The sequence below is a fragment of the Gossypium arboreum genome, chromosome 9 (genome assembly GCF_025698485.1).
Source record: "Gossypium arboreum isolate Shixiya-1 chromosome 9, ASM2569848v2, whole genome shotgun sequence".
Lineage (NCBI taxonomy): Eukaryota > Viridiplantae > Streptophyta > Magnoliopsida > Malvales > Malvaceae > Gossypium > Gossypium arboreum.
The window spans coordinates 65887582-65948529 of record NC_069078.1 but is presented as its reverse complement, the minus strand read 5'-3'; the positions used below and the strand labels follow the sequence as shown (position 1 = coordinate 65948529).

Here is a 60948-nt window from a genome sequence, read left to right as displayed (position 1 = left end):
ATGTTATTTTATATGACTACCAAGTGATTTTTTTTTTCAACTAAAAAATGCCATATCAGAAAATTTAATAGTTGGACCTAAATTTAAAATCCAAAAGGTGGAGAGTCCAAGTGTCTAAAAATAAAAGTAGGATTAAAGTATATTTCAACCTTCAAATTTTACTCTATAATTTGACACTAACAAATAATCAACCTAATGAAGTTTTTTACATCAATAATACGGAAAAAAAGTAATTAGAAAAATATGGGGGAAAGTAGATTAATTACGAGAATTGATTGTTTTCTATAATAACTTAAGGTGTCACTTTTGTGTTAGGCGACACCACTTGAAAAACACCAACATAATTACAAAATAATTGCATCAGGAAAAACAATTTTAAAATGGTGTCGCCCAACAGCTTGGAGATGCCGGAAATTTTAAATCAATTATTTTTTTTCTTTTTTTCCCGTATTTTCAAAACTTTGTATTACTGAAATATCGGTGTCACTGGATAAAGTGGGGACACCACTTTTAAATCTCCTAGTTTTGCCTAATTATGCCCATTTCACCCCTCCCATCTATAATTGCTCATTGGTCAGATTAAGTTGAGCTAAGTCCATGCAAGAAATTTAAACCAATTTTTCAAGTCAAATTTGGTTTGAAAAATAGTTTACTTTTTTTGTCCAAATCCGATCCAATTTAAGAAAGGTAAATTCGGACCCGTCTTGCCCATATTTAATTTTTAAGATTAGTTTTATTTAAAAATATTTTTTAAAAATAAATGCCCTAAAACGCTAAATTAAAAGTTTTCTAACATATTAAAAACTTATTAAAAATATTTATATTAAAAATACTACCATAAATATAATAAATATTTTATTACATTAAATATAATTTTAAAATTTTATATTTTGGGTTGAGTAAGTTGGGAAAATATTTTTTAAATTTAGAGTAATGCGTTTAATTGTTATTGAGTTAGTGATTTAATATAAATATAAATATATATAATTAATATAATATTTTTTAATAATAGAATATATTCAAAGCTAGGCGGATCGGGCCAAAAATATTACTCAAGGTCCGGACCTTAAATTTTATCAAAATCTATTTTTAAGTAAACCTTTGAATTTGGACAAATGACCACCATTCTATATTTTATTTTCCTTATTAAGAATGAAGCATTAAATGTTTTATTTAAGTAAAAATATTTACTGCTCTTTTAATATTATAAGAAAACATAGATAATGGAAAGTTTAATAATATATTTAAAACTTTCAATTCCTTTCCACAATTTTGACAGAAAGCTGTCTACAATTTTTAAAAGTGATAGATTTAAATTTTAAATTTTAAATAAATAAATAAATTATATTCAAAATAAAAGGACTAGAAGCTTTTTCTACCTTCTAGTCAAACTTTGAAATCCTACGGTTTCAGATGTGTTTGATTGACGCCCCCGATTTGATGAAGCTCCATCTCTCCCACTCACCAATCGGAGATGACTCTGTCAACTTGGACTCCAGGTGTAATAAATTAAAATGAATGCAACAATTGGTCAGATACGATAATTAGTTCAATAGGTGTCTGGATATTCGTCGTTTGATAATTAGTTCAACAGGTTTTTGTTAATCTGAAAGCCTAGAAATCAGAAAGAAGCATTAGGTTTTTTTTTGTATGTATGCAATAAGCAAACCTATGATGAAGTTCGATATCTACAATTGGATCAAATCAAAACTCGTATTCCATGTGTAATTTCGGGATTTTTCCCGAGTTCCAAACATGACAAAAGAATCAAACAAAAAAATAAATGATGCAAGTTCCAACAGCTACTTCCCACCATGATTTTGAGCCCAAAAAAAGTAAGAAAAAAAATTTAATTTACAGTTACCTTTGAACCTTGTGCCAAATATTTTGAACATCCTTTTGCTACAATCATATTTTCTGCTAACTTCAACTCAACACGTCTTAGAAACATAACTCCACCTTCTACTTTGAAAGAAGATTACGGAAGGGAAAAGAAAATTTTCGGGTTTCGGAGATGAGGGGGTAAAGGGGAAAAGAGAATTGAGCTGCCTACCCGAGAACAAAGATATGTTTCTTCCTTGCTAAGATACTTCTTGACCTCGATACTAGGATGTGCTACGGATTTTAGGGCTACCAAAAGTGTTAAAGAGTCGATGTAGCATTTAACGCGATGGTCGGCAGGAAAGTGAAAGAAAGTTTTGCTACCAGCTCCCAAATAAAAGTTAAACCAAGGAAATACATTGCTTCTTGGACCATCTTTTATGCATAGTACATGTACAAGCTGTTAGCAGCAACACAAGCTATCAAGTTTTCGGTGGGGTGCCACGCTAAGTGCAGCAACTTTGTCGTGAAATCAAGAGAGTTTCCATTTGCATCAACTCCAAGGGTTTCTGCTATTTATGGCAGATTTTCCGAAAACAAAAGCATTTGAGAGGAGTCCAGCACAAAAATAATCAAAAGTTAATGGTAGTTAAAAAGGAACAAATGAACACTTGATCTCTACCTTGTCGTACAACACGTGTTATGCTGTTTAGGGATCTGGAAGGCCTTGAGGGTGTCTGAACTTGTCTCCTGAAAAGATGTTCGGATGTTTATAACTACTTACATCATTACAGAATCACCCATGATTTTACGATGATTGAGTGAATAGTTTACCTCATTGGATTTTTGGTGGCTTCCAAAGTCGTTGCCTCAGTGCTTCCAGGGGCACAACCAAATACACGGAATAGATTGCTGAGATCATGGGAAATATATATTATGATAAGTGGAAGACGATAACATCAACAATAGCAAAAGATTAACAGACCTAATCTCACAAAACAAACCTGTAGGAACCTGTCGCAACTCGCAATCCATCACCGCTTAGGCAACACTCAAATTTGTCAAAGATTGAATCGTTTTCATACAAATCACACAACTGAAACAATTAAAAGAAAGCCATAATCAGCTCTGATACATCACAACACAAATATGATTAATATAATCTCTATCAGAAGGTAGAAATCATACCTTTGGTCTTAAATATTCGTGAACCTGGAATGTTGCAACGGGACCCGAATCCATGTTTATGTCCCATAACTGACAACCAAGTGATATGTAATCAAGTCAGATGATAAGTTCTAAGATCCACATTAAACAAGTATGCTAACGTCAAAGGAATTAAGAGCACAACGAACATCAAGTAGAGAATAGGGAAGGATATCAAAAAAGCATTTGCTTCAAAATTGTTGAATGCTCAAATACTGAATAGAAGAAAATATTTTCATGATAAGCTCTCTACGAGATAAACAACATCCTTTGATTATCCAAGTCCTAACTAAAATGCCGACAAACCAAATTGCTCTTTCCATTTCAATCAGTGTGCTACATGTTTACAAACTAAAATCTTTATTGAAAATATATTTGCAGCAAAATTTGAGCTTCATGCTTCCTGCATGTTACAGCATACCAATGGCAAACAAATCCTTTTCAATGTCTTACAGAATAAGTGGACAGATAATGAAAACCGGGATTAAATGGCACATAAAGTCGTCGGCTCACTGCAGCATACTTAAGAAGAATCACGTGATAATGTAATAATCATGCATTGAAAAGGTATAATCATATATGGATCAATACTGAAAACAAATTAAAATAAAATAAAATAAAAAGGAAAAGAAACAAAGCCAAAACCTTAAGAGTCATGTAATCACGGCTGAGAATATATCTTCCATCCTTGGCAAATTTAATATCTGATATTGAGGCGATTATCTCTGTAAAAAACGATCTAGAACCAGGTGCCTCTGATTCTTCAAACCTGTTGGCATAGTATGGGTTATTCAGAAAGGATATTGAGAGCAAACAGCCAATATACCATCAGCTGTCAGGATCTATAGGAAAGTCTTTTGGGAGAATAAGTTGGTAAATTGTAGACAAAGGTACAAAAATGTTAAAACACTTACAATTTGGCATGAGAATCACACAAAGCTGATTGCCGCAAATCAATGAGGCGAATCGAGCCCTTTGAGCTACTATATGCCAACATATTACAGTGGGCAGGGTGAAACTCTGCTGATGTTATAACCTCTGAAAAGATAGGCATAACAATAGTTCAAATGACAACGAAAACAAAAACTATGGCTAAACGGAACTTGGGAACTTAAGAACTACCTCCAAACAAATTTATTGTAAAGATCTTAAAAGTGGCTTAAAAAGGAGATACTTCATAAAATTTATTAAGCAGCACAGAAGGTGGAACTATTTTAACTGGTATGCTAAGAAGATTACCAGTTAGATCCTCCATGTTTGCAGGCTTTAAATCAACAATATTGAAACTTTGATTGCTAATTTCCAGGTTCCAAAGATTTATACGCAAATCATCAGCTGATATAAAAGTTTCGCCATCACTAGGTAAAATAAGAGAGAGAAAGAGACCCAGTAAATCTTGGAATGAAGGTAATGATAAAAACTGATATAATCCCATAAAATATAAACTGCAAACAAGCCTGAATGCAAGAAGCTTAAATATTGTGGATTTCAAAACAAAAAATTACATGAATAACAATTGCATAGAAACATGGTGTGCAGACAATCCAACATCAAGACAAGGACTAGATAATTCGGTGATAAAATATGATGCAAATATTTGGTATGAGCTAAAAACTAACATACTTCAAGGGTTGAATGGCATAAAGCATATTCAATTGAGGATAGATTATCATATTTTTTATGCAAAATGAGAATGCAATAGATCAGAGGCTTCAAAAGACAAATAATTCCTAAAGAAAACTCCACTCATAGCATTTAAACCTTACAGTTTAGAAGTTCTCTGGAGTTGTCAAGATTATTAATCAGCTGTTCATTTTTAATGCATGGACAGTATCCTCGCGGACCATTTCACAATTAAAACTTCTTGCTTGGCCATGACAAAACAGAAAGTTCAGCCACAGAACTTGTTGCTTAGAAATTAAAATCCACCATGTAATTATGACATTATAAACTCAATCATACTTTATCATTATATAACGGCTTGACCACACATGAAGTTTGAATGGAGAAAAAAAGGGAAAAAAAAAAACTAGAAGCCTAATCCACGCAGTTTTAACTTTCTACTCCAAACTAGAACCTAAAACTAAGGATTTGCGTCAAAAGATGGAAAGAGTAGAAAAGTAGAAACAAAATATATTTTTTCTTTCCATCGGCGTGCTTGGTACAAAAAATTGAAAATTTAAAAGAAAAAGTAATTTTCTTCCCATTCATTGCTCGGAAGAGTGGAAAAATGAGAGAAAAGAAAATGAATTTTAAAAAAAAATACATAAATCTGAAACTTAACTTACATCTCTCTCATTTTCTCTCCTCTTATCATTCCAATTTGGTATAATTTGTTTTTATACATTAGGATAGAAAATGATTATCTTTCCTATTTTCTTTCCTACCAAGAAAACTCAAGTTTATTTTCTTTCTTCTTTTCCATTATCCTCTTCCATCTTTCCACTTTTCCACTTACCAAGGACATCCTAAATGACATCACTTTCTGCAGAGATGCCTCAGAATGATATTGCAAAGGACAAGAAACAAAAATCAAAAAATAGAAGACATTGAAGGTAAGCAATTATCAGACTGAAAATCTTAATAAGGGCATTCAAGTGTCTCAGATGATGATAGATTTCTTCATCAGAGAAGAAAAAAAAGTAAGATAAAAGGTTTATACTCATAAAATATCCAAGGAAAAATCATACTTTCTCTTCAAAGGTTTTCAAGCAAGTCCACATATAGTAAGTCACAGCATAAAGAAATGTAATAAAAATATAAGAGAATACCTACCTGTTATTTGAAATAGAGTTGATATGATAATCATGAGCATGGCCATATACTCTTCGACATCTCGCCACTAGGTTGGTCTCCTGACTTGTTACCTAGAAGATACAATAAAACTTAAAGGTAAGACAATAAAAAGATTCATGGTTGTTCACCAAGAAAAGAAAAAGAAACAACAACCTATTGTCTTCCAAGGACTAGAGCCATGTATGGCTCCCATGGCCCCAGTTATCCAATAAGATGCAGAGATGGAAGTGGCAGATTCTTAGATGATAATGTGTAGCAGGATAGGAATTACAAATCTAACAGTATATGCTGCATAATGCCTAGAAGTGCATCTTTGAATGAGATGGTGCAGAAGGATAATATAAAATGCCAAATACTCTATCTCATTGGCCTTCAAGAATCCTGGGCTTCGCCCCTGATTCAGTCAGGCATTAGAGAGCACATCTTATAGACAAGTCATCTTAAAAAGAAGTTCATCACCTTAGGTAGCACTTCTTTTAAGCTTTAATTAGGGTTTTAACATCCTCACAAGCCTTGGCCATACTAAAACTCGTTTAGGTAAAAATTGTATTTAAATTTAAAACTTAATCACAGCAAGTAAATAAAATAATTGTGTTGAGTACAACTACCACAGGTAAACATAGCGATGGAAGGCCTCCTGGTGGGAAAGAGAGGTCATTGCCCAAATGGTTGCAGGATCTGTCGGGGGAGACTCCATTTGTAGGAAAAGGTTTTGGGCTATTTGAATTACTTGAACTAGCAACATTTCCATTTCCAACAGCTTTCGAAGGGTCAGCAATAATTTTAGAAATTTTCTTGATCTTCTTTTCTTGTACCTGTTACCCTCACGTAGCAGACAAATAAGTGGCCATAATAGCAAAGGCAAAGCTACCCACAAATCATAATATCAGCCATTAAATATGCTTAACACCAACAGTTAGAAGAATAAATAAACTAAAATGAGAAAAAATACCCAGTTTGTTTTACACTTGTCAAACAATGTCATAGGAAGTATTTTACAGACAAAACTATAAGGGCATGAACATGCCAACATACCACCAATATGTATTGCAAATAATGTGATTGCATAAACAAAACTACAAGCAAACTGAAGGACTTATAGTTAAGACAGAGTTACAGCACGGATTTCTTCCCTACCTTCCAAAATTTGATGGTTTTATCATTGGTGGAGAGGAGAAACAGTGCACTATTGGCTGTTTGGCACCATCTGATTTTGTTGATTTTTTCCTCTATTTCCAAGCTCTTGAGGTAGTCAAACTGAAAAGAAAAGAAAACCAAAGATAGAGCAAAATAGTTTGAGCCTGGGGAAAAATAAATGTGTCTGTTCATATGTGCATATGCAAGTAGTATCAATGCTCCAAAAGTCGATGAGAGAGCACCTCAGGCTCATGGCTCTGGAACTCTGTCTTGTAACGGAACTCAGGGTGCCGACTAATTGGATAATCCGTTCTTTCTAGATCCCTTCTTGATAGACCATGCTGAAATTGTAGTACAAGAAGTTACTATAAAGCCATAATAGAAGAAAATAACTAAGTAATATATTAACATCAGAAGGAGGAAGCAGAACTCACATCCTTTGCATCTGTCCTCTCAAAAAGAACCACACGGCCCCCACGGTCACCAGTTGCAAGATGATCCCCAGTTTTATCGAATTCAATTGCGGAAATAATATCAACTGCAGGAGGAAACAAAATTCTTCAGAAAATACAAATGCATTGCCAGTAGGAGTAATGGTAAGATTTTGTCAAGTTTATATAACTTTCTTTATAGAAGCTGCAATGAATGTGAAGAAGCCCAAATCTTGATAAATCACAACTCTCAGTCTCTTGACATAACCTTTATTTTCTACACTATCCTTTCTAAGAAATATCCTTGCCAGAGACTCCTTGGTCTTCCATAACTCAGAATAGACTTCTGCAATCTTAAGCTAACTATGAGTTATTGTAGACAGAAAATAATTAGCGATTCCATCCTAGTTAACGAGAATGTTTCTGAAAGCAATCCATTTCTCACCGAATCCAACCTGAACTTATTGCCACACATTAGCAAATTGCTTCCTAAGTAGAAATATGCATATAAGCTGCAAGATCTGACCAACCTAGCTTTTCCAGAAGTAAAAGACATCCATTGCAGCCAAATTATCCACCTACTCTCTGTAAAAATCCCCAATTTAAGCCATCTAATCACAGCCATGCTTTTCTGGGTTGCTTTTCAAGAATTAACTAGAAAGGACTTCTAACCTTAATTTAGTAGTTTAATAGACAAAACCAGAACCCTCTATCATGGCTACTTCCTCCAGCAAATAAGGAATTGTCTCCATTAGTATCAATAAGAATTCACTTGCCATGTCTTCTAAACACATTCTCCTCAAATCCTTACATCCTTGGACATTATTGGTCTTTTTATCATGTATAAATGCACCATCTTAGTCCTTAGGCAACTTTCTCAGATCTTGTTCTTCATGCATCTATTGCAGTCCTTCACAAACTCATTACTTTTCTTAGTCATTGGCTCCTTGGGATGTTATCAATGTAAGCACCCGACTATCATCTGCAGTTTCCAATATTCCATTCTTATCATATACTAGCTAGTTCCTACAATGGCACCAAACCAAGCATCACCAAAGTAGTTCTGTCACTCGTTCATCATGACAAAATGTCTCTGTTCATCGGTTCCAAAAGAATTACTTACCTTGACGTTTACCCACCTAAACTCAACTCAAGCAAAGTTTCACCATTGAATTACTGAAATGGACCATATTAATTTAAACTGAATATCAAAAAGGTCAAATATGTATCAGCAAATCACCGAACTCTATGTTTCATAGAAGCGTCACAAACTCCTATATCACTCAACTCATAAGCTAACCAACTTTCTGCCAATCCCATTTGCTTGGAAGCCTTCCATGATATAACCCATTTGTACAAGTAAACCATTGCAAAATATATCCAGGAATCGGTAAAATGTAGCTTTCTTTAGTCAAAAACATACAAATAGTAAAACCCATGACACAACAATGTTGTCATCTTTCCATGGGTTAAGACTCAAAGTAACAAAATCTCTAAAAACATAGTCTATCTCAATCCTAAGAGAGTGAATAATACTCAGATCCCAGTTTCAACACAATTCTCAATGCTATTAGTTACTTTCCATGCACTAAAAATCCCCACAACCACAAATTGATACCAAAAAAAGAAAAGATTATTAAGATCCAAACATCAATTTAATACAGAAAAGAACAATTTTTTGTGCATGCACCATGAGTAACTTAACCAAGTTCACTTCCATACTACCTTTTTTGGGTAACAAAAACACTATTTAAAGCATTATTTCGACAAAAGCTCCATCTTTCCCGAATCAAAACCAAATCCCAAAAAATTCACAATTATTTCTCATACCCATTTACCAAAACAAAAATTACTCAATAAGCCATGATCGAAAATCGATCCAAAACACCAAAGCTAATCCTAATTCCAATTGAACTAACAAAGTACAAATTGGATCCAAAAACGAATGAAAATTACCTTCTTGAATTTCTTCTCCAGCGATTCGTTCACCAAATACCTGAGAAAATTTCCAATCCAACGGCTGTGGCGGGCCAGCCGGAGTTGCGACCTCCTCATCGCCTCCTTTCATTTCTCTCTCTGTATTCACTGTCTGATAATTAATAAAAAATTGAAAAGGCTAACGGCCTAGATTTCTCCACACTCCCAGGATCAAATCAAAGATCGCATCTTCAGTCAGTTCTTTTTCCATTTTTCCTTTTCCTTCTTTTGTTCCAAAAAAGCGTTTTTTTACAGAAAAAAGAAATTCTAGAATTCAACCATTAATAAATGGCCCAAAGAAAAACAAGAAGACCGGAGAAAGTTTAATCATAAAATTTTAATTCTGATTTATTTAAATAAATATCTACATTTAATTTTAAATAAGATTAATATAATTATTTGTATGCTAATAATATTGTTAATAATTTGTGAAAATTAAATTGACAATAAGACAAGTATCAGTCACACATGTTAATTTAGTTAATGAAGTAATTACAGTAGAAGAATGCATAATATCTATCTATATATTTATTATTATATTTAAGTATTTTATTGAGTTTGGTATCAATTTTAATTGGATCAACAATTTAGTAATAAATTTATTAAAGATACCTCATTTTAATAAACAATAGATATTATTTTGAAGATAATTTTATCTTTTCATATAAAATTTAGAAATATACTTACACATAATGAAATTTAAATTCAAAACATTCTGATATTTGATTTTTAATTTTATCATTTTAACTAAAGTTATTATTATAATACCATTTTTAAAAAATTATTATCTGCATGTATTTTTTTGTATAAAAATATAAAAGATAATACCATCCTTGAAATAAAATTTATTGTTTTATAATAAAAATTTCTTTTGATAATTTCATAATCAGAGTTAGTAGGGAGAATTCTTTGAATGTTAGCTCTTGCAACCTTAAGGAGATCTTCTCCAGTTGCAAGCGATTTGGCAAAAGTTAGGTCCTTTTATCTGCAATGTATTGCTATAGAGAGCCAAATAGTTACCCCTTCAACCTTTATGCATTGCTGCCAAGCTCTTTTTGTTCTACTAAATTCAATGCTTTGTTGACTCTTAATTGTGCTTTCAACCTCCTTAAAGAATTTCGACCATTGTGTCACCAATTCTCTAGCTTGAAAAGATAGCCTGAGTTGGAGATATTTGTTGATTATGGAAATTATTATTATTTTTTAAAAATAGCTCTTCAACTAAAATAAACAAAACATAAAGAAAATTAAATATTATAGACACCAAAATAATTAAAATTCAAGCCATCAAATTTACTTAATATACGTATTCTTAGAGGTATTTAATATTGAAACATCATTGTCAACAATGAAAGTAATAAATGTTAAAATTCACTCTTTATAATATGCAAATAATATAGTCATCTTAAATATAAAGCGAAGTCCGTCGAGTTCAAGCAAAAGGCAAAGAAGAGAACTCAAGTTGCAAAGATAAACAATCGCAAACAAGTACTCTAAAATTTGACTAATTTATAATAGGCTTTACCAAGCATTAATGGCCAAAAGACAATTCGGCTCAACCACAACTTTATCAAAACATTACTTGTCATACCCTTTAGAAATTGAACATTACTATCACGCACAATAGCCGCAAAAGTCGAAGCGTTATAAGCATCCACATTACAGTCTAGTAACCCATCCATTGGTCTCACCTACTGTGAAGCAACAATAATACTTGTATCATTTAAGAGTACCGGTTGGAAAATGGTTGTCGATGTTTGCCAATTTTGTATAAATTTATTTGCAAACTCGATAATTCGAGCCAGCGTATTTTCCTTGTGCTGCCAAACAAAGATGTTCCTATAGAACCAAAGGGTCCACAAAATCATTAAGGCCCGGTGGCGTTGATTGTCATTTATAAGTGCAAAGAGAAGAAAAATGTCTCAACAATACCAGTAGTCAAGTGTTGAATTCCCACAATATTTCAGCAATTCACTGCAAAAAGGCAATGAATCAGCACATGCTCGATTATTTCAAGTTCATCACACCATAAACAAAGCAGATCAATACTACACCCTTTCTCAACAAGTCTTCCTTTACACGGTATGAAATTGTGAAGGCACCTCCAAATCAAGATCTTGGCTTCAGTATATTTATAAAATATATTATATTTTATTCGTAAGCAATAATTTTAATATATATATGGTTAGTATATTTATAATTCATTTCTAATTATACCACAGATATCAAATGAATTTATAAAATATTTTAAATTTTAAATGGGATAAATAATAAAATCATATATAAACTTTGATAAAATTTGCAATGTTATATATAAACTAAAATTTGGTGCATTTGTCTATACCAAATTTTAATTTTTGGTTATTTTTCACATTCTACTAACCCATTATCTATGTAGCACAATTTTCTATTATGTGTAATTTGTTGAAATGATATTTTATTAGGATAGAAAATAAACAAATAAAATTAAATTATTTTCACTTATATTAAAAAATAAACACTCGGAAAAAGGTTTCTTATTTCCACAAAGAAATCTATTTTTTTAATCTAGATGGAATTAATTTATATTTGTCTGCTTGTTTTAAACCTAATGAAATGTGGAAATTGAATTAAAATTAAAATTTAATGTATACAAATATACCAAATTAAAGTTGATATATAAAATTACAAATTGTATCAAAATTTATATATAATTTTAATATTTATCTCAATTTAAATTAGTATTTTCTTTTAAAAACTACCTAATAAGTATCTATCAAAATAATTAGTTCTATTTAAAGATATTCATAGGTTTGGATTGGATCAAACTCGTATCTTTAAAAAAAATTAGGATTAAGCCCAAGCAAAAGCTCAACCTAGTCTTTTTAAGCCGATTGAAATAGTATGTTATATTGTTTAAAAATAATAAAATTTATTTTTATTTAAACTTAATTATAAAATATATAGATATAAATATAATATTTATATTTATTATTTTAAACAATAAAACAAGTTCAGAGAAATGAATATTGAAAATTATAAATCCAAACTTGATTTAAAGAAACTTTAGTCAATCAAACCATTCAACTCATAAACACCTCTAATTTAATCTAATTTTTTTTAAATTCACCCAATATTTTTCAAAACACAAGCCTATTCATCAAAAATGAATTGATATGAATTTCGTGGATGAGAGTTTTTTGCTATCCCAAATACTCACAACAAAAGAACAAAATCTGAGTACCTACTTACATATGTATATATATATATATATGTATGTATATATATATATATATATATATATATGTGTATAAACATATTAAGAGCTAACAACTTGGCGAAGAAAAACATAAATATATAAAATCAAAAGAAAAAAAAAACCCTATTTGATGTGGCCTTTACCTCAAGAAATTAGCAGTGCCTCCATTTAACCCTCACATGCATTATAGACCATATCTATACATATACATTATGTTATTCTTGACTTTTCATTTTTTTCTTAAATACTTGTGTGCACGATGCACATCCGAACATAAGTATGAGAATATAATTCGAAGATTTTCCAAAACATGAAAATCTTGAAAAATAGAAATTGAATGTACTCATGTCGACCGTATCCAACATATTCAAGTCGGAATAACATAGTATATATATATATATATATATGAAATAAGTTGGTGATTATTCTTCTTTGGTACCGTTTGCTGATGAAGTTACTGTAGAGGAAGCAGTGAGTGATGGAGAAGTAGTGTTTGGCAAGCTCTTAGATGCTGAAGCATTGGTTGATTGAGGGTTGTTATTTGCTGCTGCTTGCCCTTCCTCTGCTAATTTTTTCAGAAGGCTCATAATCGTGGGAATGAACTTGGTTGATAGGGAAATTATCCCAGGCAACTGCAAAACATTAAAATTTTAAATTATAAATAAATAATAATATAAACCATTTTCAATAACTGAGTCTGACTAGACCCAAATTGTTTGGAGCGATTTTTTTTTAAAGTGTATTCAAGATAAAGGTGATTTTTTTTAGTTAGTATGTATGGAGTGGTTATAGTAATTTATGTCCATATTTTTACCAGAATATTTAACACTTCTTGGACTAGCAAATAATCTTATAAAGGTAATGACCAAATTATACCAAATAAAAGTAAAAACTAAATTATAAATTTGAGAATGATAGAAGGACCAACATCATAATTTTAAAAAAAAATGGCAGCTTTGTTTTTTTTTTGTCTTTTTCTTTTTTGAAGTAATTTTATTTATAATGTATGAGTTGGATATAGGATATGGCATTCCAAGGATTTTCAAAGTACATAAATTTTTTTTTTTGAATATATTAAAATTCATACCCATATGCAAGTAACATAGCCAGACACAAGTCTAAAAAGAAGTAAATCACCTCCAGTTATCTGGCTTTTGTATTTCAAGTTTACATGCAAAAAAACGTTTTCAAATGTTTTTCCAGTAAATTGTTTCAAGATTTTAGTATGTTACTACTTTTTCTTTTATTCTTAGAATATAAATATGTACTTGCCTAACTGTGAAAACTCGTTAGCCCTTACCAATTATTGTACGCCAATACTTGAAAAAGAACTCCCGAAATTTTGAGATACATATTTTAACATGCTTATATGAATATAAATATAATCTTTCAAAGACTACAAATTAATGAAAATCTTGAAAGAATTAAAAACTAATGTTTCGAACACATGATCATACCCAACACTCTCATTTGAACACGAATGACAAATATTTATGCATGCTTAGAAATAAACAGAAAGCCAAAAAAAATGCTTGATACTCACAACACCATGGCTGAATTCACCAGAAATGTCGAGCTGCACCCAGAGAGCTTTCAGCATAAGGTAACCAATAAAGATGATACCCACATACAAAGGGTTTCTGCAATGACAATATTTGAAATTAAGCACTAATAAACTATGTACTTTAGTTTTAATTTCCATTTTTATAAAATATTCATATCTGATATGTATGTTAGGAGATAATAACATTCTAAACTTCCTTAAAACTTCAAAAACATTAAAAGATTTAAAAGAAGTTGAAAAAGCCCGTATTTGTATATTCAATATTTAATAAAAAATCCAAATACATTGTGAAATGTGCACCTTAGAAGAGTCAAAAATTCATTAAATCCCAAGATGATCAAAGCAACAATTGCCCATGGAGGTGGTAACCAGTTGTTGCTACGCTTGTTGGCTTCCTGAAAGTAGAAAGATAAATAATAATTCAGCAAAAAAATTGAATATACCTGTATCGGACACTAACATTCAAATCCGAATAATATAATAATCTCCCAGAAAATTAATAAGATTTTAAATTTCATGCCTGAGCAGAAATGGCCTGAGTGACACAGTACTCTGTCTCTGCCCGGTATTGCCGCCATAAAATCTTGCACTGGACAGGTGTGATCAATATCTTGTTGGGTGGAACCTGTAGCCAAACGAAACCAGTCATAAGAACCAATCATGCAATAGAAATCAATGAAGTGCTTGTGTTCGACACTCTTGTCTGAGTATAATTCAACTAAATCTTTATAAAGATGATCAGCAAGAACAGGACTTAACCTTATCCCAAGTACTTGAGGCCAATGGATCAGATGTTGTACTGCCCCATTTAGCCACAGAAGCAATGCCTTTGGTATCCAACAAGGCAGAACAAAGTGTATTCTCAATGTTATCGACATTATCATCCAACCGGATTGCAGCCATAACAGATAGCAACTTTAAGGCCTAACAAGAGATAATAAACAAATTCAGAAGAGAACAGAATGGAAGAAATTTCTTTTTTTTTTTTAAATTATCAAAATGATAATACATAAACATACTGCAGAGTGAGCTGTTTTACTGATGGATCGAACATCTTCTTTCCCGGTCCAAACCCGTGGCATTGAATCAGAATCGTGATTAAATAATGTTGAAAACCTGTATGTAAACACAAAGTCGATTTTGATAATGTATAATGTTTAGAAAAACAAGTCTATATTGTTCAAACATTTTTAACTCAATCATGAAATGTATTATTACCTGTCCTTCATACGGATTAATACCCTTCCTGCTTCTTCTTTTGCTTTCCCTTCAACCACACCTCTCGCATGATTCTCTAGACTCGTTAGAGTTTTCTTCTGGGTTTGTTCATCCATGTCAAAACCAGAGAGCACAGTGGACAGTCCAGAGAGAATTGATTCGGTTTCACGCTGCAGAAGTTTCCTTATCAATGGCCAGGTTTCCTTATTAGCTCCATCTAAGAGTGCTTCAACAGGTCCAGATAATGCCTCATTCAGCTTTGCCTGCAAATGCACCATTATTATCATTATGATTCAAAGTGGTGATTAAACCAATCATAAACATGAGATATGGGCTTAGAATTCACCAAGAAATTTTTAGGCCTTTCTTATCCAGAACTAGATGGTAGATTCGATACCCATATTGTAAAGTTATAACAACCCAACTCGTTATTATGATATCTTAGTAAATTGAGATCTATGTTGCCCCGGCACTCCATATGTCTTGAAGTACTGTTGTCCGATACATATTTGAGCATAGGTATGCGGATATGACCCTTCAAATACATATAAAAACTTGAACGTAATACCCAAATTTTAGTGACAAAGAATGGGATTCAATTTCTAAAAGAATTCACACTAATGCATCAATGCAAAATTTCCAGAACAGGCCAACAATTCAATATGACATCTTGATTACGAGGGCTAAAGCCATTTTTAAAGTAATCTCACAACGCAACAATGTGAATTTTCATCGACCAGTAAGACAGTGTGAAAAGAAAGATCAAGGCGCCAAGGCCTCAACTTCAGCTCACCTTGCCTCCCTAGAGAAACCAAACTGACACAACTTCGAACGATACACAAACCTATGTTGCTCCATCTTTTAAAGTGTTTGTGCTCGATACTCAGGCCCAACAAATATCTAGATATAGGTATAAGGATATGACCCTTGAAGGACCTTTTTGAATACATTGGAAAAGCTTACAAGAAAAATTGAACATACCCATGTTGGGCATATAGCTGTATCCAACACTCATACCCGAGTCTGAGTGATATAGACACAAAATCCTACTTTAAAATTATTAGGTTACTCTATCCCTAGCTTTTTGGATAGAAGGGGACACATAAATTGCCATACCTCATAGGAAGACGTAAGCTCTGAAAGCTTGGCAGCTCGAACAGAAGCAACATGATCATTAATGTCACGACGTAGCTTATCCCTGATTTTGGAGGAATCCCAATTTGCTAGCTCAACAGCAGCATCTGGAAAAAAAGTTGTCAAACTCAAAAGTACTCAATATACCTTATCAAGCAAAGAAAAAAAAAAAACTAAATGACACAGATGTAGAACCAAATCTATTAAATGCAAACAGTATAAAGACTAGTAATTTGAAATTTCAGCTCATAGTAATGGCTTTGTCGCAACAAGTTACAAACAAGTTGCAACTCACCATGCAACTAATTTTAGTAATGGCTTTGTCGTAACAAGTCACAAACTACGTTGCAACTCACCATGCAACTAATTTTTGTAACAAGTCGCAAACTTAGTTGCAACTTATCATGCAAATAATTTTTTTTTTAGATTTGTTTATATTTGATTGACAATTTTCAACGTAATTTTGGATAGCAAATTAAGTGATTTTGTGCAGCTAAAATTGTGATATCACACAGCTAATCAGGGGAGATAATTCTCAGCAAGGAAACTAGTAGATGGGATATGATTATCTTTCCATTTATTAAGAGATATGCAATCGAGAGGGATATGGATAATCCTTACATTTTTCTCAAATATTATCTAAGCCATAATGATAATGGATATTGGCAAAATTCTAGAGATTTGATCTGAGCCTACTAGCTGGATACACCCAGACTGAAATCTCTATATATTAAGGTTGCTACTTACATTGAGTGTGTGCATTTGAGTGTGCACTTATCTATTCATTAGGAGAAACTTTTATTTAATGTAAAATTTGATCAAACTGTTTCAGCAATTTGTTCTAAACTTTCATGGGAAAATTTTTTTTGGGGAAATTTCTTCATTGTAATTAAATGAGAGTGACTGCAATATTTGTGAGTGTGATTAGGCTTAAATCATCTCTTATACCATGAAGATTATAGTGATTTACTCTTTAGACAGACTCTGCGGATGTGGGGTTGGATCCAAACTGTGTAAACAATCACCTGTGTTCATTGTTTATTGTTTCTGTTTTTAGTTATATCTTAAGTCGCATGTAAACAAGGAACTTCTCAACTACTCCAACACTTACAATTGGTGCTAGAGCTAGACATAAGACGAATTTGGTGGGATCATGTTGTTAGTTGCTGAATTAGGGAAGGAAACTTGATCTACATGCCACCTATGCTTGATAGCTCGAATTATGCCTACTAGAAACACGAGTGTTTATAAAATCTATTCATAAGAAGGCATGGAGAGCAATCCTAACAGGTTGGGAACCTCTAGTTACTGAAGTTGATAGTGTTCACACTCTCAGACTCGAAATTACATGGTTAGCCAAAGAGGACAAAACAACTAGTTATAACTCAAAGGCTTTAAATGCAATCTTCACTGGTGTTGACCCCGAGGAATTCAAGCGTATCTCCAATTGTGTTTCTGCTCGTCAAGCTTGGATAACTCTTGAAACCACACATTAAGGACCCACTAGTGTAAAGCAGTCAAAGCTCCAAATGCTAACAACTAGAATCAAAAACTTAAGAATGTATGAGGAAGAGATTCTTTCTGACTTTTATGTTAAGTTATGTGACATATCTAACCAAGCTTTCACGTTATGTGACATATCTAACCAAGCTTTCACCTTTGATGATGATTAATCCAATGAAATTGGTGCGTAAAGTGCCAATATCCCTCTCAGAAAAATTTGAATCAAAGTAACTATCACTGAAGAAGCCAAGGATATCAATACTATAAAAACATATAAGTTGCTTGGGTCACTTCAAACATTTGAAATGAATTTAGAGGAATCCAAAAGGGATATGGTAAAGTCAGAGAAAAACATTGCTCTGAATGTCACATCTCTAGTTGCAACTTGTGAAGAAACTACCATTGAGGACCTATAGAAGCAGCTAGTTCTTCTTACTAAACGTTTAAATCAAGCCTTCATAAAACTTTCAAGGAGAAACACCGGGAATGATGGAGGTCATGGCTTAAACAAAAGCAAAGGCGAATATGTTGTTAAAGAAGAGAAGTGTCAAAGAAAAGAAGAAAAACATTAAATGTCATGAATGTAAAGGCTATATATATATATGCAAGATAATGGATATGGGCAAAATTCTAGAGATTTGATTTGATTCCACTAGTTGGATGCACCCAAACTGAAATCTCTATATATTGAGGCTGCTATTTACATTAGACGTGTGGATTATATGGGAGTGAGGCTGCAACATTTATGAGTGGTTGGACTTAAATCTTCCCTTGTATTATAAAAAATATTGTGATTTAGTTTTTGGATAAGGCCTCGCAGATTTAGGATTGAATCTAAACTGCATAAATAATTGTCTGTGTCCATTGTTTATTGTTTCAGTTTTCAATTGTTTCTCAAGTCGCAACTAAACAAACAACTTCTCAGCAACTTCAACACTTACAAGCTGAAAACTCAATAAAACTTTTTAATGAACTCTTTCCCATTTCAAACCTCTTGAACTTGTGTTCTATAACTTTGGTTTATAACTCAGAGAATGATTATGAAGTTCAATCATACTTGTTGAAATATTTTGAAACCCCTATATTTTAAAGTTATTTAGGTAAATAAATCTTATTTAGGTAGGTAAATCTTAGAATAAATCATTTGAGATATTTTAGAAATATTTTATTTTATGTTTTAGTAGTTTATTAGAATAATGGAATTATTTTTTTATCTTCTAGTATTTTATTAGAATAAGGGAATTATTTTCCCAATTAGGTTATGACTCGTATCAGGGTTAGGTTAAATCTCTAGTAGCATCATGGTTAAAACAAGCTTCACTAGAGATAAGAGATCCAACAGTCAAATAGAGGAAGAAAATTTTACCGTTGAAACAACTAATGAAAATTATGAGGGCCAAAGTTCTCTAGAAAGTCTTCATTCACTAAGGAACAATTAGAGCATCTACACAAGCTTTTTCAATCACCACAATTTCGGATGAATTCTTCTGTTCCTAACTCATCCAATAATCTTTCTTCCTCCTTTACCCAATCAAGTACTGATTTTTTTTTGTTTTTTTTATTGTCAAGCCTTATAAAACAAACACGTGGATCGTTGATTCTAGAGCTAGTAATCACATGACTAATAGTCATTTTCTTTTTTCAACTTACACACCTTGTGCAGAAAACAAAAAAATCAAAGTAGCAGATGGGTCGTTCTCGGCAATAGCCGGGAAAGGCACTGTTAAAATTTCGCCTTCCTTGGTTTACATGATGTTTTACATGTGCCAGATCTAGCTTGTAATCTCATATCGGTCAGTAAATTATCTCAGTCCTCAAATTGTCATGTTATATTTGACTTATCTATGTGTAAATTTCAGGACATAGTCTCGGGGAGGATGATTGGCAATGCTAAAAAATCTGATGGAATTTACTTTCGTGACGATGACCATCTAAGTCAACCAGCAACTACTTTATGCTTAAATTCTGCTTCTAGTTTTGATAAGATTATGATTTGGTATTATAGGCTTGAACATCCTAATTTTTACTATTTAAGATATTTGTTACCTGATCTATTTAAAAATAAAAATTCTTCTTCATATCACTGTGAATTTTGTGAATTGGTTAAACATCATTGGTCATTCTTCCCACCTCAAAAATATGAAGCTTCCAAGCCTTTTTCGTTAATTCATAGTGATGTTTGGGGACCTTCGAAAGTCTTAACTTTTTCAGGAAAACATTGGTTTGTCACATTTATTGATGATCATATTCGCATTTGTTGGGTTTTTTATTAAAAGATAAGTCTGAAGTTAAAAATGTGTTTCAACCTTTTTATGCTATGGTGAAAACACAATTTGGTGTAAGAATAAAAGTACTAAAAAAGTGACAATGGTGGGGAAGTTTTTAGTGACAAATTAGGTGTTTTCTTAACCAAACATGATATAGTCCACCAAAACTCTTGTACTAAAAACTTGACATCTTTTGGAAGTAAATAGAGAATTGATGTTCACTAGTCAGGGACCACATTATCTTTGGGGCAAAGCCTTGTTAACAGTTACATATCTTATTAATAGAATGCCTAGTAAAACTCTAAACTATAAAACTCCTTTCCGTCTATTTAAAGATAACTTTCCTTACTCTAAATTGATTACAGATTTATCCCTCTAAGTTTTTGGGTGTAGTGTTTTTGTTCATCTTCACAACCAAGGTAAACTAGATCCTAGAGCAAAAAATGAGTCTTTGTTGGTTATGCTTCTAATAAAAAGGGTTACAAATGTTAAGATCCAATTAATAAGAAGATTATTGTTACCATGTATGTCACATTTGTTGAAACGCAATCTTACTTTGATTTTAATCTTCAGGCACGGAGTTATAGTAAGGAAGATTCTATAATTGATCAAGAAAACATTAGGAGTATACAACATAAAGTTTCTAATAATGGGGAAGGTGAATTTATGATTAACACAGAAATTAATTATGTTAATGTTGTTAATGAAAAGGAGTATGAAGGTGTTGAGTCTGATCATGAGAATAAAGAACAAACAAAGAAGTTAATTGTTTACTCAAGAAGAAATTGAAATCAAGAAAGTGGAATCCACCAGATTCATCACCAAGAATCCGACTTGCAAGATTTTGTCAAAACTTTAGGTAAAGCTCATAATCCAACCAATGAATTTTTTGATTTAGATATTCCAATTGCTAAAAGAAAAGGTGTTAGAAATGTTGTTAAATATCCCATGTCTAAATTTGTGTCTTATAAAGACTTCCCTTCGACATTCTCAACCTTTGTTTCGTGTCTCGATACTGTGAAAATAACCAAAAATGTGAAAGATGCTTTACAGGTTCCTGAGAGGAAGGAGGCTATTTTAGAGGAGATACGCGCTCTTAAAAAAATAGGTAAATGGGAAACAGTGGAATTACTTGTAGGGAAAAAAATTGTGGGCTGTAAATGGGTGTTCACAACCAAATTCAAACCGGATGGATCTTTAGATAGATACAAAGCCTGGCTTGTGGCTAAAGGGTACACTCAAACATATGAGATAGATTATCTTGAAACATTTGCTTTAGTAGCCAAATTAAATTCTATTAGAGTTCCTTTATCAATTTCTGTTAATCTTTATTAGTCATTACAGCAGCTAGATGTGAAGAATGCTTTCCTAAATGGGAAACTTGAAGAAGAAGTTTACATGGGTCCTCCTCTAGGTTTTGAAGAAAAATTTGGAACTCGAGTATGTAAGCTCAGGAAATCTTTGTATAGTCTAAAGTAGTCTCCTCGAGCTTGGTTTGACGGTTCACTAAGTTGTTAAAAAACAAAGTTACTCACAAGGGCAAGCTTATCACACAATGTTCTATCGACACTCACAAAAAGGTAGAATAACAGTTATTATAGTTTATGTCGATGATATCATTCTTACAGGAGATGATGCAGATGAAATAAGGCGTCTCAAGGAGCATCTAGCATTGGAGTTTGAGATCAAAGACTTGGGTCCTTTGAAATATTTTCTTGGAATGGAAGTTGCTCGATCAAAGAAGGGTCTTATGGTCTCTCAGAAAAATATGTGATTGATCTTTTAAAAGAGGCTAGGATGAGTGGTTGTCGCCCAACTGACACATCAATTGATCCAAATGTAAAATTCAAAAATAAAGGTCGATTAGTTGATAAAGGGCAATACCAAAGATTAGTTGGTAAGTTAATTTACTTATCAAATACAAGGCCAGATTTGTAGTGAGCTTAGTGAGTCAATTTATACACTCCCCAATAGAGGAACATGAAGAAGTAGTGTTTCAAATTCTGAGATACTTGAAGAGTTCACTTGGAAATGGCTTATTCTTCAAGAAATCCAAACAAAAAGGAATTAAAGCTTATATAAATGCAGACTGGGCAGGCTCAATAACAGATAGAAGATCTACATCAAGATACTGTACATTTGTTTAAGGAAACCTTATAACTTGGCGAAGTAAAAAACAAAATGTTGTAGCAAGAAGTAGTGCAAAGGCTGAGTTTAGATTAATGGCTCAAGGGATTTGTGATGTGGTTAAAAAGAATTATGGAAGAGCTGAGGAAACTAATAACTTCATCAATGAAGTAGTACTGTGATAGCAAAGCTGCCATTAGTATTGCTCACAATTCAGTCCAGCATGACAAAATTAAACATATTGAGATTGATAAACACTTTATCAAGGAGAAGATTGAAGAAGGCCAAGTGTGCATGTCGTTTATTTCTTCAAAACAACAAATTACTGACATACTCATCAAAGGGCTTTCTAAGACAAGCTTTGATTTTCTTGTAAGCAAGTTGGGCATGATTTATATATATGCACCACCTTGAGGGAGAGTGTTGAAATATGTGAAACCCCTATATTTTGGGCATATATTTTAAAGTTATTTAGGTAGATAAATCTTATATTAAATCATTTGAGATATTCTATTAGAATAAGAAAATTATTTTCCTTAGTACTTTATTAGAATAAGGGAATTATTTTTCCAATTAGATTATGTCTTTTTTTTCTATTTAAATTCAGTAGTTTAATTAATAAAAGACAGAACAGTTTTATTAAATGCTCCCTTAAAAACTTTCAATACCTGCATATCCTGCATCAAATGAAGCCATGTAAGTTTCAATGCACTTGCGAGCAGCCACTGAGAACCCCTCATCTCCTTTCAAAGCCTTATCAAATGCTTCCTTAAAATTTTCAAGAGTTTCGATCCTTAAATGTCCTAGCATGGATTGGTAGGCTGGTTGGACAAGCTAAGTCATAAGACAAGGCAAATGAGATGAGAAAAATTGAGAAAAATTAATAACGGACACTAATTGGTCAAGAATACTATAGAATGCTCTTACTTGGAGCAGTTTTTCTTCAAGGTGCTTTCGCTTTGCAGATCTCACACCTTCATCAAAATATGTGGCTTCTGCATCATATCTAAAATCAGAACAAAATAGAACAAGAAACTCAATCACTGATATGGTAGTAAGCCATGGAAAACCCAATAACCAACAGGTCTTTGCCTAAGCTCAGCTCATCCAAATGCTTATATAGATAGTAGCCTACTTATAACTTCAACATTGAAACAATCATCTCAATCTCATTAAGTGGTCTTACTCTGATAGAGAAGTGTAGAGAATTGAATTTAGCTTCTTCCCAAAGCCAGCAACTGGACCAGATTTTACAGCTTCTTCCAACGAATGCCAATTCTGTTATATGAAGTAGTAGGTTGGTTAGCATACAAATGTTTTTGAATTAAATGCTTACTTACATGTACAAATACCTCATTTGATGTAAAACTAGTGTACTTTTCACTGGCAATTTCTTCACAGCGTACCGTAGCCACCATGACCTAAAGCAAATGGAGCATGGATAACAAAAAAGGCAACAATAATTACAAATTTCATTCAAGTTAAATATGTCCTAAATGTCACCTTATGGGCTGGAAGATCAAGGTCCTTATTCTCCTTAATGACTTTCCAGATATGTTGTGCACTAAAAGAGAACCCTGAAGCCGGTACTGCTCCCCTCCGATCTCCTGCAATCCCCCCGGGTGCAATAGAGTGGAAGAATCGTTGTCTCAAATTAGCCACCTTCAGTAAGATAATAAATAAGAAGATAAACTGTCAATTTGCATGCCATTTAGTCAAAAGTTTCAGGACCATCATCCAACATACATGCAAATTTATAAATGGTAGGCAGACATGGTTTTTTTAGCATGCAATGAATACTGAATGCATGAGATGACCCAAATACAAACAGGTTACCTGCTCCTTAAACAGCTCTTCCTTTCCTTCATAACTAGAAAGCGCAACAACCTCAACCTGTGTATTATCAGCAATAGCATTAAATTATCAGAAGTAATCTCATAGAAAATGTATAGGGATACACTTTTGTTGCAAGAAACCAAACCCAATATCTTACGTTGAAAAATTCACTTAATGAAGTTTCCATTTGTGCTTCTGGCTTAGGAACTGAGTCCCATATCTGCATTTCAAGAAAATCGGGTCAAAAGAAAACATTCTGAAGTTAATCAGAAAAGCAAGGAGGCATAGGATCCGCATATTTATACCTTCTGGATATCTTCTCTCAGAACAGGTTCCAAATGTTCCAGTGGTGTCTGTAAGCAAGAAATCTTTAAGTAACCATAAACTCAATCGAAATAAGAAATCGTTAAATGAAAATGATGAATAATAATAGCTCTCTAAACGCAAAATGCTCTCCATTAAGAAAAAATCTACCCACCCTAGTTTTATCGCGGATGACAAACATCAAAGTCGTTTTGCGGGGACTAAACAATCGCATCATGACCTGCAACGAGGACAACCAATTAAATCACATAACCACATGAATTCAGCGCACTGCTTAGAAAGGGAAACAATATTGTGAATACCTGGAATACAGTTTTCAAAAGAGGTTTATTAGCTGCTTGCTCACGACCAATATCATGACACCACCTAAATGAAAGTTGCTCAAAATATTACTTGTACATACTGCAGATAGCAATAAGTCCTTCAATGAAGGTGCAACTTATATCAAGCATCATGTAAGTGCCGAAACTTACATGTTTATCAGTACTATATCTGAAACTGCCAGTGCAAAAAGCGCACTTTGTTTCTCAAATGCTGTGTCATCCTGGAATAATACAAAAAATTTATATGTAAAAGAGCAAGAAACAAAAATGCACGGAGATAAAACACTTCGTATTCAACTTTTATTATCTGGATTCCAACTATTATTCAGTACAGTTTCATTCGTCACTCTAGCCTTGATGTTATTAAAGCAGCAATAACTCTGTTCGAAAATTACTGAGGATTCTTTTAACTAAAAACCCACTGTAAATTAAATTTACTCTTTAATAATGGCCTGTTTGATTTCATCAATTTCAGATATAATATATATTAATCATATCCTAGTTAAGGCTATTGAATAAATATAACCTATTGTAGATCATCATTGCAGAAATTTTAACAAAAGCACCTCTCCACGTTCTCTTCCATCGGTACCCTCCAAATCCATTACTAGGGTGCAAGGCTCTAGACCAGCGCATTTTGCTATCCAAATACCTTTAGTGGTTTGAGACCTGACAAGAATCCCATTAGTTGTTTTTGAGGCAACTAAAACAAAAGCAGTGTGTTATTATGGAGCAACGTAACTGACCTTCCCATAAATGCATCCATTTCCCTGAAATTTGTATGAAACAAATGGTTTAACAGTGTGCTTTTACCTGTCATGATCATGGAAAACTAAGTGAAACGTTATCTGACACAACTAGAACTTATATAACTACAATAGAATGATAAAATACGAAATAAATAAAATCTCTGATCATTTGAACCAATAAAAATAATGATATAACAAATATCTGAAACTAATTATAGAAGTCACTGTTGTCAAGGGTGCAAGGCGCACGGTAGGCACTAGAACCCTTTTATTGCCTCGAGTACGAGGCACAAAAAAAAGCACGGAACGTGTATATGTGCGTCCATCTGTGTGTATATATAATAAGCTTAGGACATATAATTATGGTAATAAACTCTAGAGAGTGATCATTTTATCTACGAAACGAGCATTTTTTTGGTTGGCCAATATGAATGATATAGTTAAATACTCAAATATTAAGAAGTGAAAAGTCTGATGCTATCCGTTGCTTTAGTGGTAAAGATACATCTAATGAAAACGGTTAAAAGAACAAAGAAATTGAAGAGAACTTCAGGCCTTTTATGTCTATTGCTTTAATAAAAAGGAAGCCTAGGCGCACCAGCGCCATGCACCTAATCAAATCACCTCGCCTGAAATGATCCAAGTTGCTTTTGCAGTCTAGCGGTAAGACACAAGGCCAAGGCATGCCTTGATATCACTGACAGAAGTAATCCAACAAAAACATGAAGAAGCAAGGCCATGTCAACATGAGATGTCGAAAATTGAAGTGACCCAACTTCCAGCTAATCATGCTAACTTGTATCCCACATGTTGAATTCAATATTACTAGACCAAATGTAAACAAAAAAAAAAAAAAATGAAGCAGCTTGGTAGGAATATACATCTTAGGAACAAGGCAAGTATAAGCATGAAAAGCAGGATTTCATGAAGATATCGAAGCATACCGCTACTTTGCGGTCCCATGATGGAAACCACAGCATATGACAACCCACATTCAGCAAGTTTTATTTCCTTGACAAAACGATCAATTCCCTCATCATTGAATGAACCATCTCCGTTGATAACTTGAGTTGAACAACATTCTTCACTCTCAGCTGAGTAGCGACAGTTTTATAGCACCCATAAGCGAATTGAAGGAAAAGCTTCCACATATAATACCATTTTTCCTTGTTAATTTAAAGACTAAATGATCCATATCGATTGCTCAAAGACAAAATACCACAAAACAAATAGTATATTCATTGATTTTGACAGAGAAATCTCATGTATTACGTGGCTAAAGAATTGATGGTTCTAAATCCGATTTTCCTTTTTTTTCTTTTTCCATTTTCCTTAGCTTTCTCAGCAATCAAACATGCAGTAAACATACATTTAACCTCCGCTACTAATCTAAGCATCACAATAAAATTTCAGATTTCCACCACTTAAAGGAACTGATGAAAACCAAAAAGTAAATAAATTTAAAGTTAAATTTTCAATCATTAAGGAAGCTTTGCATGCTTTTAATGCTCTCCTCCCCTTTGTATTACATAAATTTAAAATCCGACTATCCTTCTTTTCTTTTCCTTTCTTTTTCCTTAGCTTTCTTAGCAGTCAAACATTCAATAAACATAATTTTTGTTCTCTGTTACGATCCAAACATCACAGTTGAACACTTAAAGAATTAGTTGAACACCAAAATATATACAATAAAGTAAATCTAAATTTTCAACCAGTAAGGAAACATTGCATGATTTAACGCTCTCCTCCCCTTTATATCACAAAAATTGAAAATCCGATTATCCTTCTTTTTCTTTTTCTTTTTTTCCTTCTCATTTTCCTTTGCTTTCTCAGAAACCAAACATGCAATAACATCACAGTTACTACTTAAAAGAAGCTGTTGAAAACCTAAATAAAAAATAAAAAAAAATCTAAATTTTCAATCATTAAGGAACAATTGCATGCTTTTAACGCTCTTCTCCCCTTCGTATTACAGAAATTCAACAAAGAAAGCAAAGTACGTTATAATTAATTCATGAAATAAAGGAACGAATCATTGAAAAACAGCTATAAATCAAATAAAAAAAATAAGAGATCACAATTTTTTTTTTTAAAAATGTAATAAGCGGAAGTGTACCCATAAAACCTTCTTCGAAATTGATAGCTGGAAAATATTGATGAGATCGATATCAATGAAAGACAATAGAGAGAAAATGAGTGACTTTTTTTTTTTTTTTTTTTATTTTCAAAATTTTTTAATCCTTTCCTTTTTTTGTGGTTAAAAATAACCATTTTAAACTGTAATTTTTTTTCTCCGATTTTGCATTTTCTAGCTTTATTTATACAAAATTTAGAATAAAATGTATTCCCAAAATTATTTCCATAACCCACGAATCAAGCGAAAGACGTAGAAGGACCTGATTGGCTGTCTGAACTTTGAAGACAAAAAAGAAAGTAGTTTGTACAGTTAAAAAACGAACGGTTTTTTTTCGCTGACAATTTTTGGTGGGAAATTTTGCCGCCCATTTATTTATTTTCAAAATATTATTCGTATTATTATTTAATTCATATTTTTGTATTATTTTTGTATTGTTTTCACCCACATTGGATTTACAATTTGTTGAAAGTTTTATATTTTTCGTATATTTAAATTTTAATATTTAAATTTTTATTTTAAGAATTTAATTTTTATTTTTGAATATAAAATTTAGGTTCATTTGTTGACATTATTAGAATTATTTTGTGTTGATGTGATATTTTAAAAAAATGATAACCATTTAAAAAAAACATTTTAACAAACTTTAATTTAATAAAATCTTAACAATGCTAATAATTCTTAAAAATTCACATTGTCATGTTAATTAGAATAAAGTATTTAAACTAGCTAATAATATTATAAAAGTTGAGACATTAAATTATGTCAAAATTAAAGTATATAAATTAAATATTAAATTTGAGCGAATTTTAAATATCAAATTTAATTATTTTTGTAATCTAAAAAGTAAAGAGATTTAGGGTCTTCTTCTTAATATGTATAGTTGTATAGATATGTACATTGACGGCCGAGGTGGAATGTGTCCCAAATTAGTAAACATATTTTTGTTAGGTTAAAATATGTGTTAGGTCGATGTACATTTTACAAATTTGAAATTTAATTTTTATACTTTTATTTTTAAGAATTTAGTTTATTTACTTTTTAAATTTTAAAATTTAAGTTTAATTATTAATATTGTTAATTTTTTATTAAATTTGTTGCTATAAAAAGCTTATCGACTTGTGTTATTTTTGTGGTTCTCTAGTTCATATTGTTAGATCTTGTGAAGATGCTCTGCCATTGGTGGAAGAGGGGAGTCTTTGTTTGAAATATGGGCTGCATCTGAGAGTTAATATCGGGAAGTTTGGTGACTTTAGTTCTGGTGTGGGTAGCAGTAAGATGAATTTTAGAAACAAAACGGGAATTCCTAAGGGGGTGGATACAAGGGAGGAGCTGGTTTGGAAAGGGGGGAGGGCGAGAGTGGTGCGTGAGTTGATAGAAGGATGTGAGTGTAAGTTGTGGATTGTTACCGATCTTTGTACTATACGTAAGTTGTGGATTTAATTTATGTACTTATTAATTTTAAAATTTAGTATTGACTTAATTGATAATTGTTAACTTTTATTATTTTCAAAATCTTACGATAAATATAATATCACATGTGTAATATCATATTGCCTTATTATTTTATATAATACTCACAAAAAAATTATATTATTTTAATTAATGAATTTATAAATTATTTTACTAAATTTTAAAATTCAAAAATATCTAAAATATCAAATTAAAAACAATAATTAAATCCATAATTTATATAGAGTGTGAGACTAATAATAAAATACAATCTAACAGATTTATTTCTAACGTTAAAATTTTAAATTTTAAAAATATAATAACTAACTAACTTACATAGTACAAAGATTAATGGCAAAATTAGTGCTTTTTATATTTGAATTAAGTTGAGTTGAAAAGCAACCTCTCAAGTCTGAGAGTTTCTATTATTCAAAGTTTGTTTCTCTTTTACGAGAGTCGGTTTGGATTTGTTTTCCTTTAATTTCTTGAGTTTCCAACTTTCTGAATGTGTGCCTTGTTTTTTTTTTTTTTTTGGCTTAATCCCAAATTTGGGCACTAATATTGATATATTTTGTTAAAGTGACCCTAATTATATTTTTGAGATTTTTTTGTCATCAACATTTGCTTTTTTTTAACTTTCTTTTCTAATAGATTTAATGAAAGTATCGTTAAAAAAATTAACAAGAATGATGTGAAATTTTATAGGTGAAATATTTTTAATGTAATGTAATTTATTACTTAAATAACCCTATAAGTTAATTATATGTGAAAAATAATAAAATAATACGTGAAATTAAAAAATAACTCTTAATTTAAAGAAAATAAACATAATTATCTAAAATAATAACTCAGTAGAAACAAACATATAAAGGATCGAAACCTTTTGAAAAAAAAGAGATTGAAATATTAAATTTATTCATTAAATTTATTAAAAAATAATTTTAAAAATAAAAATTAATAACTAAAAAGCTCAAAAATATAATTAACATCATTTTGATAAAATATAAAAATATTAGTGACCATGTATTTTTTTTAGTCTTGGTAAATTTTGAGTCAGTTTTCTTGTTTTATAAGATCTGCTTTATAATTTGTTTACGGAATGCGGTAAATGATTGGGCATTGACAAGGGTTATAGAAGGTTTGCACTTCAACAATATATTTGCGTGTTATGGAAATTGGTTGATTTCGTTGTACAATTAGAAGAAGAGAGGGATGGGATGGCACGCTAAAGGGGGCTCAGTCAAGTGTTGAAGTTTTTAAGGTTTTGGGTATATATACCTAAAATGAAAAATTGTTCTTTTAGTCTTTTAAAATTTTAAATTTTAAATTAATAAAAATAAAATTATACTTTAATTTTTTTAAAAATAAAATTTTAATTTAATTTTTAAAATTATAAAAATATATATTATTAAAAATTATAATTTAATTTCGACTCTCCCAACAAAACTTTTTAATTTCATCATTGAGTGTAATGAAATGGACTAGAAAAAGAAAAATTTACCCCATGGGAATTGTGAATTTCGAATTCTGAAAGAAAATTGGAAAAGAAAATTTGAAAGGGAAGAGGGATGTTTGATAGGTAAATATTTATTACATATTTTAGTTTCTTATTTGCTTGCAACTATTTATTGGAAAACGGGTCTTATTTTATGTTTACTATTTTTTTTTACTTAATAAGTTTTTTTAAGGTATTTTTTTGATAAATGAATAGAATTTGAAGAAGGAAAAGCGACTTTGAAAAAATGAAAAGAGGAAAAGTTGAAAAAAGTGAAAAAGTAGAATTTGCCAAAGAAAGTCACAACTTGGCTTTCTTCAACCACGACATGTAATTTGGTTTTATCGCTCTAGCTATTCACCTTAAATAAGCATTGCAAATAATAGAGTTTAGCAATTAGGATGGGTTACTAACCCTTGGATAGGTTTTATTATAGGTGAACAAAAATTAAAATCAAATATATGAGTTTTTATAAAAAAAATAGAATTTATTTTAAGTAAATAAATCTCATTAAATTTTGATAAAATAATTACACTTAAAATTGTTTGTTTTTAATTTAACGGTCTTCATATATAAAGAAAAATCACGAAAGTTCTATTAAAACAAAAAGAAAATAAAAAATAATAATATTTTAATAGAATACTTAAAATTCTATTAGTAATGTTTGTGGCGGGCCGCACATTTACATCGGGAATACTCACTATGTAACCCACTCCTTAGTCAAATAGGCTTATTGTGCCATTCACATATTGAATACAATTATATATGCAATCCAATTTTATTTTTAATTAAAATAAGTTGATATAATTATTCAACCCAATAACTAATTTTTATTCTCAAAATATTATTCTATTCAATTAAATTATTTTCTCAACTAAATTTTAAATTCTTCAAAATCATGACAACTTTACCATATTAGAACCTACAAGTAAATTTAATCATTTTGTTTGGTAAAATTGCGACGATTAATTAATTTAATTTCACTTTATACTCATTATTCACTTACAATAAATTAAATAACAATTCAAAGAATTTTAAACAATTTTCAAGTCATCCCTTGTTCCCTTTAAGAAAATATTTATCATGGCTAGTAATTCATGCAATCTATTTTTCGTTCATCGTTTTCATTCATTTGGCATATCAATTCTAATTGCAAGTAATACTATGTTGTATTGAGCTAGCGAAATAAACGATCAGACATATTTAATTGGGAGTTTAAATAATTTGTAATTAAATTTCAACTCTTCATTTATTAATTACAATATTATTTAGTCATGAAGTCAATCCACTAAAATTATCATAATTGAACTCTCTATTATTTTATGCTAATTACTACAACTAAAAATATAACATTTTAAAAAATAATTAAATATTAAATGCACAAAATGACATTAAAAATGTGACATCCCTAATTTAACCCTAGTCGGGAAGTGGTTTCGGGACCGCTAAACCTAGTCACCGACATGTTCGAACGTAATATTTATTGTCTAGAATATGTGAAAATACATGTGTGAATTTTGAATTCTTTGATTTAGTTAATTTGATTGTGAATTGAAAGAAAAAGGACTCATGTGAAGGGATTTAAATATATGTGGCTATTTTAAGAGGTTAATAAAGAATGAAGTAAAATAAATGGAGTTGCATGTCAAATACTCCATTTATTTTGGATAAGTGGCCGCCATGACAAGTTATGGGCAAGGGAAACATGTTTCAAACATGTCTAGTTAATGGATTATGTAAGGAGGAATAAAAAAAAAAAAAGCATGGGAAATAAACTAATGAAAAATTAAAGGAAGAAAACAAAGAAAAAAATGTGTCCATCATTCTCATACATGACCGAAAAAAAAAAAAAGGGAGAAGGAAAAGGCTTCATACTTTGGTTCTTCTTAGCCGTGTAGAAGAGGGAAAAGAGGAAGAAATTCAGCCACTTGAGCTGGAAATTAAGGTAAGAATTCAAGTTAGCTCTTTAAATCTTAGCATGGTTTTAAGCTAGATTCTAAGCCCTTATTTAACCATGCGAAATCTTTGAAAATTATGGTGATATGAGCGTTCGGCCATGGTAGACGTTAAAGAAGATGGTGGAAATGTTGTACACATTTGATTAGTAAGTTAGATGGATGAGATTTGAACTAGTTATCAAGTTCTTTAGGTAACCCATGTTGAAATCTTGGTTTTGAATAAGTGAGGTTTTCGCTAGGGTAACTAACAAGGGTGATGATTGTTGTTTCATGCTGAATCTAGATGAACAATAGTTTAAGAGGAGCACTCGGCCATGATATGAGATTGTGATGTTAGTGCGAATATGAAGATGATGAACTTGAATAAGAAATATTCGCTAGCATGATAAGTATGAATTATCCAAGAGTTGAGATAATTGATGAGTGAAGTGGCTAATGGGGACTCTTAATGAAATTATGCTAAGGCGAATGTATCAAATGCTAAATGTGCTTATATGTGTGTGTGTGTCGTTAGTAGCTAATGGCATTCGGCATTGTTTAACTAAAATTAGAAATGAATGCTTGAAAGTTAAATATGGTCGCCCTAGTGACCAAATCGTTAAAAGCTAATATATGGACAAATGATACGAATAAATTGACCTTTGAAATGTATATGGTTGCCGTGTGTATGTGTCGATTGAGAAGTAAATTTGTTTGATTTAGCTCAAGATCTTAAAGGAGAGCGTCCAACAAGGGAAATCGAAGGTCATCGAGTAGCCGACTTGGAACTATTTTACCTAACACAAGGTAAGTCATTAAGCATATATTTGGTGTTGATTTAAATGATCATAATATATATGCAATTGTGTTTAATGAATTGATGTGTAAATGAAAATGTATGTGTATGGAATGATGCCATTGTTGAATGTATAAAGGCAGCAAAATGCATAAGGTATTGGTCACGGCACTAAGTGTGCGGGTATAAATGGACACGGTGACAAGATTGGCACTAAGTGTGCGGATTTAAAATTGTACAGCACTAAGTGTTCGAGTTTGATTCTATAGCACTAAGTATGCGAGCTGAAAATATATAGCACTAAGTGTGCGGATTCACTATATGCTCTTGTATTACAATTGGCACTGAGTGTGCAACATTATCGAGTTAATCCCGGACAGCGAATCGGGTAAGTACCTCGAGCTCATGACGAATAGAGAATACGTTCATGCTTGGGGTTGAATTTGGTAAGCCTTAAATCTATGTGATGATTGAAATTGTATGGTTGTGCTGGAAAATGAGTTAATGCGTAAAAAATGTTTCGATTATCTTGTTGTGTAGAATATGAAATGTGGATGTATGACTTGGTACGAGATTGGACCGAAAGGTCCGAGGTATTATGGTTTAGATTCGATATGGACGAGTACGTAGCCTCATTTGTTGTACATGTAGTAGTAACTTTATCAGTGGATTAATGAATGCTTATGACTTACTGAGTTGTAAACTCACTCGGTGTTTTTCTTGTCACCCATTTTAGGTCTCTCGGACTCGTATTGTTTGCGTGATCGGGACCGTCGTTGGAGTCATCACACCGGCTGAAATCTTGTGGTATTGTTTTTGTTGTTGAAGAACATTTGGCATGTATAGGCTATTTTGTTTTGTTGAATCGTGGGTTGTAAACTTTAAGCCATGTGAAAATGGCCTATGCGGTCGTCGAGTGGGATGCTAGAACCTATAGCCACGAGTCTTAGAAACTTTAATTTTGATAGGGTGGCCATAATTTGTGTCATGTATGATGGATGATTAGTAAGGCCAAGGAAAGATTCATGGAATTGGCATAGTCTACTGCAGCAACTGTTGCGGACAGCAGCAGTGAGATGAGATTGAAAAATCACTAAAAATAGTAGGAGTATAATTAAATAGTGAATAAATTATGAAATTAAACCTTGATGAATCTATTTTCATATGGATGAAACGAAACGACCATATGAGCAGTATACTGAGAGATATTAAAGTTCTCGTGAGACAGGGCCAGAACGGTTTCTGGGTCCCCTGTCGCGAATTTGATAATTTACTATAAATTATCCAGAAGGAATTAAAAGTCGTTCCTTATATTTGTAGATTCCCCTTTGAGTCTAGTTTCATTAGAAACAAACGGCATGAGCATTGAAGCTCTGTACGAGAAGATATCCAGGTCGTAATGCGCGAAGGTCAGAGTAGTCGACCCCTGTAACATGGGCAACTTTAACTAATAAACTGTACCAATTGGCCCGACCTAAAATTCTAATAATAAATCCATGGATAGATATATGAGTCTAAATTCAGGGAAAATTTACGGAATCAGTTTCCGAGTTTTGAAACTCGAGATATGATTTTTAAGGCGACAGTGACGCAATTAGCTAGCCTGCCTGGAACAGCAATCGAATATTATCAAGAGAGAAATAAGGGAAATAAGCCCGGTAATACTATGTGTTCAAATCCGGTGACGGTCACGGGGTTGGGGTGTTACAAAAAATTAGTTATCCCTGACGGGAAGGGGAGCTGGATTTTGGGCTATAATCATTTTTTGGGAAAGTGTTCAGTTGCGGTTGTTGAGCTTCGAGGCTTATTGGATGGATTAATTCTTCTTCAGGAACAATGATATAATGTGTAGCACCCCAAACCCGGCCCAGAAGTTATGACCGGATCCGGCATGCCACATCAAAAATGTAAAAAAAAAAAATTTCCATTCTAAGTCCAGAAAATCGTACTTGATGTTCAAAAGATTAATTCATTAAGGGTTAAAGTGAATGGAAGCTATGCACCGGGTAGGAAACCGGAAAAGAGGTGGTGAGTCCATCGGACTGCTTAAGTACCAAGCTCACTTTGGATCCAATCCTAGACATGCATACCGCCATTGCCACACCTTAATGTCATGGATATTTTTAGGAAAACCGATTTGATTAAGTCATTTTTAGGAAAAGTGATTAATTTTGGAAAAATACTTTCATTGCGGAAGCTTTGCTTGTTGTCGTGTTATTTTGAAATCAACTGTTGTTTTTGAAAACGCCCTAAAGTCGTCCGGTTTCAACAGTTAAATATAAGTATTACCTATCTTAGTAATACATATTAAAACCATCAAAAATAATTAAGCGGCCTTATTACATTTAAAAGCCCAAAAACTTCAAACGTAAATAAAAGGATGTCCAGTTCACCAGAAGAAAATCAAACTTTCAGAACGGGTGGCCACTCCGAATTCCCTCACAACTCCAAGCCCACTAAGGTTGGGGATTTCCTGCGTGGATGAAAATAAAAGGGGTGAGTTTGGGGAAACTCAGTGTGTAAGGAAAACCCATTCAAAGCCCAAGTCAGCTCAAGCCTATTGGGCCTAAGCCCATTCAGTAATGATGGTCTTGGGCGAGCCCTTTTCAGATTACAATAAAGCGGGCCTTAGCCCTTATTCAGATAATAAAGATGGCCCATAGGCCCATTTCAAAATACATGCAACATCAATAACATATGCAAACCCATTTGGGAGACTACTCAACCCACCAACCACTACACTCCACCCGTACCAGCCATACACTCCATGTGGGATAGCTCAACCCACCCAAACCCAACACTCCACGATTCTGCGACATTCTTGTCAGCTCAATTAACGATAAATTGAGGCAAAGCCTCCAAGACGTGGACAATCCACTTTCAGTACTTCCTCGTTAATATCCCGATCCTATGCATCGATAATAACAACATGGCATGCGATAAATAACAACGATCAAACATGCATTTAAGTCAATTTAACCCTAGGGTATTTGGTAATTTATCTCCTAGGGGTAAAACTGTAAAATTTTCCATACATAGGGGTATTATAGTAATTTAGCTACTTTTAGCGTTTTCATGCATATTCCTACCTTTCACGAACTACAAAATCACGTACCGAGGGTTCTTACCGAATTGGGCCCGTTGGCCCATCATTCCAATTTTGGCCCATTAAGCCCAAAAATATCGAGGGCATAGAAATCATGCACTTTGCAGTCCAAACATTGCAGCTTACCAAAAACATTAATCGATTTACCTCACGAGCATTCGCACACTTTTCGCAAATCTACAAAATACTAGTTTTGGCATTTGACTTTTCGGCTTTTGCCGATCTAGACTAAGAAAGAGGGTGTTAGTTACACACATTTTGCGACGATATCTTGACGAGATCCACACACGAACGCCTACAATTGGATTACTAACACGTTAATCTAACTATTCAAATACGAACTACGTATTAACCCCTTACAATATTCGGCCAACCACACCTACAGATCATAGTAAGCTTATAAGAAATCAATAAGCAACTCATTAACAAATTTTTGTCAATGTTTACCACATAATCATAATTTCACTGCAAGCTGTCTTCCTGAGCAACAGTCACTAAATCATTTATAACTGGAGCTACGAAACTCCAAATCAAGTGCCGTTAATTTTCCCTAAAAATAGACTCATATATCTTCTATCCATAAAATTTTCCGAATTTTTGGTTTAGCCAATAAATACCAGATTTTTCTCAAAGTTTCCCATGTTTCACTGTTTGACTAATCTGACCACTCTTCATTACGAATCAAATTTCTCATTGTAAATAATTCAAAATATGTTTTTGTTTATTTCATTAGAAACTAGACTCAATAAGCTTTAATTACATAATTTATTCAGCTTCTAATTCATCTCCCACAATTTATGGTGATTTTCCAAAGTCACGTTACTGCTACTGTCCCAAGCAGATTTATTACCAAATCACTCTTTCATACACCTATCTTGCATGCATGTTATTTAAACATGTATATCACCAATCAATCATCACATATCTATGATTTTTACTTAAGCATAATCTCCATTTCATCATTTTAAAGCACAACATGTTAGCCGATTTTTCTCTTTAGCATCTAAGGCACATGCATGCTCATTTGTTTGGCTCAACTTCACCTATCTTCCATTTTTCATCAAAAGAACATCAAACAACAACCATTTCTTTCATTTTAATTCATGACTAAATGCTCACAACACAACTAAAAATCAAAATATGCTTCAAGAGTTAAGATAGAATCAAGAAAAACTCATGAACATCAAGATAGAAGCAAACTACCATGAACTTACCTTCAATTTTCTTCCCCAAGTGACCGAACATTTAAGAGCTTTCTCCTCTCCTTTCTCTTCTCTAACTTTAGGCCAGGATGAACAAAGATGGACAAAACTTTGTTCTTTTCACCCCTTTTTCTTTTAATAAAACTTCATATTTCATCCATTTAATTCATTAATACAAAAGACATGAATTTCTTATCATGAAACATTTACCTAAACCATTATCATGAAACATTTACCTAACCCATTATCATGGAATATTTACCTAATCCATTATCATGGAACATTTACCTAACCCATTATCAATTTGTATCAATTTGTACCATAAATTATGGATATCAAGTACTCATATTGTCTACAACAACATGATGGCTAGCCACTTCATGTAAAATGGGAGGTTTGTCATGCAAATCCTCCTATTTTGCACTCCTATTTATTTGGCCACTTCAATTTAGCCTATAGCATTTTCAAACATTTTCACATAAGTCCTATTTCATAATTTCACTCCCTTTTTCTTATGGAACAAAAATTAACTAAAATTACCGGGTTCTATCTTAAGCTTGGGCTTTTTAGAGGCCCACTAACATAATTAAACCTATGCCAACATTCATAGGATTCCCGAAAATTGGGGCGTTACATAATGAGGTCAGAATTCAATCGGATAATCTTGAGAATGTTATATCTATTAGAGACAATAAGATTATAGGTTCTAAAAACACGCTAATAAAGAGAATTCAACAAATTCTAGCATTTGAAAAAAAATGGTCCTTAAATTATGTTCCTAAAGAGACCAATCGAATAACAGATGCTTTAGCAAAAATGGCTCTATCAAGTGATGAAATGTTGCATATGTTTGAAGAACCCTCGTTGGAGATTAAAGAGATCTTGAATGAGAAATTTTGTTTGGATAACATTGTTATGAATATTTATATGTAATCTTTTGATTTATTTAAAAAAAAGAATTATTTCAACTTTGAAATTCATTACCCTTCTTACAATTCTTTTTAATAATATGTTTTTCTTTTTATCAAAATACTACAAATCTTTTTGTTTATTTGTTTCTAGTTAATATCAAAATTACATTTTCCTTACAATGTTCCATTTCAACATTTTTTTGAAATTGCTTGATTCAAAATTTAAATACTAAAATTAATTATTTTATATTTTATCAGCAGGACATATGACCAAGGACCTTTTGTGTCACTATTTTATAAAAAGTTATCAAAAGATATTATCATTTTTTGTTTGTCAAAGCCCACACTCCAAAAACAAGTTAGAGTTGTTCAAAATATATTATTATTTATTTATTTTAATAAATTAATAATGTCATTCTTTATATTCTATAAAAAAAAATCATACTAGGTAAAAATTAAAATTAGTTGATATTATATTTTATTGTATTATATATTACATTAAAATATCTTACCCATCACTGTAATTTGATATTTAATATTTATATTTAAAAATTTAACAATAATTTTGTTTTTCAAAATTAAAACATTGCATCATCATAATTTACTTATTCTACGGTATAGTTATTGAGTTCATAATGATTTATTTTCAAATACGGTATAGTTATTAAGTTTATAATAATTTATTTTCAAAGATTGTAGGATTGCATAAGTGTATTAATGATAAATTTTGATTGAAAATATTAATAAGGTATGGGCTATTGGATTAAGGGTGAGTTTGGATGAGTGGTGAGATGTGGTGTGGTGCGGTGCGGTGCGGTGCGGTGTTTTAGTTTACTTTTTGTCTCACGCTATCGCTATAGTATTTAATCTTACCGCTACCGTTATTTTTACACTAACGGCTCTAAGGTTTTTTAAATTAAAAAAAAGAGACTTTTTAAGTACATGGACTAAATCACAAAATTTACTAAAGTACAAGGGTGAATACCAATTTTGACCAATATTTTTTGTGTTTATAATAGCCCCCCTCTAGTTGAAGACTCATTTCCCGCCTCTTTTCAAATTTATAACTAACTACAAAATAAAAAGGAAAAAAAAATAGTGGCGTCTCGTAATAAAGGTCACATCATCAGAACCGGAGCGTCGTTGATGAACCGGCTGTTGGCAAATCAGGTTCTCAATCTCCAACTCTCTCTCCTTTTTGCCTCGAAACGACGCCGATTCCCTCACTAAGGTCTCGTCTATGGGGTTTCTGTTTCTCTATCTGTTTCAGCCCGATGGTACTCTCTCTCTTTCGATCCGTTTGATTGCTTTGAATCCAAGTTTTTAAATCTTAGATTTTTAGAAATTCTGATTTCTTTAATTTCAAATAAGTTCATCTTTATTTTTCCTTTCAGTTCGGATACATGCAATCCGATTAGTAATTGATTCATTTTGATTTGTTTGAGCATTTTTCGTTTCGATGATTTTGCTTCCATTTGTGATTTTTTCCTACTTAATTTAAACTGTATTTTCTTATACGTGTGTGTGCGCGCAGGTGATTCACCGAACGAAAGAGCCGACGCTATTATTTCCCAGAAGAACGTGTCAGCTTAGTTCTCATCAGATGCAAGAGGAATCATGGATATTTTGCTGGTATGTCAGTGTTTAATCTCTTTATGTGAATCAATTAACTTTCGGAAATTCCACTTTACTAGTAGTATCCGCATTGTACTTCGTGATTTGTGTGAAATATAGTTTGATTTGAAAATTTAGAATGGCTGGTTAAGTGGATTGGATCAGAATCCAACTTTTAGTTTTTGGTACAAAAGAGGCCTCGTCCTCAATGTCACAATTTAAGAGAGAAGTCATGAACACTAGAGTTTGATTGGGATACAAATGTTTATATTATTGCAACTGGAGAAGCATTTTTCTTGACAAAATCATGAGGTCCAATTGGTTAAAGCTGATAATATTTAGTGAATTGGTATGGATTGTTAGATGAAAAGAGGAGATAGTTTGTGGAGGCTAAGATTTAAATCTTATATTGTAAAAGGTGATTGCATGAATTATGTTAAAATTTGAGTTAAATTTGGTTTTATTGTTGATCAAGTTAATATCGTCCTTATCTTTATAATGCGGTGTTATAATCTATGTTGCTTTGGGTTTTTGTTTTTAAGTGTTTGTGTTTGATACTTATGTTTAATATATATTTGGATAATAATATAAAGATAACATTTTTAAAGATAATAAATATTATAAAATTATATCAAAAATTATTTTATAATAATAATAATAATATTTTGTTGGTATTACAAAAGTATGATTGTACAATATGAGATATCTTACGCATAAACTTGTTGAAGTAGTTCAACACATTGTTGTACATAGAACAGATTGTGGCACCACCCGAGGGATTTCTATGAGTCCTTAAAAGAGGACGCTTCTGGAAAGAATTTTTTTCCAAACATTAATTGGTCATGTATTAGCGGACGATATATATATGGTTCCACGGTACATTGCCATTCGAAATCAATGTATTGGGCTTGGCCTTGTTGATCGATTCAGAACCTTTTGAACACAATTAATATCTATTCGAACTCTCTTTACTTGAATGAGTACATATTGGATTTGTTGATTATGTTATGGTCGGAGCTCCACTTATGGTGACCTAGTTGAATTGGGAGAAGCTGTAGGTATTATTGTGGGGCAATCCATTGGAGAACTGAGAACGCAACTAACATTAAAAACTTTTCATACTGACAGAGTATTTATAGGGGGTATTGCAGAAAATGTACGAGCCCCTTTTAATGGAAAAATCAAATTCAATGAGGATTCTACACACACGTCATGGGCATCCTGCTTTTTTATGTTATATGAACTTCCATGTAATTATTGAGAGTGAAAATATTATACATAAGATGGCTATTCCACCAAAAAGTTTATTTTAATTCAAAATGATCAATATGTAGAATCAGAACAAGTGAATGTTGAGATTCGCGCGGGAACATACCCTTTAAATTTGGAATCTAATTGTTGCAATATGGCCGTTGGAATTTTTAAACCATTTTACCTATTTGAAAATCCTATTTTTCTTCATTTTACAAGCAACAAAAGAGTCTCTTATTCTTCTTGATTCTCATATTTTTTTCTCTAAAAATTTGACATCTTACTAAAATTACATTAGAGGAAATTTTGTCTAGGTGATTGGATTTTAAACTTGATCTTTCTTGAAAATTGAACTTAGTGTGATTTTTCTAGCCAAGTTTTTATGACCAACTTTAAAAATTTATTTCTATCTTATTTCTTGATTTCTTAAAGAAGAGTAATTCCAATTATGTCTCGTTTTCCTTATTCAGGTGTACGAATATTGAAGTTATGTGTTAATCTTAGGGCGACAACGTCCACTATACGATTACACTAATCACATTGAATTTGCTTCTAAGGCAGTGATTCTTTCACGATATATTGATTCTTTCTTTTATTTAAGCTTGGTTTATTTTCTAGTTAGTGCCAACGATTTTATTTTGTAGTCGTATTTTTAAACATATTTTTATAACTAAATTAAAATTTATCATTTTTATCATTAAATAACAATAGAGTTTTGTTTGAAGTATAAATTTTTTTATCCAAGACAATTGAATTTACATGATTATAATGATATCTCGACTTTTACACAATTCATTTTATAAGTGTGGAATATTGAATTGATTATTTAGTGAGGAAGGTTGAAAATCCTTAAATCGGAAATATACTGTTGTGTATTTGAATTCATGTTGTTATATATTTTTTATTGTTGTAAATGTAATCATGTTAATAGATAATTTGATTTTAGTTTTTAAATAATTGTGATAACATTGGGTGATTAATAAAATATCGTTTTTATTAAAAATATGGACAGAAGAAAACTGAAAATCAGGCTATTATTTTGGAAGTGTGTATATAAAACCTTGTTTCCTCCTTTGTTAGAAAGTTCTTCTTTTACACCATAATTGATTATTTTATTTTATAATTATATTAATAAGTCATTTTAAAATTTGTTTTAACTATATCTTATTTTAAATTATTATTCAATTATGTTTAACATATTTAAATTATCAAATTCATGTATTTAATAAATTCGGGAAGATTAATACTGAATCTAATGTAAACAATAAAAGAAACAAAAAACTTACAGATATACAACTCGTTATTTTTATAACATAAATAACAAAAACTTCTGGTGAAATTTAAGGAAAAACAGCCTTAAAATTAACTAAAACTGAATAAACTGAAAAACAAAAAAGAGTGAAATTTTAAAATAGAAAATAATATTATATTATTTATACAAGCCAAAGGGACTCCGGGAATTGCTGTGAAAGAGAGAGAAATATTTTCTCTCTTACGCCTAAATGACTTTTTCTAAATTTTACCTCGTTCTTTTCCCTTTCTCTCTCTAAGTTTCTTTCCTTAATCAAAATTAACAAAGAAAAAACTGTCTTTTTTTCATTGTCTCCCTTCATTTATTGATGTGCAAAAGATATTGACTGTTCTTTTTTAATAGTTTTGAAAATGTTCCTTTTTTTGTTAATTTTGTATTGAAGATGAACCAGCCTCCGTATTGAAAGGTACCTCTCTTTTGTTTTAATGGCCTCCCTTTCCTTATTGATTTTGTTTCTTGAAATTCTTTCTTTAATGAATGTCAGTGATATGCTCATTTGTTCATATTTTGAAGTACTATATTTGTATTGTATTATTTGCTACGTTGCATGTGTTTGACACATCCATATAAAGATATGGAAAACTTTAAAATATTCATTATACTCATATCAGATACATATCTCTATCCAACACTCATAAGTTTTGGTTGTTTATTTGGATATTTGAGGTGAAATGTGGAACTGTGTATGACATCTTCTCCAGCTATCTGTCAAATTTGTTTTTTGTTTCTGTTGAATTCTGGATCTTTGTATTTTTTTTCGAAAGAAGATCTTTGTATGTTGGGAATGGCTGTATGGGTGTATTTTTTTAATAATAGCCACCTAGTATTGTTTTTGGTCGATTTGTAGGTTTAACCAATGTAGATTTGTTCTCATCTTTGTCTTAATTTATCATTTATTCCTAGAATTTTGTAGCTCATAAGACTTTCTAATCTGTGTTATGTAAGAACGTTGAATGTGATTTAAATACGGTATGTTTCAGAATGTTTGTGCTTATGAATTGTGAGCTTTAATTGTACTTGCAAGCTTCAATTTGTAAATGTTAGATATGAACTAATGTTTGATTACCATTTGGTTTTGTGAAACAGGAGGTAAAGCAAGGAAATCGTGAAGGAGTAGCTGCATTAATATCCACTGGTGAAGGCTAGATTTGGGGGCTTTCATTTGTTTGACAGTTGTGTCCTGTTTTTTTTTATTATTTAAAGTTTGGTTCTGAGAGATGGCTAAGGGTAAGATTAGAGCTAAGATCAAGCGGAGTCAACTCTATACATTCGCATGTGGGAGAAAGTCTACTCAAGAGGCAGTGCCATTTGTAGAAGGGGCTGGATGCTCACGAACTGTACATTGTAACCAACCTCATATGCACAGGAAAAGACCTTTAAAGTACCGATCAAATTACATATCGACGACCAAGTATAATTTTCTCTCTTTCTTACCAAAATCTTTGTATGAACAATTCCACCGAGTGGCCAATTTGTACTTCCTTGCAGCTGCAGTTCTTTCACTTACACCCCTTTCGCCATTTTCTGCTGTGAGCATGATTGCTCCCTTGGCCTTTGTTGTAGGGCTTAGCATGGCAAAGGAAGGTTTAGAGGATTGGCGAAGGTTTATGCAAGATATGAATGTTAATAGTCGGAAAGTAAAATTTCATAAAGAGGGAGGCGTTTTTGAGTTTAAGCAGTGGCAGCAGGTTGAGGTTGGAGACGTGGTGAGAGTAGAGAAGGATGAATTTTTTCCAGCAGATCTGCTACTCTTGTCATCAAGTTATGAGGACGGTATTTGCTATGTGGAGACTATGAATTTAGATGGTGAGACAAACTTGAAGGTAAAGAGAGCTATGGATGTAACATTGTCTTTGGAAGAAGATGAGGATTTCAAGAACTTCACTGGATTAATTAAATGTGAAGATCCCAACCCTAGCCTTTACACCTTTGTTGGTAATTTAGATTATGATCGTCAAACTTATTCTCTTGAACCTGCACAAGTTCTCCTTAGAGATTCGAAGTTGCGCAATACAGGTTTTGTCTATGGTGTTGTGATTTTCACTGGTTTTGATACCAAAGTCATGCAGAATTCCACAAAGTCCCCTTCAAAGAGGAGCAGAATAGAAAAGAAAATGGATTACATAATATATGTTCTTTTCAGCCTCCTTCTGGTAATCTCATTGATCAGTTCTTTAGGCTTTGCTCTGAAAACAAAGTTCCACATGCCAAACTGGTGGTATATGCGACCCGATGATACGGAGCAATTCTATAATCCCAAAGAGCCTTTTATATCAGGGCTTAGCCATTTGGTCACTGCCCTCATCCTTTATGGTTATTTGATACCTATTTCACTTTACGTTTCAATTGAGGTGGTGAAGGTTTTGCAAGCATCCTTTATTAATCAAGACTTACAGATGTATGATGATGACACTGGGATTCCTGCTCAGGCTCGGACATCAAATCTAAATGAGGAGCTGGGCCAAGTAGATACAATCCTTTCTGATAAAACAGGCACTTTGACATGCAATCAGATGGATTTTCTCAAATGTTCCATTGCTGGTACTGCATATGGTGTGCGCGCTAGTGAAGTTGAACGGGCTGCTGCACAACAGATGGCTAATGACCTTGAGCAGGATGGGAGACAATCGTCTGTTTCCAGCAAAAGAAGCAAGCAAGATATTGAATTGGAGACTGTTGTTACTTCCAAAGATGGAAAGGATAATAAACCTCCCATCAAATTTTTTAGCTTTGAGGATGACCGCATGACGGAAGGGAACTGGAGGAAAGAGCCAAATGTTGATATGATTATATTATTTTGCCGAATATTAGCAGTTTGTCACACTGCTATCCCTGAGCTGAATGAAGAGACTGGCACTTATACATATGAAGCGGAGTCGCCTGATGAAGGAGCATTTCTTGTTGCAGCCAGGGAATTTGGTTTTGAGTTTTTCAAAAGAACTCAAACAAGTGTTTTTGTCCGTGAAAGATATATAGGTTCAGGACAAACAACCGAGAGGTGGGGATACCAATAAATGAATTTTGTGCCCTTTTCTAATCTCTCCTCGATTTCTATTTTAGCATCTTAATCCTCTCGGTATCTTGTAGGGAGTACAAAATTCTAAACTTGTTGGAATTTACCAGCAAAAGAAAGCGGATGACAGTAATTGTGAGGGATGAAGAAGGGCAGATTATTCTAATGTGTAAAGGTGCTGACAGGTCAGTCTCTATATTACCCGTTTGACTTCTTCAAGGTGTTAATAGATGAAACCTGACCTTACCCTTCAATGGCCTGATGATTTCTGTTTGACTGATTTATTATCCCTATGTTTGCACAGCATTATTTTTGACCGATTAGCAAAGAAGGGGAAAACGTATCTGGAAGATACTACTAAGCATTTGAATATTTATGGAGAAGCTGGATTGCGTACATTGGCACTGGCTTATAGAAAGCTTGAGGAGTCTGAGTACTCTGCATGGAACAATGAATTTCAGAAGGCGAAAACTTCTATTGGGGCTGATAGAGACACAAATCTTGAAAAGGTGGCAGAGATGATGGAGAAGGAGTTGACTCTCGTTGGTGCTACTGCTGTGGAAGACAAATTGCAGAATGGGGTATGTGATATCCCTGCTTGCTTCTTTAAGAAACTTCTGTTTTGGGTTTCTTCATCCTGTGTTAGCTTCTCTTCGTTTCAGGTACCCCAATGTATAGATAAACTTGCGCAAGCGGGTCTAAAGCTCTGGGTTTTGACAGGGGACAAGATGGAAACTGCTATAAATATAGGGTCTATCTCTTTCTGTTTAATATTAGGCCCTCTTTGCTGCCTCAAATTTTATTTCTTAATCAAAAGGTGCTCCATAAAAATTGTTTGATGTTTGTTTTTTCATGCGATGCAGGTTTGCTTGCAGTCTGCTAAGAGAAGGCATGAAGCAGATCTGTATTACTACACTTGATTCTGAGTCCAAGGAGGTATGTATTTCTTCATGAAGGAGCACTGGAATTTTTCCTTAGGAAATTGATTTCACTTTATTTTATATATCGAAAATCAGGCAATTAAGGAGAACATATTGACGCAAGTTAACAATGGTTCACAAATGATCAAACTAGAAAAAGATCCATATGCTGCATTCGCATTGATCATTGATGGGAAGACTCTTGCATATGCCTTGGAGGAAGATATGAAGCTTCTATTCTTAGGCTTAGCTGTTGATTGTGCATCTGTCATATGCTGTCGTGTATCTCCCAAGCAGAAGGCACTAGTAAGATTTCTTTTTTCCTTCCTAACCTTTACAAAGTTTCTAAAGGATCAAATCAGGTGATATTCATTGGAGTGGAGATCTTATTGTGTACTCGATTTATTTGGTACATTTTCGTGGTAGCAGGTTACAAGATTAGTAAAAGAAGGAACTGGTAAAGTCACTCTAGGAATTGGTGATGGTGCAAACGATGTTGGAATGATTCAAGAAGCTGACATTGGAGTTGGCATCAGTGGTGTGGAAGGTATGCAGGTTGGTAACATATCTAACTCACTCTTCCTACAGTTGCAATGCATTCCTCTAGTGATTGTAGCAAGTGAATCTTTTCTATAGTTTTATATCAAGGATATTTCATGTTTATGGATTGTCGAAAAAGAGAGGTTACCTCATTAGAGGCGAACTTGGGATGGGAATTTGCTCTTTCGGTCCTTTTCTGAATTCATGCGATATATTGTAGATAAATATAGGAGAAAGAGGTAGTCATGTTTTTGAGCTTTATGGTTCTTGTCGGCTTCTCTTCTATTCAGTCAGTGGTGATGTAAAACTTAGCAATTTATATGCAAGTATCCTCATTGGGATATAAAGATATTGTTAGGCTTCTTTTAATCTATCATGTTATTCGGACTTAGGGGTGAGTGTCGATATAGGTATGTTTTCAACATGGGTACACTCTCATATATTTGAACCCCATCCTGTGCCCGAATATTGCGTCTAAGATGGGTACTTCAGGGAAAATGAAGAGTCTGTAATGTAGCTTTTAACAGTATGAAAATAATATTTGAGTAATATATTTTAGGCTTTAAGTGTTCTATCTTGACATAATGTTTTTTAAGGCAAATACTACATATAACTGTTCTATCTTGAAAATGATGCTTCTTAAGACAAATTATTATTGTATGTCAATGAATCACATAACCTGTTTTTTCTCTTTTGCAGGCTGTAATGGCCAGTGACTTCTCTGTCTCCCAATTTCGTTTCTTGGAAAGACTTCTCGTTGTTCATGGACACTGGTGCTATAAGAGGATTGCACAAATGGTAATATACTACATACACTGGTGCTTTGTCCTCCTCTCACTGTACTGGGTTAACTCTGGTATTTTGGATTCAGGTTTGCTATTTCTTCTACAAGAATATAGCATTTGGTCTCACCCTCTTCTACTTTGAGGCATTCACCGGCTTTTCTGGACAATCAGTTTATGACGACTGGTACATGATATTATTCAACGTTGTTCTTACTTCATTGCCTGTAATCTCACTAGGAGTTTTTGAGCAAGATGTTTCTTCTGACGTCTGCTTAGAGGTTAGTCCGTAATCAATTCTTTTTATTAGTAATTAATCTGTAATTGCCGGTGACATTATTATAAGAACTTTTCATATATGCTTATTGGTGTTGCAGTTTCCCACATTGTATCAGCAAGGACCTAGAAATCTGTTTTTTGACTGGTATAGGATACTTGGATGGATGGGCAACGGTCTATATTCCTCTCTCGTCATTTTCTCCCTCAACATTGTCATCTTCTACGACCAAGCTTACCGTGTCGAAGGACAGACTACCGACATGTCTATCTTGGGTACGATAATGTTCACTTGCATCATTTGCGCTCTCAATTTCCAGGTCTCTCTCATAATGACCCACTATACATGGATGCAACACGTCTTAATCTGGTTCAGCATTGTCGCTTGGTTTATATTTCTTTTCATTTACGGCATGCTACCTCCGAAGATTTCCCATAGTGCGTACCAAATTCTCACGGAAGCCCTCGCCTCTGCGCCTGTCTATTGGATAACCACCCTCTTAGTTACAATTGCTTGTACTCTCCCATACCTTGCTCATATGTCTTTGCAAAGATGTTTCAACCCAATGGATCATCATGTCATCCAAGAGATCAAGTACTTGAAGAAAGATGTCAGTGATCAAGTCATGTGGCGTAGGGAGAAAACGAAGGCAAGAGAGAAGACGAAGATAGGTTTCACCGCCCGAGTCGATGCACTGATCCGGAGTCTTAGAGGGAAGTTGAATAAAAAAACACATTCTATTGAATCCAACAAATCTTACCCTCCTTCATAACAATGCACTTCAATTTAGTTTCATTTTTAGGGATCCCTTTTTTAACATCCATTTGCAGGTTTACTTTGAGGTGCTGTTCCTTATTATTGTCATCATTATATTATTATTATTATCATCATTATCACTTATATTGCTCCGATCCTTCATTTTTCTTGGAGTATTGATATTCGACCTTCTGACCTACATGGATATAAGGATATAACCGTCAACTTAGAGAAAAAGCATTTGAACATATCATATCGAACACTTATCCATATCCGACACTCACTCAAGTCCAAGTAACATAGCTTATTGCAATTATATATATATATATATATATATATATTTTAGATTAAAAGTCCCATTCATAACACAAAAGTCCTTTGGGGGCTAACTGTATTTTCAGTTTTACACTACTTGAACATTCAAAATTGTGGATATTTTTATCATTATTCAAGATTTTGTCCAATCTTGTTTGTGGAACTCTGTATATCATACAAATTTGGAACTGGTAATTATAAACTTGTATTCAACTTTATGTTTTAGGTCTTGTTTTGTTCTTTGATTGTCCTAACTCTACTAATCATTAAGTAAAAAACCAAATTCGACTAAGGTTGTTTGAATTGGACCGGATTGCCAGTTGGATCAGTTAGGTTGGGAATCGATAAAGATACTAGTCCAGAAAAGAGCATTGAACCAATTGACGCGAGAACCAGTATAGACTGGTTGAACCAAATAAATACCCGGTTGAACTCAAGAACAAGTATTGATTGGTTGAACCGAATTTTTAATATATATATTATTTTTTATGAAACTTTTAATGATTTATTTAATTGAGTTAGACGGGTCGGTCGGATCAATTGAATTGATGAATTAATAACTTGATTAGTTCAACGACCAATCTATTTCTAGAAATCTTAAATTTGAATGGTTGATTAAATAAGTTGAATTGGAAGTACCTTATCTGGTTTGAATGGTATATAAGAATTTATGAATGTTGAACTAGTTAAAAATTGGCTTAATATGAAAAAAATCAGAAAAATTTTGGATTAAATGGTTTGATCAGTTGAATTAGAATTAATGGTCTAATCTTTTGAAATGTAACAGCCCATTTTCAGTGAAATCGGAACAGTGGTTTCGGGACTATAGATCCGAACCGAAAATAAAATTTATTTTAATATTATTGCATGGTCCGTATTATGATAGAAATGTCATATGAAAATTCTGATAAGAAAATTTTACCGATTATGTGCTTAAATACGGAAAGGACCAAATTGCATATAATGCAAAAGTTGGATTCTAAGTAGCTAGAAGGATTAAATAGCTATGAAATTCAAAACTTGAGGTCCTTATATGGAATTAGACCATTGAAGAAAATTTAATAGATATTTTTGGTGATTCATCCATGAAAAAATTAGAAAAGGTTAGGAACTAAATTGGAAACTAAAATAATTAAAAGAAGATAAATAATTAAAAAGAAAATATCATCTTATTTTATGTCATCTTCTTCCCCAAATACATGGAAACCCTAGGAGAGAGAGAAGAAACTAATCAAGCTTAATTGAGTAAGTATTCTTGTCTCATTTTTGGTAATTTTTATATTTTTGAGATCAGGATAACCTAATCTATCTATTTAGGGGATTAATTTGAAAAGTTATCAAAGTATAGAAATTTTTCCATGGATGAATATGCTGAAAATTTGAAATTTATGGTAGAAAATGAAAGGTTGTTGATAGATAAACAACTTTTACAAAGTGAATTTTGATGAAAATGTGATTTAGGGACTAAATTGTAAAGTTGTAAAAATTGAAGAAAAAAATTTAATTTCATAGAATATATGTGCTGTAAATTTTATATTTAAATTTTGGTTAGGCTTGGAATAAGGAGTAAATTACATGAATTTCATTTTCCGAGCCTAGGGACGAAATTAGAATTTATGGAAAGTTTTGGGGCAAAATGGTAATTTTGCCTAGGATGTAAATTGAGTCCAATTGAATATGAAATGTGATAAATTAATGATTAAATTCATTTATATAGATCCGGATAACTCAAATTCAAAGCTAGATAGAGGAAAAGAGAAAGTTTTGGATTAGTAGATTTTATTATACGAATTGTTATCGAGGTAAGTTCGTGTAACTTGATTTTTGCATGTTTAAATGTTTTAATTGAATATATTTGAATGTGATAGATGTTTATGTAATTTATATAAATGTTATAAATACATGAAATGGTCACATGATTGCAAAAGTCATTAAATTGTAAATTCCGTTGGAATAATGAAAATCAATGGATACATGTGATTTCCCGTACATGAAATATGATTCTGCATATGTTGCAAACGGGACTTAGCTTGGACGAGTAATCCCAATACAACTCTCGAGCATCCTGATAAATAGTTCTTACGAGTATCCTGATCGGTAGTGATTTAGCATGTGTTGCGCACTACCGCAGCTATTTGTGAGCATCCTATTATATGATTTGATCGGTTGTGATCTAGAATATGTTGCGGACACAAACGCAGCTCTTTGTGAGCGTCCTGATATGACTCGCTTGAACTCTCTGAGATATGGCTATCCGATGCTCCTGTTACATGGCTCTTTGTGAGCAAGCCTGATAAGCTCTTCGTGAGTCACCTGATTAAAAGTTCTTTGTGAACTTCCTGATTGTGGCTCTTATGAACACTCTTGATTTAGCCCAGTTAAGAGTCCTGTTACATGGCTCATCTGAGCATCTTGATATGTGGCTCGAGAGTATGCTCCCTGATTAAGTGCCCTAACTGGTACTCCTGAACATGAATTGACGGATCACTGATTTGTATACCTTGTGTATATTACCTAAGTATCCATCGATATTTCAATAATTCAACAGAATAAATTCCTGACATGAGAATTTATGAGATTAAAAAAATTATATCTTGAATGCTTCTGAAATATTTGAAAGTTTGTAGAATGATGAGCTCATCCATGTTTATTTGATATACATATGAATTATGTGACTAACTTGTTTGATTGAGTGCATGTGATTAGGTAATTTACCAAGTTAATGGAAAACATGTTAATGTATGCTTAAATTTAATATATGAGATGGGTAAGTTTAATTCCTGTTATACAAACTTACTAAGCATATAATGCTTACTAGGTATTATTTTCTCTATTTTATAGTGCTTGGAAGCTCGTGAAGGTTGGAGATCAGTTGAAGCATCATCACATTATCCACTAGCTTGTTTTGGTATAAATAGTAAACTCATTTTAATATAATGGCATGTATAGGTAACTTGGCCATTGTTAACTTACAAATGTTGTTTGTAATCTAGCCATTGGAATGACTAGTAATGATTATGTTTTGGTATATCTATTAAGATTATTCTATGGCAATATCATGAGTATATATATATATTGGATTGATTGAATTATGCCAAATGAATATATCTATTAAAGATAAGATCATACATAGGTATGCATGTAATGATATACCATATTAGATGTTAGAATTAGCTTAGTTATAATGCTTGGATTGGTTGGTATATGAATGCAAATTTTCGTGTAGGTTATTGGAAAAGTTTGGGTGAGAAATAAAGCTAGGAAATGACTTTATTTTGTCCACACGGATAGACAAACATGCGTGTGTCTTGACTATGTATGACATACGGCCAGACACATAGGCTTGTGGTTTGGCTGTAAGTCCCCTGTATCTTAAAATTGAGAAACAGAATGCTCAAAATTGAGCACACGGGCAGAGACACGGGCGTGTGTCTCAACCGTGTGAACCCTGTACCTAATTTTTTGAAAATTAAATTGATCACACGTCCTACTCACACGGACGTGTGGCTAGCTGTATGGCACAAGTCAGAGAGCTACATGATTTCAAACATGGCCTGTAGCACGGGTGAGTGAGCCCTGTAACTAGAAAAATTTTAGAAATTTTGTGAAAAATTCTCTGAATTCCCGATTTAGTCCTAACTCGATTCTAATACTCATATTGGGCCTCGAGGGTCCATTTAAGGGACATTATGAATAATCTCCGAAAATGAATAATAATTAACATAATTATTTGTAAATGTTTTGAAAACTCCAGTAATACTCTATAACCCTATTCCGGCGACGGACACGAATTAGGGGTGTTACATTTACTGGTATCAGAGCTACGGTTTAGTCGATTTTCGGATTGAACGTAGCAAGTACGAGTTTAGCTGTACATGCCATTATATAATTCATGATAGTGTGATATCTCCTGACCATTTTAAATGTGTTTTTCATATAGTAATGTCATCCAACCAAGCTAGATTTAAATCCGAAGAAGCTGTGAGCAATGCTTCATCTTCAGTTCAAAGAGCTGCAACTAGAGGTGTTACATTCACTGGTATCAGAGCTACGATTTAGTCGATTTTCGGATTGAACGTAGCAAGTACGAGTTTAGCTGTACATGCCATTATATAATTCATGATAGTGTGATATCTCCTGACCATTTTAAATGTGTTTTTCATATAGTAATGTCATCCAACCAAGCTAGATTTAAATCCGAAGAAGCTGTGAGCAATGCTTCATCTTCAGTTCAAAGAGCTGCAACTAGTAGTGGAAGGCCCGTATCTGAGGGCCGAAGTGAGGAGGCAAAACAAGCCTTCTTTCAAATGATGAATGAATGGTTTACTCAATATATAAGAACAAATTCTGCCGTACTGTAACACCCCTTACCCGTACCTGAGGCCGGGATAAGGTACGAGGCGTTACCGGACAAACATACAAACATTAAACTAAAATACGGGCCATAAAATTTCATTCATATTTCAAAACGTTCATTCACTTACACATAGTCCCTTATTTGAGTCTACGAAGCCCAAAACATACTTTAGAAAGGGTTCGGGACTAAACCGTGAACTTACAAAAATCTTGGAAATTTCATGCTTTAAGGCTCCACACGCCCGTGTCCCAAAGTCATGTTCCATACACGGCTGAGACACATGGTCGTGTCTCTGCCTGTGTGGAATATACCTAGGCTATTTTCCAAGCTTTGGTCAACCTTAATCTCTTACACACTTATACAACATCAAAAGCATATAACATGGTATTCATTTAATGATTAAATATTCTCAATTAAACAACAAACATAGCATTTGTATATCATCATACATGTGTCTCTCATACTCATTTTACCTTCTTTATTATAGTACCACTTATACATTTATACCAAGATTATCATCTTACCAAATATCTTCAGCTTAATCATCAAGTATTCATATTTAAAACTAGATCATATCTTTATAAAATACCACAATTCAGATGCATAAATAACATGTTTGCCTAAAACATTTTAATTCAACTCCATACCCTACAAGCATTACATTGAGACTAGTCATATATATATATATACATGTCATGATACATATCATTCTCTTTCATTTTCTTATAAACACATATCATTTATTTCATTATATCAATATTTCATATACCATAGTTTCCATGTATTCCACATATATTTATTTTCCTCCTCCTCCTCTCCATTCCACATCCTTAATGTATATAGCATTCTTGTAAGTACGATTTCACAATTTACTAATAAATGCTCACATCAAACTGTCCACACAAGTTATAGTCACTTACTTATTTATAATTCGAGCTACAGAGCTCCAAATTAAGATCCGTAAATTTCCCCTAAAACTAGACTCACATATATTTTCACCATAAAATTTTCATAATTTTTGGTTGAGCCAATTAGTACAGTTTATTCATTAAAATTTCCTCTGTTTTACATTCTGATAGTTCTGACCTCTCTTCACTAAAAATTAATTATCTCACAATACAAAAATCAGATAATGTTCTTGTTGATTTATATTGAAAATAGACTCATTAAGGATTTTAAAAATATAATTTTAAGCCTCTAATTATTTTTATCCAAATTTTTGTGATTTTCCAAAGTCAGAACAGGGGATCACGTAATCATTCTGAACCAGTCTCAGAAAAACATAAATATATCAAAATATAGAACTCCTTTTCTTGCTCTGTTTCTTTTATATGAAAATAGACTCATTAAGATTTAATTTAATATCTCATTACATCTCTGATTCAATTTCTACTATTTTTGGTGATTTTTCAAAATCACGTCACTGATACTGTCCAAAACAGTTTTATTGTTAATTCACTCTTTCACACTTTCTTTGTATTAACCTCATTTTAACATACATATCACAAATCATTTTCACCACATTTCATACATCACAAGTATAGGCCCATGATCACAAGGTCACCATAAAATCATCCTCATGTATAACTTACTTGTTTATAACCTTACCACATCCTGCTCACTTAATGAACACATCATTCACATAACCAAGTTCATGCACTTATTCATCACAAAACTCACAAAGCAATACATAAAGAGTCTCCCGTTGAACACTTCGGATCAATCCTCGATACTTGGTGGTTTCAGCACATAGCTCCACCCATTATAGAGTTCAGCTCTCTTGTACACATGGTGAACACTCTGTACCACCCATGTGACCTAGCCAATTTATCTCGTAGCTCTCTTATCTACATGGTGTCCTTCACCTGGAGCCACGCATGTGACCTAGCTACGTATATCCCGTAGCTCTCTTGTCTACATGGTGTACACATAGTATCACCCATGCGACCTAGCTACATCATAATGTCTTGTAGCTCTCTTGTACACATGATGTGCACTCAGCACCATACATGTGACCTAGCTACATACTATCTGTATCATCCAATCTTTCCGAAGGTTCAACCGGGATTTCTCTCTTTTCCAACAATTTCACCAATCAAGTAATTATCCACAAACATATTTCCAATATTATTATAAAATATCATAATACAAGTAATATTGATGTATTACTTACATATAAACTTACATCTCATTTAATATCAAGGCAATAACATTAAATTACACATTGCCTTATTAAAAATCATATGAACTTACAATTTCCCATAATATCCATAATCATAGAAATCACATTTATGTATGATAATTCAACGCACTTCATGTACCATAGACATATTTTTAAATCAATTCATAAACTTGGCACCATAATCATTTAATTTAACATAATTAAATTAATTCACTAAATTTAACTTTCAAATATAAATTACTGACATTATTGTTTGTATTATTATCATACCAACTTACATACTTTCAACACCTCGAAAATTATAATAAATATATCAATTTTACATTGAAACATGCATAAATTAATGCTTATTATACATATGAACTTACCTCGATACTAAAACGATCATTTTACTAACTTTCCCAATTTTCGATTTTTCTCTCATTCTAGGTTCAAATCTCATTTTCCGAGATCTAAAACATCATATTTTACTTATTTAATTAATGTACTATTCAAAACAGTCCTTAACTCAAACTTTGGAAAAATTAAAATTTTGCCCCTAAACTTTTGCATATTTACACTTTTGCCCCTAGGCTCGGGAATTAAACTTCATCCCTTATTATTATGTTTTATGACATGCTGATCACTTTTCCTTTCTATGGTAACATCAAATTCTCACTCTAACATATACTTATGACTATTAGGTATTTTTACCGATTAAGCCCTTTTACTCGTTTTCACTCAAAACCGAGCAGCACAAGTTGTCTAACATAATTTAAAACCTCATATTCTATCATCAAACAGCAAAATAAACACATTTCACCTATGGGTATTTTTCCAAATATGAACCCTAGCTTAAATTATTGCTAGAAAAAGCTTAATCAAATTACCGGGATTCCAAAAACTTAAAGAACTTGAAAAATGGGGTTAGAACGGACTTACTATTGAGCTTGGAAAGCTTGAAAACCCTAGCCATGGTTTCCCCCATGCTAATTTCGGCCTCCATGAAAAAGATGAGTAAATTTTGGCTTTATTTTCCCTTTTTATTTCTTTTAATTACCAAATGACCAAAATGCCATTCCTTACTAAACTTTCAAAAATTCCATCCATGTCCAATTTTTGTCCATCACTTAGAAATTGGTAAAATTTCTATTTAAGACTTTCTAATTAATATTTCAAAGCAATTTCATACTAGAAACTTCTAGAATGCATGTTTTGCAACTTATTCAATTTAGTCCCTAACTTCAAATTGAGCACTTTATGCATAGAATTTCTTCACGAAATTTTCACACAATCATGAAATCATATAATAGACCTCAAAATAATCATAAAATAATTATTGTTATCTCAGATTTTGTGGTCCCAAAACCTCTGTTCCAACTAGACCCAATTTTGGGCTATTACACGTACAACCACCTCCCCCACCTGCTCCTCAACCGGTTCTTGAGATACCACAAGGTGTTGAAATTTTAGAATTGGTAAGCCTTCGGTAGATAAAATCCGTAAATATGGGACAAAAGAATTTAGAGCTACTGCGGATGATGATCTAAAAAGGGCTTAGTTTTGGTTAAAAAATACCATTCGAGTTTTAGACGAATTATCTTGCACACTAACTGAATGTTTGAAACATGCAGTATCTTTACTGAAAGACACAGCTTATAATTAGTGGAATACCATAACTTCTATTGTACCAAGAGAAAATATTACATGGGAATTTTTCCAGAGTGGATCAGAAAAAGAAAGAATTTTTAGAGCTCAAACAGGGAAACATGACTGTATTTGAGTATGAGCGGGAATTTGTTCGGTTGAGCAAGTATGCCAGAGAGTGGGTTCCAACTGAAGCTGATATGTGAAAACGTTTTGAAGAGGGCTTAAATGAAAACATTAAACTGTTGATTGGTATTCTTGAATTAAGGGAATTTGTGGTACTGACTGATCGAGCACACAAAGCTGAAGAATTGAGTAAAGGAAAGAATAAGCTGAAAGAGAAGCTCGGGTTTCTAGTAAAAGATTTACGGGAAAATCACAATTTTCTGCTTCAAAGAAATCAAAGAAGTACCATGAACGTTCTGCCACCTTTATGGGATATTTTGGAAAAGAGCGGGGTTCTCAACGCTTTAACCCGAGGTTTTTATCTCCATCTGTAACGAGTGTGGGAAGTGTCAGTAATCTCAAACCGAAATGTAAACATTGTAACAAATTTCACTTTGGAGAATGTTATTTAAGAAGTGGAGCCTGTTACCGATGTGGTTCTCTCGATCATTTTCTGAAGGATTGCCTAGAAAGAATTGAAAAAGATATTAAACAGACTCCAAAGCTGAGTAATCCAGTTTCAGGAGGTAGACCACCTCGTTACCTCGACAATGTCATTGATAGTCGAGGTACTACAAGGGATCCAACGGCTAAATCTGAGGCACGAGCACCGACAAGGACGTATGCTATCCGTGCTAGAGAGAGTGCCTCTGCACCAGACATCATTATTGGTACATTTTCTCTACTTGATACTAATACTACTGCTTTGATTGATCCTAATTCCACACATTCATACATATGCACAAATTTAGTGCCTGTTAAAAATTTACTTGTTAAATTCACTGAATTTGTGGTTAAAGTTTCAAACCCTCTAGGCCAGTATGTTATGGTGGATAAAGTTTGCAAAAACTATCCGTTGATGGTAAAAGGGTTATTATTTTTTGGCTTATTTGATGTTATTGCCATTTGATGAATTTGATGTGATTTTGAGAATGGACTGGTTAACCTATCATGATGCAGTGGTAAATTGTAAACAGAAATACATTGTGTTGAATGGTGAGTTACTCCATGTTGAATCTGATAAATTAGATGGGTTATCTAATGTGATTTTAGCAATATCAACATATAAGTATGTTAAAAAGGGTTATGATGCTTATCTTGCATATGTGTTGGACACTAAAGTATCTGAGTCAAAGATTCAATCAGTGCCGATTGTATGTGATTTCCTGATGTATTTTCGGAGGAATTACCTGGTTTACCACCGGTTAGAGAACTGGAATTCTATATAGATCTTGTTCCGAGAACAACACCGATATCTAAATACCTTACAGAATGGCTCATACTGAGTTAAAAGAGTTGAAAGAACAGTTGCAAGAGTTGATTGATAGAGGCTTTGCTCGACCCAGTTTTTCACCTTGGGGTGCACCGGTTTTGTTCGTAAAGAAGAAAGATGGATCGTTCAGGCTGTGCATTGATTAGAGATAGCTTAACAATGTTACAATAAAGAACAAGTATCTGATGATATCATAGCTCGGGAAATCACTACCGAATGTATTGAGCTGCCACGAGGACCTATAACTCGATCACGAGCTAAGAAATTTCAAGAAGCGTTAGTAAGCTATGTGGATCGAGGTTGGGGAGAGCAAGAAGCCGAATCCAATAGCCATGCATGGAACAGTTCAATTGGCGTCACTTGCAATTTATTGCAAGTTGAACTTGAATTTTAATAAACTCATCTAATTTTAATAAATGAGTTGCTAGACTTTATTCAACTCATTTTAGTTTATTTTATTTTAATTAATAGATTTTTTGTTGAACTTCATTTAATAAGTGTTGCTCATAATTAATCTAGTTACTAGGATTATTTATGGATGCACGGTTTAAGTTTAATTAATTATGCTTCTATTTAACTAGTTGCTGGAATAATTGTTGCATAGGTTTTAGCTATTTATCTAAGTTAAGTGTTTAATGAGTGCATGTTCAATAAGTTTTTAAATGTGTTTAATAAGTTCAATTTAATGTGTTTAAATGCAGGTAACTCTTCAGCTCATAATCGTTACAATTCAAGGCTGTTACACATTCAATAAAGTGGCTTTTCAAGTCATTTTTGGTTACAAACAAGGAGCCTGTTACAAATAAGGTTTTATACATCATTTAAGAAGCTTTAAGGACATTATATCATCCTTTTATTTCAGCAGAAACCTCTTCATCTACTAGCCATTTTTGTCACTTCAAAAATTAACTCAAAGCATTTAAAATGCTTTTAAGGAGTTGGTGTCTATTTCGCTAGCCAAGGGACAATTCAAGAGTCATTTTTCAAGCATTTACGGTCATTCATTCAGCTGAATTGAAGAGAATTCAAGAGTGGATTTACTTGATTCAAGAATGTTAAAAGACTTGAACTTTATTTCAGTCTTTAATTAGTACACTAATATGAATTCTTGTGAATATTCATCTAGCATATTCTAGCACTATAAATAGGAGAAATCAGTTTTTGTAAAAGAACCTCTGATGAATTTGATGATATCTTCTTACTTTGTGAGTGTTCAACTCCTATTGTTCTCCAAAGACTGAGTTGGCTTATCAAGCAACCCTTGTGGCGTCAATTTTGTTTTTTTTTTTTAGAACTTATCACTTGTATCCAAATGTGGTGTTCACCATACTGAGGTTCCTATCTTTGTAGATAGCAGGTTTACTATTAAATGATCCTTACCATTTTTCCATCACCCTTTCAACCTAATTGCTTTCTAAGTTTCGGGTCAGCACGAATATATTGTGTTGGTTCAATCTTAAGCTTTAGCCTACCACCTATCATTGTTTCCCTAACCTTTTGAAACTTTTTCTTTTAGCTTATTCTTCAACCATTTGTAAGCCTATTTTTACAAACTGTTCTCTTACCCAATTTAAATGATCGGGCAACAACATGACTCGTGACATCCATATTCGAGTTCGTATCAGTATCTGTTGCCTCGAATTGATGATCTGTTTGACCAGTTGAAAGGTGCCACTGTATTATCAAAAATTGATCTTCGTTCTAGTTATTATCAATTACGGGTAAAAGATTCAGATGTGCCAAAGACAGCTTTTAGAACTAGGTATGGACATTATGAGTTTCTTGTGATATCATTTGGTTTGACAAATGTATCGGTAGTGTTTATGGATCTGACGAACAGAATTTTTAGACCATATCTATACAGATTTGTGGTGGCATTTA

At 32.7% G+C, this 60948-nt stretch overlaps 3 protein-coding genes and 1 long non-coding RNA gene across 7 annotated transcripts; 2 read left to right on the top strand and 2 right to left on the bottom strand.

Moving 5' to 3' along the window:
• Positions 1 to 1694: 1694 nt before the first annotated feature.
• On the bottom strand, positions 1695 to 9844 carry LOC108457210 (serine/threonine protein phosphatase 2A 55 kDa regulatory subunit B beta isoform-like). 4 transcript variants are annotated; one of them, XM_017756134.2, is made up of 14 exons: positions 9348 to 9844; positions 7395 to 7498; positions 7203 to 7301; positions 6961 to 7080; positions 6429 to 6638; positions 5803 to 5894; positions 4267 to 4385; positions 3942 to 4065; positions 3673 to 3796; positions 3010 to 3078; positions 2826 to 2917; positions 2656 to 2733; positions 2504 to 2571; positions 1695 to 2393 (listed from the first exon to the last, which is right to left on the bottom strand). In XM_017756134.2, the coding sequence occupies exons 1-14, from the start codon at positions 9457 to 9459 to the stop codon at positions 2260 to 2262; spliced, it is 1545 nt and encodes a 514-aa protein (XP_017611623.1). In that variant the 5' UTR covers positions 9460 to 9844; the 3' UTR covers positions 1695 to 2259. The 4 variants fall into 4 exon arrangements, with proteins under 4 accessions (XP_017611623.1, XP_017611624.1, XP_017611625.1 ...); XM_017756135.2 differs by having other exon boundaries at positions 1695 to 2390; XM_017756136.2 differs by having other exon boundaries at positions 6432 to 6638.
• Positions 9845 to 12764: 2920 nt separating this feature from the next.
• LOC108455494 (protein ROOT HAIR DEFECTIVE 3-like) lies at positions 12765 to 28068 on the bottom strand. The gene is made up of 23 exons (XM_053019571.1): positions 27768 to 28068; positions 26596 to 26745; positions 25649 to 25715; positions 25469 to 25571; positions 25053 to 25123; positions 24882 to 24945; positions 24734 to 24799; positions 24561 to 24608; positions 24413 to 24475; positions 24256 to 24312; positions 23923 to 24081; positions 23772 to 23840; positions 23606 to 23697; positions 23347 to 23425; positions 23088 to 23253; positions 16505 to 16629; positions 15389 to 15651; positions 15190 to 15286; positions 14930 to 15094; positions 14691 to 14795; positions 14471 to 14565; positions 14150 to 14246; positions 12765 to 13238 (listed from the first exon to the last, which is right to left on the bottom strand). Exons 1-23 carry the CDS (start codon positions 27769 to 27771, stop codon positions 13029 to 13031), a joined length of 2415 nt encoding a protein of 804 aa, XP_052875531.1. The 5' UTR covers positions 27772 to 28068; the 3' UTR covers positions 12765 to 13028.
• An 11669-nt stretch (positions 28069 to 39737) lies between these two features.
• LOC108455495 (uncharacterized) lies at positions 39738 to 40603 on the top strand. The gene is made up of 2 exons (XR_008271137.1): positions 39738 to 39961; positions 40219 to 40603. It is a non-coding gene; the product is annotated as an uncharacterized LOC108455495 (long non-coding RNA).
• A 2387-nt stretch (positions 40604 to 42990) lies between these two features.
• On the top strand, positions 42991 to 49301 carry LOC108455496 (probable phospholipid-transporting ATPase 4). The gene is made up of 11 exons (XM_017754047.2): positions 42991 to 43267; positions 43948 to 45859; positions 45949 to 46059; positions 46179 to 46455; positions 46537 to 46625; positions 46738 to 46810; positions 46891 to 47100; positions 47224 to 47349; positions 48034 to 48132; positions 48206 to 48397; positions 48494 to 49301. The coding sequence occupies exons 2-11, from the start codon at positions 44079 to 44081 to the stop codon at positions 49163 to 49165; spliced, it is 3630 nt and encodes a 1209-aa protein (XP_017609536.2). The 5' UTR covers positions 42991 to 43267; positions 43948 to 44078; the 3' UTR covers positions 49166 to 49301.
• The last annotated feature ends 11647 nt before the right edge of the window (positions 49302 to 60948 follow it).

Coding starts and splice junctions, on each gene's coding strand:
- LOC108457210 (XM_017756134.2), bottom strand. CDS start 9,459: ATGAAAGGAGGCGATGAGGAGGTCGCAACTCCGGCTGGCCCGCCACAG. Junction 7,302..7,394: donor AGAGGACAGATGCAAAGGAT/GTGAGTTCTGCT, acceptor CTACAATTTCAG/CATGGTCTATCAAGAAGGGA. Junction 2,572..2,655: donor GCCACCAAAAATCCAATGAG/GTAAACTATTCA, acceptor ACATCTTTTCAG/GAGACAAGTTCAGACACCCT.
- LOC108455494 (XM_053019571.1), bottom strand. Junction 24,082..24,255: donor AAGAGCTGTTTAAGGAGCAG/GTAACCTGTTTG, acceptor ATCTTACTGAAG/GTGGCTAATTTGAGACAACG. Junction 14,566..14,690: donor CTCAGGCCATTTCTGCTCAG/GCATGAAATTTA, acceptor TTCTACTTTCAG/GAAGCCAACAAGCGTAGCAA.
- LOC108455496 (XM_017754047.2), top strand. CDS start 44,079: ATGGCTAAGGGTAAGATTAGAGCTAAGATCAAGCGGAGTCAACTCTAT. Junction 46,626..46,737: donor GAAACTGCTATAAATATAGG/GTCTATCTCTTT, acceptor CATGCGATGCAG/GTTTGCTTGCAGTCTGCTAA. Junction 46,811..46,890: donor TTGATTCTGAGTCCAAGGAG/GTATGTATTTCT, acceptor ATCGAAAATCAG/GCAATTAAGGAGAACATATT.